This window comes from Dermacentor silvarum, chromosome 5 (assembly GCF_013339745.2).
Source record: "Dermacentor silvarum isolate Dsil-2018 chromosome 5, BIME_Dsil_1.4, whole genome shotgun sequence".
Lineage (NCBI taxonomy): Eukaryota > Metazoa > Arthropoda > Arachnida > Ixodida > Ixodidae > Dermacentor > Dermacentor silvarum.
Window position 1 is genome coordinate 185,627,110 of NC_051158.1, and position 72,089 is coordinate 185,699,198.

At 50.0% G+C, this 72,089-nt stretch overlaps 1 protein-coding gene across 1 annotated transcript; it reads left to right on the plus strand.

Annotated features, from left to right (window-relative positions):
- Positions 1 to 33,598: 33,598 nt before the first annotated feature.
- On the plus strand, positions 33,599 to 36,890 carry LOC125945836 (uncharacterized protein K02A2.6-like). The gene is made up of 3 exons (XM_049668144.1): positions 33,599 to 35,023; positions 35,720 to 35,915; positions 36,606 to 36,890. Exons 1-3 carry the CDS (start codon positions 33,720 to 33,722, stop codon positions 36,888 to 36,890), a joined length of 1,785 nt encoding a protein of 594 aa, XP_049524101.1. The 5' UTR covers positions 33,599 to 33,719.
- The last annotated feature ends 35,199 nt before the right edge of the window (positions 36,891 to 72,089 follow it).

Here is a 72,089-nt window from a genome sequence, read left to right on the forward strand (position 1 = left end):
TAGTTGGGCTCCATGGTGGGTGGCTGGCGCTGCTGTCGAACATTCACCTATACTTATGGCAAGTTCTTTTCCCTCACTCACTGATCGCCGTCTGAAACGAGGGCGCACCGAAGATGTTTTCCAGTTTTTTGGCCGAAAAACTAAGAATTTTCCTCGATTTCATGTGATTCATTCTGAGAAAAAAGAAAAGGCAGCGAAAATGATCTCACCTTTTCTGGTTGCAAAAACACTGACTGAAGTTTTTGGACCAGGTTATAAAGTTTCCAGGCTGGCAAGCGGTGATCTCCTTCTGGAACTCCGCGAAAAGAAACAACACGAAAAACTGTCACATCTATTGTCATTCGGGGATCTCTCAGTGACAGTCACACCACACCGCACTATGAACACAATTCGTGGAGTCGTTTCCGATGCTGTTCTTATGGAACTCTCTGAAGCTGAACTACTAGAGGGCTGGAGTGACCAAAATGTGATCAATGTCTAGAGAATTAAGATGAGGCGCAATGGAAAAGAGATCGAAACAAAGCACCTAATTCTAACTTTCGGAACAAGCACGCTGCCCGAGACCATTGAGACTGGGCACCTAAAGATGCGGGTCAGACCGTACATCCCCAATCCTCTCCGATGCTTTAATTGCCAAAGATTTGGCCACAGTTCACAGAACTGCCGAGGCCGCAAGACTTGCGCTAAATGTAGTGCCCAAGAACACCCATCTGAAAATTGTGAGAATACTCCACACTGCGTGAACTGTGATGGGGAGCACCCCGCATACTCGCGATCATGCCCATCCTGGAGAAAAGAAAAAGAAATCGTGACAATCAAAGTAAAGGAAAACATATCGTTCAAAGAGGCACGCAGGCGGGTAGTGTACCTGCCAAAGACCACCTTTGCCGACGTGGCGCGTCAGGGGGCAGCGCCACAACGGCCTCCGGCGACTGTTTGGCCCACAAAACGTGAGCCGGCGGTGACGCCATCCGCCCCCTTGGCGGCTGCAGCTAGCGCTGCTCCGCCATCTCAGAACAAGGGGCCATCGACCTCCGGGCTGGTGGCCTCCAGGGCCTCGTCCCTCGAGACGAGGCCTTCACGTCAAACTAACCGCTCGCAAGAGCGCGTGTCCAGCGCCTCGCAAGAGGACATGGACACAACACCAAGCGTGAGGGCGCAGCCAGCGCCTAAGGAGCCGCGCGATTCCATCGACCGCTCCAAAAATGAAAAATCTCGTGTCACGGCGCCTGGAAAGGGCCCGTGAGCTAACTTTGTATTCTTGAACGCACAGCACAAAAACACATTCAAAATGGACACACAAATTTTACAGTGGAATGGGAGATGACTTCTCCATAACCTCGACGATATTAGGGAACTCCTACATAAGTATAATCCAAAGGTGCTGTGTGTTCAAGAAACACACCTGAAACACACGCAAATAAACTTCCTCCGAAAATATGCTATTTATCCTAAAGACCGCGATGACACGGCCGTGTCATCCGGTAGTGTGGCTATCGCAGTGGACAGAGTTGTTGCCTGCCGAGAACTAAAACTCCGTACGCCCCTAGAGGCAGTTGCTGTTCGCGCGGTGTTGTTTAATAAACTAATTACTCTATATACATCCCGCCGAATTATAAACTCGAGAAAACCGAATTTCAAAACTACATTGATGCACTTCCGGAGCCATACATAGTTGTGGGAGATTTAAACGCGCATAACACTTTGTGGGGAGACAGCCGTTGTGACGGAAGAGGGCGTTTAATAGAAAATTTTCTTTTTTCCTGGGATGCGTGTTTACTCAATAAGAAGGAGCCGACGTATTATAGCGTTGCGCACAAAACCTACTCCTCAATAGACTTGAGCATAGTATCCAGTACACTAATACCTTACCTTGATTGGAACATTATTAAGAACCCTTACGGAACTGACCACTTCCCAATAGTCATAAATGTAACAACACAGACTGAATGCTCTCCACATGTTCCCCGATGGAAAATTGAATCAGCAAACTGGCTTCTCTTAAGAGAAATAACATATTTAGCTCAGGGTGACATTGCAGGTTTTAACATAGACGATGCTGTGGCCTACTTTACAGGCTTCATAATAGAGGCTGCCACAAAATCCATCCAACAAACTAACGGGCTAGCCAAAAAGCGTCGCATCCCATGGTGGAACGACGATTGTAGAAAGGCGCGGAAACAACAAAACAAGGCTTGGAGATTGCTTCGCGACTCTCCAACTGCCGAAAACCTCATAAATTTCAAACAGACAAAATCCCAAGGCAGAAGGACACGTCGACGTGCTAAGAGAGTTGGGAGCACTATCTTTGCAGTATAAATTCCTATACAGACGAGAGAAAAGTGTGGAACAGAGTAAACACATTAAAAGGACGTCACACAACATCACTCCCCTTGGTAAACACAGAAGGTGATAGCCGGGAAGATCAGGCTGACTTCCTGGGTGAACATTTTGAACACATCTCCAGTGGATAACACTACACAGAACACTTCTTGAAGTTCAAAGAACGCGCAGAGCGACAGCCCCTCGAACGTTAATGTACGCAAAATGATACATACAATCGACCATATTCTCGCGCTGAACTTAAGGCATCTCTAAACAGTTGCAATAACTCCACACCAGGTGGCGATCGTATCATGTACGAAATGCTTAAGCACCTGCATCCTGAAACCCTAAAAACACTTTAAATCTTTTCAATGCCATGTACGCAGCTGGTTACATTCCATCTTCGTGGAAGGAAAGTGTCATCATCCCTATACATAAACAAGGCAAGGACCCATCCTTAGCCAGTAGTTATAGACCAATAGCATTGACAAGCTGTATTTGTAAGTTATTTGAAAAAATGATAAACCAGCGCTGATTTGTGTGCTTGAAAGTGGCAAAATCTTAGACCCCTTCCAATGTGGTTTCAGGGACGGTATGTCCACAACAGACCACCTTGTTCGTATTGAGTCTTATATTAGAGATGCCTTTATACATAAGCAGTTTTGTCTCTCAGTATTTCTGGACCTAGAAAAGGCTTACGATACGACATGGCGCTACGGAATCCTCCGAGAACTTTCGGCGATGGGTGTCCGTGGCAACATGTTGAACACTATCGAAAGTTATCTCTATAATCGTACATTCCGTGTAAGAGTGGGTAACGCCCTGTCTAGGGTCTTCACCCAAGAGACCGGTGTACCGCAAGGGGGCGTGCTTAGCTGCACACTATTTATTGTAAAAATGAACTGCCTGCATATAGTCATTCCACGAACAATGTTTTATTCCGTTTATGTCGACGATGTGCAAATAGCCTTCAAGTCATGCAATATTGCCATCTGCGAAAGACAAGTGCAGCTTGTAATAAACAAATTGTCCAAATGGGCAGATGAAAATGGTTTTAAAGTAAATGCCCAGAAGAGCACTTGCGTACTCTTTACTAACAAGAGAGGCGTAACGCCAGTTCCAAGCATTGCAATCAAAGGAGATGCGCTCTCTGTGAGCAGCGAGCACAAGTTTTTAGGATTGATTTTAGATTTTAAACTTACGTTTATTCCTCACCTTAAGTATCTGAGGGCAAAATGCCTGAAAACAATGAACCTTTCAAAGCTTCTCTCGCGTACGACTTGGGGTAGTGATCGAAAGTGTTTGCTTAACTTGTATAAATGTCTTATCCTCTCACGCCTTGATTACGGGTCTATAATTTATAATTCAGCAACGCCAAGTGCATTAAAAAGCCTAGACCCCGTCCACCACCTGGGTATCCGTCTCGCGACCGGTGCTTTCAGGACAAGTCCAATCCAGAGCCTGTACGTAGAGTCGAATCAGTGGTCGCTTCATCTGCAGCGGTCATACAACAGTTTCACGTATTTTCTGAAAGTACAAGCAAACATTGAACATCCTTGTTATTCAACTATAAATGACGTGACCGCTGCCACACTCTTCCATCATCGACCTGCAGCGAGAAAGCCGTTCTCTTTGCGTGTGAGGAATCTTAGTGAGGAAATGGGTTTTCCGCTGCTTGAACAATGTCCTATGGCTCCAGCGAAACTGTTGGCGCCGTGGCACTGGCAACTCATAAAGTGTGACACATCGTTCGTAGAGGTCACTAAACATGCACCAGAGGCACACATTAGAATGCATTTCTTAGAACCCCCATCTAAATACTCGTGCACAGAGTTTTATACAGATGCTTCCAAGTCACTTGCCGGGGTATCTTATGCAGCTGTCGGCCCATCCTTTTCGGAATCCGGTATACTCCACCCGGAAACGAGTATCTTTACGGCTGAGGCCTATGCAATATTATCCGCTGTAAAGTATATAATGGCAGCAAAACTTAAAAAGACTATCATATTTACAGACTCGCAAAGTGTTGCGAAAGCATTGCAGTCATTCTGTAAACACAAAAACCCTGTACTTAATGAGCTCTATTCCATTCTGTGTAAAGCGTATATATCTAACCAGCATGTCATTATATGCTGGGTGCTGGGCCATAGAGGCATTGAGGGTAATGTTCGAGCAGACCAAATGGCCACACCAGTTGCATCTCAGGCATTACATCTCCCTACAGCTGCTGTTCCTGCAACAGATTTGAAACCTTTCCTGCGAAATAAACTGCGCAGCTACTGGAAACGCTTGTGGGATGCGGAAAGAAATAATAAGCTTCACTTGATAAAACCACAGTTAGGTTTCTGGACCCCCGTAACAAAAACACGACGAACTGATGTCCTGTTCTGTCGTCTAAGAATAGGACATACATATGGCACCCACAATTTTTTGCTTACTGGTGATGAACCACCAACCTGTGGTAGATGTGGTGAGAGGCTGACCGTCCTCCATGTCCTCGTGGAGTGTCAGGAAGCTGAAACAGAGAGAAGGAAATATTTTCCTCAAGCGTACCGGTATCATCTGCCTCTTCATCCCATCATGTTTCTTGGTGAAGAACCACTTTTTAACGCCAAAGCAGTCGTCGATTTTTTGAACGATGTGGTCCTGTATGTTATTAGCCCATTAAGGTCGTAGCGCATCCTCTCCCCAGAGGATGCCGCTGTGATAGTAGCTCTTTATAGCACATGCCTCCAGGCCCTTGTGGTTCAAAAGCTCTGTTTAGGCAGTAGTGCCTCTTGCCAATTACTGCATCTTAAATATTTTAAATATCGTGTCATTCTTTCTCAACGCATTCTTCATTTCATAGTACACCTCATGAGTCATTGCCATGATTTTAGTACATGTATATTTTACGCACTTTACAGCGATTATTTTTAGGCCCCTTTACAGCCACGCTTCTACTTCTCAGAATTCATCGCTCCACTGCACACTCAGAAACACTGGCATGGCGCTCTTTGGCCATAACTGGCCCTTGCGCCATAAAACACCACACATCATCATCATCAAAGTGTGCTTAAATCGGCTTGTGTATAAATAGAAAAAATGTCACAGTTTCGCCCTAAGGGCGAAGCAATAAATACGATAGCAACACAGCAATGTCATACGAAGTAAGGTGAGCGGCTTTGGTAGCAACATGAATTGTAGTAAACATGAGCTGATTAAACATGATTAACAGTAAACATGATTCTGATTCTAGTGTCATTCTACGCCAGACCACAGCGCACACGCTTGAACTTGGGATGGATAGCCCATCTACGGTCTACGTACCCGGGAATTCCTATTCTCGTGGGTGGAGACTTTAATGCTCCACATACAGAATGGGGGTACAAGTACAACTCCCGAAGAGGATGTCAAGTTAAAAACGTCATGAGCGATGCCACTTTTACTCTGTTGAATCTTCACGCTGTGGCTACCTGTGCTGTACCCGCAGTATCTAGAACACACGCTCCAGACCTCACGTGGTGGCTGGGCCCTGGAATGCCGCAGTGGCGAGTGGAACCAGATACCTGGGGCAGTGATCATATGCCAATAATGATTGGTTTGCGTAGAACGTGCATAAAGAAAATTCGACGGCTTGTAACAGTCACGCATTGGGATAAGTTTCGGGAATCATCGATTAATAAAGTACCCTCAGAGCCCTCAGAAATTCTTCCCGCTTTGCAAGAACTGCTCCGAAGTAACACCACTGTAACCACAGTTGACGAAGAACAACCTCATCCGGACCTCGCTCTTTTGCAACTTTGGGCAAAGCGACGTCAGGCAGAAGTGTATGCGTCGAGGAATCCCGATGTACCAGGTAGCCGTGCACGTGCTAACCATATAGCGGCGAAGGCGCGTCGGCACGAAAAGCAACTTTCTCGACGACGATGGTATGAGTGGTGCGAGAATCTTGGATCGGGCATTGGGAACAGAGCACTTTGGCGTACGTTCCGGTCAATGGAACGCGGTCATAAGCAACCTGACCCTGCAGCGAGCGTTAGGTTAGCGATGCAAAGTTCGCCACATGAATTTGCAGAACACGCTGCTAGAGCGTTTTTCCCGAAGTACGATCACGCGTCACCTGTAAACTGCCCTGAAATTGGTGAGTCTGATGAATCCGAAATATCCAGCCCTTTCAGCATGGCCGAACTAATAGCGGCGATTGAATCTTCGAAGAAACGCACAACACCTGGACCCGATGGTATTCCTTATGAGGTTTTCAAGAACATGGAAGGAGCAGCTCTCGACGCACTTCTTCAGGCTATTAATAAAGTCTGGGAGACTGGAAACGTTCCACCTGACTGGAAGCATTCAATTGTTGTCCCGATCCCGAAACCAGGAAAGTCTCCAAATAACCTGCAGTCTTTACGCCCAATTTCGCTAACCTCAACTGTCTGCAAGCTCGCTGAAAAGATGCTGGCCACACGTGTTTCCTGGTGGCTTGAACGCCATGATAAATATCATCCTGCTCAAATTGGCTTCCGTTCTTACTTGGGAACTGAAGACGGTCTTTCTATCTTATCAGACGATGTTTTACAGATTTCACCGCACAGCCACGCTGTGCGCACGGTAGTAGCAACTGACATAACGAAAGCTTATGACAATATAGACCATGAAATCATTATTGCCAACCTCATCGACCTGGGACTTCCACCGCGGGTCCTAAGATTTATCTACTCATTTCTTCAGAATCGCACATTTGCGATTAGAGTAGATGGGAGGCAAGAAGGATACTTCACATCGAACAGAGGAGTCCCACAAGGTTCGGTTTTAGCTCCTCTTCTCTTCAACGTTGCTCTAATACCTCTAGCCTGGCAACTACACCAGATTCCAGACGTGAAGTTTTTAATCTATGCGGATGACGTCACTTTGTGGTCCGCACATGAAGATGTATCTCGACAAACTCAACAGATTCAAGAAGCCCTTGATGTTCTGCACAACTACGCTCGGAAAGCAGGGTTGGACATTTCCGCCCAAAAATCAAGCTATGTTGTGGTGGCCAACAAGAAAGGACGCACAAGAATCACGCAGCGCCCCTTTACATTTAAAATCGGCGCAGTGACAATTCGTGACTTCCTTTAGCGCAACTCAGTTTGAGTATGAAGGGAAAAAGGGACAGGTGACAGGGTGAGCGTCCCTTTTTCCCTTCATACTCAAACTGAGTTGCGCTAAAGGAAGTCACGAATACGATGCACCAACTTGCCCAATCCGCAGTACTTCTGAGCAGTGACAATCCCTGAGGCTTCGGAGGTCCGCATACTGGGTCTCGATATTCACCATTCCGGCGGTGGTGCACACTGGCTCCGTAAAATCAGACAGACTTCGACAAAAACACTTCACCTTATTCGTCGCATTGCAGCAAAAGCAGCTGGAGCTCGTACTGACGTAGCTCGACGGCTGGTACGTGCAGTCTTGCAGCCACGAATTTTATATCAGGCACAATTTCAACGGCTAACTTTGGCACAGTTGGCACAGTTAGAAACGATTAATCGCGATGCTATGCGTACAATAACAGCACTACCACGCATCACTCCGATACCAACGTTACAGGAACATGCCCAGCTCAACACAATTGCAGAGCTAATTTCGCAACGTGAAAAAGCACGTGAAATAAAAAAGCAACTTGTTCCGGCTGTCGCTGCGTTACATGCTCATTTTCAACGCGGCTCTCGTATTGACAATCAGCCCTATCCAATGCCTCCCTGGGAATTCACCAGCATCACAACTAATAAGCCAACGAAGTTACGACGCAGCGATACAACAGGTATTATTGACGACCACAATATCATCGATGCATCTTGCGCTGACACCTGCACAGTCTATACGGATGCTGCTATTCTCCCAGACGGCGGGAGGACATCATTCCTCAGTACAACGCATAATTTCATCAGCGGCCACCAGCGCTATTTATCTACGGAAGCCAGCGCTCTAGTAATGGAACTTCAAGCCATCCACGACGCTGTGCAAGATGCGACATCTAAGCTGCCTACCATCAAACAACTAGATATCTTCACTGATTCTTTAGCGGCTATTCAGGAACTGAAGAAGGTTGACAAGGCGATGGAAATCTGCGAGACAATACACACGATGAATAGAAAAACAGCTACCTGCGTCAAGGTACACTGGATTCAAGGCCATGCAGCGAACCCTCACAACATTGCTGCTGACCAGCAGGCACATTGCCCTCCTAATCCAGACCTTCCGTCTATTCCCCTCCCACCTCAACCCCTTAACTCGCTCCGAGCCCGTAAAAATTTTCTCCGGCAGGACACACGCGCTCTTATCCCCCCGTGTGTCTGCTCCCTCCCCCTTCACCTTACTAGGGCGGAGGAAGTTGTGCTTAGGAGGCTTCGGGCCGGGGTGGCCCTTACACCGGCTGTGATCTCAAGGTGGAACTGGTCGCATTTACCACTGGGTGCTACGTGTCCATACTGCTCCGTCCCTGTGATGGAAGCAGATGCATACCATCTAATATGGACATGTACTGGTTTACAATCGGAACGCTCGCGTCTCCTACTGCAAGCCGGCCTCCGCTACAGTGTGACAACCAGCTATGACCGCTGGATACATGATAACAGATTCCACAAAACACTGCTTCAATTCATACACAACACAGGCCTCACAGCACACATATAATACACATATACACATCAAGAATTATGCCTTAACGGCAAGTCTTTATCGCAATAAAAAAAAAATGAGCTGATTAAGTAAGCAGGTGTGCTGCGGCGTAAGTAGACCGACATGAAGAGAGACTCGATGACCACGAGAAGGCGCGTGTGAAACGGTGGTGTTGATGAGAAGCGCTGCCCGTGGGCAGCGCGTGCGAAAGGACACACCTGTAGCGCTGCACGGCCGATCCGGGCAGCATTGCATGTGTAGCGTGCGTTGGAAAATGTGACCCGACTATTACTACCTGAATGAACAAGCGTGGTGTGAGCGCACACAAACATGAATAGATCACACTGAATGACTGCAGACAACGACTGTCAAAACGCTGGCAGCAAGCGCAAACGCCGCAGCGGCGAAGGTACGTGCGGTGTATCGCTTCAACGGAAACTGAGCGGCGAATGCACAGCGCATAAAGGTCAGAGCCGTGTGGGGATAAGAGACGGCGCGGGCGAGTGACGAGCGCGGTTGTTGGCAGAGTAGAAGTGCGCCCCCCTCCCTCCCCCCCGCTCCCCCCGGCGCTGGCTTCCCGCTTCCTTGCTTGCGCGTGGGAGATTGAGTGCGTTCGCTCTCCGTGACAGCGCGCGTCCCCGCACGCTTCCGCTCGGGCATACGGCGCGCGGCGAAGATTTTATCTATAGGGAACCTCACGGCGACGGCGACGCCAACGGCCACGCCGACGGCAGAAATCTGGTTGAAGTGTCCATATAATTGCTATCGCAATAAAAAAACGTCAGAATTGCTTTGAATATCAATATTCACGGCTCGTGTTGTGGCTTCTTTATACGCGAAGCATATGCACACGTGATTTATGCTATTCTTGAAATGACATGCATTTTACCTGATGATCATGGTTAGGTGATCATGAGGCGAGACTGCAGGCCTGTAGCTCTTGTCTTCCTTTGTGTTGCTGGGGCGCAGCAGTTCCAGCAACGTGTCGAATGTGCTGGGCGGCATTCGCAGGAAGCTAAACAGCAGCAAAAGAAAGCACACACATTATGCCCCGATTTCCAGACACCACGAACTAGAAATTACAGCTTACTCTCGATAATAGTCCTCGTCATGCGCGCAGAGTTCGGGCAGGAGGCGGCTTCCGTGGCCGGCCACTTCTCGCGAACGGAGGCACAGGCGCACCCACCAGCGTCGCTTTTTTTTCCGGAGGCTTCCGCGCTGCCACGGCAGGGCACATCAGCACACTGATGACGTCTTCCTCTTCGCTAGAATCAAAATACATGGCTATTGCTGGAAGGCGAGCGAAGTGCGAAGTGCGCGCGAACTGCGTAGATCCCTAAAATTCTCTCTGAAGAACGAGAATCTCCGGGACTGTGACTTGCAGGTCGCGCTCAGCCGGGCTTGCCGGTGTGAGCATCAGTCGCCTTCGGTCGTTTTTTGGTCGCGAGTCGCAAATGGTCGGGCAACCTCCTCGCCGGTGTGAATGAGCCTTTAGGTTGGGTCTTTCTCTTCACACATCATGCGATCATCGACTGCGCCCACGCCGAAATCGAGCTGTTTTCGTTTTCGTCAGAGATTATCAGTGACAACAAGGACCCTTGTCGCAGAATCACCATTTCAGAAGACACCATTATACCTGCCTGGTCTTCTGCTCTTGTCAGCATTTTTTGTGACTCTGTAGATGACGGTACAGTACTCTTCGCGCCGTCTGAACTATTAGTTCACTGCCGATCACTTCAACTGCCATTCGCCTTCCTCGAGTTCAAAACTGGCGCCTCGCGGATATGCGTGTCCAACCCATCGGCCGAACCAATTACATTAAGCCGCCGAGAAAGCCTTGGAAGAGCGGAGCCACTGGCATCACCTTCAATCTTTGACACGGTGGACGACTCCGCTTATCTTGCCGCTCTCGAGGCATCACTTCCTCAGTCACTGCGGCGTTGTTTTACGCCATCTATTGCCAGTGACTGTATAAAATATTCAGTACTGTATAAAATATTCACCAAGATTGTTTCTGATAGAATCAGGGCAACACTTGACTTCAGCCAACCAAGAGAACAGGCTGGCTTCAGGAAGGGATATTCTACGATGGATCATATCCATGTCATCAATCAGGTAATCGAGAAATCTGCGGAATAGAATCAACCTCTCTATATGACTTTATAGATTATGAAAAGGCATTTGATTCAGTAGAGATACCAGCAGTCATAGAGGCATTGCGTAATCAAGGAGTACAAGAGGCATACGTGAATATCTTGGCAAACATCTACAAGGATTCCACAGCTACATTGATTCTCCCCAAGAAAAGTAGAAAGTTACCTATCAAGAAAGGGGTCAGGCAAGGAGACACAATCTCTCCAATGCCATTCACTGCATGCCTAGAAGAAGTATTCAAGCTCTTAGACTGGGAAAGCTTAGGAGTGAGGATCAACGGTGAATATCTTAGCAACCTCCGATTTGCTGATGACATTGTCCTATTCAGCAACAATGGCGACGAATTACAGCAAATGATTGAGGACTTTAACCGAGAAAGTGTAAGAGTGGGGTTGAAGATTAATATGCAGAAGCCAAAGATAATGTTCAATTGCCTGGCAAGGGAACAAGAATTCAGGATCGCCAGTCAGCCTCTAGAGTCTGTAAAGGAGTACGTTTATCTAGTTCAATTACTCACAGGGGACCCTGATCACGAGAAAGAAATTTACAGAAGAATAAAATTGGGTTGGAGTGCATACAGCAGGTATTGCCAAATCCTAACCGGGAGCTTACCACTGTCGTTGAAAAGAAAAGTGTACAATTATTGCATTCTACCGGTGCTAACATATGGGGCGGAAACTTGGAGGTTAACAAAGAAGCTCGAGAACAAGTTAAGGACCGCACAAAGAACGATGGAAAGAAACATCTTAGGTCTAACGTTAAGAGACAGGACGAGAGCGGTGTGGATCAGAGAACAAACGGGGATAGCCGATATTCTAGTTGACATTAAGCGGAAGAAATGGAGCTGGTCAGGCCCACGTAATGCGTAGGATGGATAACCGGTGGACCATTAGGGTTACACAATGGATACCAAGAGAAGGGAAGCGCAGTCGAGGTCGGCAGAAAACCAGATGGGATGATGAAGTTAGGAAATTTGCAGGCGCAAGTTGGAATACGCTAGCGCAAGACAGGGGTAATTGGAGATCGCAGGGAGAGGCCTTCGTCCTGCAGTGGACATAAAATAGGCTGACGATGATGATTGCCGGTGACTTTACGACGACACAGCGAGGTGAACTTCTTCACTTGCTCCTAGACTTCTCTTCCTCTTTTGACTGCCAAGCGACGTCACACGGCCGTACGGCTGTTTGGCACACTATCGACCATGGGAGCCATGCACCCATTCGGCAGCGTCGCTGCCTAGTATAGGCGAGCGAAATACGTGTTATCGATGACCAGGTGAACGATATGCTCAAACGCGGTGTCATCCAGTCTTCTAGTAGTCCCTGGACATCACCCGTCGTCCTAGTTAAACAAAAGAAGAAGAAAAAAAAGAAAGAAAAGAAAAAAAGAAGGCGCCATACGATTTTGCGTTGATGATTGAAGGCTTAACAAGATTGTTCGAAAGAATGTATACGCATTGCCACGTATAGATGATGCACTTAACTGTTTGCATGGAGTGGAGTTTTTTCTTCCTTATATCTCCGCTCTAGCTACATGGCTGACGCTAACCGTTAAAAAACCGCGTTTGTAACCCCAGACGCCTTGTACGAATTCACTGTAATGCCATTCCGTCTTTGCAACACGCCCCCCCCCCCCCCTTTGAACGCCTGACGGGCGGCATCCTTCGCGGCCCGAAATGCTATACTTGTCCTTGCTACCTCGATGGCGTTATCGTCCTTTTCCCAGATTTTCCGCCCCATCTTCGCCGTTTACATCAAGTTTAGACCTGTCTCCAAGTTGCTGGTCTTCATCTTCCCTTGAAAAGATGCCTATTTGCAGCGCAAGGACTGACTATACTAGGCCATGTTGTCATCAAAGAAGGCATTCTTCCTGATCCTGCTAAACTTTTCACCGTATCCGAATTCCCGAAGCCCACTAACTTGAAATCACTACGCGTCTTCTTTGGAATATGCTCCTATTTTTGTCGATTGACTTGCAATTTCGCTATTGTGATTGCACCCCCAAACTATGTTCTCCAAGGCGACAATGAACTTTCCACTTGGTCGGAAGCCTCTGATGCGTTTAAGACTCTTCGCCGCCTACTTACGTCTCCGCCAATCTTGAGCCAATTTGGATCCAAGCGCACCTACAGAACTTCACACTCAAGCCACTGGTGTCGGCCTTGGTGCCGTGTTCGCACAACGTAAGAGCACTAATGTCGAATACGTGGCCGCTTACGCCAGTCGTGCCCTCACAAAACTTGAGGCCGATTACTAAGTAACAGACAAAGAGTGCCTGGCCATCGTATGGGTTCTTCAAAAATTTCGCCCATATCTCTACGGTCGACCCTTTGACATGGCGACGGATCATCACGCTCTTTGCTCGTTGTCTAACCTCAAGACCCGTTGGGTCGCCTCGCTCGGTGAGCCCTCCGAATCCAAGAATATGATATCCGGGTCGTCTATCGCTCTGGACGCAGACACTGATGCCGATGCCCTCTCGCGCTTCCCTTTACTGCAGACGGCTGCAGTCATGATATCTGGCCACTTGACATCCTGAACATGGCCTCAGAGCAACGAAAAGACCAATGGATCGTCATGATGTTCGATGTTTTGTGAAACCCTCCGGCAGCTTCGGCAACTCGAGGGTTACGCCGACAGGCGCAGCATTTCGCCATCCGCGACGGACGTTTATGCCAATGCAACTACCCCAATGACGGCCGTACATGGCTTTTAGTTGTGCCCCGCCACCTTCGAAAAGATTTATGCTCCGCTTTTCTTCACTCCGACTCCCAGTGCGGTCATGTTGGAGTGTCGAAGACCTACACATGTCTTAGCCTACGATACTATTGGCGCGGGATGTACAATTTAATTCGCAAGTACGTACGCTCCTGTGTTGCCTGCCAATGACGCCATTGTGTCTCGCATCTCTGCACCGCACCTCTCCAGCCACTTCCCTGCCCAGCTCACCCATTTAACCCCGTCGGCACTGATTTATGCAGTCCTCTTCCATCTACTGACGCTGGCAACCGACGGATTGTCGTCGCTGTGGTGTCCATGCTTTGCACATTTTGGAATGTAGGAAGGCAACGCTGAGGTTGTGGAGCTTCCAGGATCGATGGCTGCAATGTTATATAAATCTTGGCTGAATGTGCGTTCCCGAAAAAATCGCCCACAGTCTGCCATAATACTCAAACTACAACACGTTACAATGGCGACGATATGTTGAAACCGCCACCTTACTTGCCGCACCAGCAAAAGACGTCGCCTTGTTCATTCTTGTAGCGTTCCTTATAAACGCAGCTAAAGGAAACACATCGCTTAATACCGATGGGTGTATTCCGCCATTTTATTCTAAAACTGACCTTCTCGTCCTGCTGTTCTTTCGTCCCCTTGGTTCTTCCTCTTCTTTCCTGGCCTAAATGCAGCCCGCCTCACCCTCCCTGGCTCTTTCTTGACACCTCCTGGTGTCATCATCATCAGCCTATATTTATGTCCACTGCAGGACAAACGCCTCTCCCTGCGACCTCCAATTACCCCTGTATTGCGCTAGCGTATTTCAACTTGCGCCTGCGAATTTCCTAACTTCATCATCCCACCTGATTTTCGGCCATCCTCGACTGCGCTTCCCTTCTCTTGGTATCCATTCTTTAACCCCAATGGTCCATCGGGTATCCATCCTACGCATTACATGGCCTGCCCAGCTCCATTTCTTCCGCTTAATGTCAACTAGAATATCGGCTATCCCCGTTTGTTCTCTGATTCACACCGCTCTCTTCCTGTCTCTTAAGATTTTTCGTTCCATTGCTCTTTGTGCGGTCCTTGTTCTCGAGCTTCTTTTTTATCCTCCAAGCTTCTGCCCCATATGGTAGCACCGTCAGAATGCAATGATTATGTACTTTTCTTTTCAACGACAGTGGTAAGCTCCCAGTCAGGATTTGGCAATGCCTGCCGTATGCACTCCAACCAAATTTTATTCTTCTGTAAATTTCTTTCTCGTGATCAGGGTCCCCTGTGAGTAATTGACCTAGATAAATGTACTCCTTTACAGACTCTAGAGGCTGACTGGCGATACTGAATTCTTGTTCCCTTGCCAGGCTATTGAACATTATCTTGGTCTTCTGCATATTCATCTTCAACCCAATTCTTACACTTTCTCGATTAAGGTCCTCAATCATTTGTTGTAATTCGTCTTCATTGTTGCTGAATAGGACAATGTCATCTGCAAACCGAAGGTTGCTGAGATATTCGCCATCGATCTTCACTCCTAAGCCTTCCCAGTCTAAGAGCTTGAATACTTCTTCTAATCATGCAGTGAATAACATTGGAGAGATTGTGTCTCCTTGCCTGACCCCTTTCTTGAAAGGTAACTTTCTACTTTTCTTGTGGAGAACCAAGGTAGCTGTGGAATCCTTGTAGATATTTGCTAAGATATTCACGTATGCCTCCTGTACTCCTTGATTACGCAATGCCTCTATGACTGCTGGTATCTCTACTGAATCAAAAATGCATTTTCATAATCTGAAAGCCATATAGAGAGGTTGAATGAAAGCCATATAGAGAGGTACACCTCCTGGTGTAGTACTCGAATACATTTCCGATGGAAACACACACCTCTGTACAAGGGGCTCCCAGATGCCATATTGTCTTCAAGATGCCGCGCTGGGACATGAAATTTCACATTTGAAGTTCCGACGCCTTTTCTTAGTAAGAGCTTGTCATCAACCTCTCTGTGTGGCATTTCGTGGCGAATTCTGTCAAAGTTTCTGTTCATGCGTTGTTTATAGATATCATTTCCCTGTGCGCTTTGTTTCGGTAAGTAGAAGCTTGCCAATGATACACAGTGTAGTAAACAGCGACGGGGATTAGACCCGGACCGTGACGTCTGACTCGTTCGTCATCGGGTAGCAACTGAGCGAGCAGCGCCCGTGGCCGCTGCGCGTGCTCGGCGCACCTTCTTCTTTAACTGTGTCACACTCCCGCGGCCAACAAAATTGCTAGAGGATGCCGGCTTTTTGAAGGTAAACCTTTTGAACGGGACTCCTTATCACGAAGCAGGACCCCAGCTTCAGGCAGCATGCTCGAGCGACGTGACCAGGAAGCAGTTTCGTCACCCGGGCCAGCTTCCACAGGATAGGCGGCGAATCGTCGTCGTGCACTAGGACGACGTCTTCTACTTCAAGTCGTGGTGGTAGCTGGTGTGTCGCCATAGGCGGAAAGTTTTCATTTTTCCGGGGGGGGGGGGTGGGAGGGGCTGGGGCCCGACCAGCTTTCCGAAACCTACCCATATATATATATATATATATATATATATATATATATATATATATATATACCCTCTGCTAACAATTTTTTTTATTTCTAGCTTTATGGCGAACGCAATTATATCGACACTTCAGGCAAATTGTCGCGGTTGTCGTTGCCGTGACGTTCCGCATTAAATCCAAAAGCCATATACATAAGGGACCTATACCCTGTGGGTGCGGGAAAAAGCACGTAACAGTGAGCCGAAAAGGACGGCGGCTTGATGGGCATTATTTCCCACGCGCTCAATATGCTAGTTAGTTGCAGATCACGTAATCAAACGCGAATGGAAAGGAGAGCACGCGTCTTCTCCTCTAGCCCTACCGTAGCTGTGAATTAATGTGCGCGACTGACGCTTATAGGGCCCGCGTGCCATATCTAATTGTTGGTAATCATTAGCGGGTGCAATGATAAAGGACGACCAGGGATGGCTGCTAACTTCAGGCGCGCTGTCTTCCTTGCCGGGCTGTCTTTCTGCGCCCCTAGTGTTGCTGTGATGTGTAGTGCGTGACACGGTGCGGTGGCAGGAGACTGTGATATGTGTAGTGTGCGACAAGGTGCGGTGCATTTCAAACAAGAAGCAGACAAGGAGAGCACGCGCCGCTCTACCGCGCCGCGCCGAAAACGACGACGCCGAAGACCGTCCGGCGCGTGAACACGCGGCGCAAGAAAAGAAATCAAAAGAAATAAAGCCAATCCAATCACAGAGGAACACGGAGCCTCGAGCAGCCAATGAGAAATCGACGAGTCGACCAGAGCAGCAGAAAAAGGAGCCGCGCTGGCAGTAGGGGGAGGAGTTCCAGAAGCGGCACCAGGACAAGGTCGGCCACCGGATCGGGAGTTGAAGACGGCCGTCGGGTTCCGGACCCGAGCCACCAGGACTTCACCCGGCCGCGGCCTCCTGCCAACCCGTCCCTGGGCGCCGCCACTCCATCCGTTTGGGAACTGCTGCCCGAGGCCGGCAAGCGTCTGCGCCCGTGGGCAGAACGAGAGCTGTCGGGCTACGGGCCCGAGCTCCACGACCAGCTGCCCGGCCAGAACGCCGCCGCCGTCAACCCCTGCTGCCAAGCCGCCTGCCTTCCCGGGCATCGCCACCCTGCCCGATAGTCAACTGCTGCTGCCCGAGGCCGGTGAGCGTCTGCGTCCGTGGGCAGAACCTGAGCTGTCGGGCTACGAGCCCGAGTGCCACGATCGGCTGCCCGACCAGAACGCCACCACCGTCGGCCCGTGCTGCAGAGCCGCCTGTCTTCTCCCTCCGAGCCAGAGCTGCCACGCTCTGGTAGCCGGTCCGATACAGCGACCTTTTGGTGAGACCAACAACGCTTCTCTCGTCGTCTCCGCTTCGCCGCGTCGAGACTGTAGTGCATACGCACACCCGCAGCCTGCCCGAACTTGCCTCATATCATTAGCGTTCTAGCTACATGTTTTCATGTTATCTTTGTGTGTTTGTTTTTATGGGTTAATTTTCGTTTCTAGTTTTATTAAAAGTTCGTGTGTATTTTTCCCAACCAACGGCTTTGTCCTCGATTAGGTTCTGGGAGGCTCCGCCTCAGAGAACCGCCAGAAAACATTAACACAAAAAAGAACCTGCTCATCACAGTTGCATAGTCAAGAGACAGAGGTCATCGCAAATCACTCACAGAGGCCGTCAGTAGTGTACATAAAGATAGGCAGATAATGATGAGAATCTAATTTTCAGAGCTGCGGTGAATCGCGCGGCTGTACGAACCATTCGCCTCCGCTGCCGACGTTCTTCACAATGCTTGCGTTGTGAATACGAGTGCTCGAAGTCATCCAGTGAGTTATTTACAGGTTTACATGGTCCGTGCTTACTATGTCCCCTATGCCTACTATTTTAATTTTAGGTGAATGTTTACTACAATTTATGTGGCCACTATAACTAACGTATAGACTCGTGTAAGGGCCACACTTTTCTGTCGCGATTTTGACGAGCCTATCAAGGGACCAGTCCATTTGACCTCATTTTTCAAACTACGAGTATGAAATCCTCCGTAAACCTCCGCGATCGCCTCCTCTCGACATCCAGTAGCACGCGCGAATGTACGCTACGCGCGACAATTCGCTGTTGAGCCCGATCAGAATCAGCGCACGGAACGCGATTGCTTCTCGGTTGGATGTCTTTTATTGCGATAGCAATTATATGGACACTCCAAAGCCGATTTCTGCCGTCGGCGTCGCCGTCGCCGTGAGGTTCCGTATGACGTCAATGGAGATGAAATCGTCGCCGCGCGCCGCCGAACGCTGTATGTGCGAGTGAAAGGGCGCGAGGGACGCGCGCTTTCACCGGGAGTGAACGCACGGCGGAGAACAAACGCGCGTTCTGTGCCGTGCTCCCTTAAGGGCTGCAGAAGTAGGCGTCTCTTTCCTCCTTTACAATCAACATATATGTAGAGCAAACGCGCCTTCTTCTGACGCACGAAAGGCCGCGGGGGGGGGGGGGGGGGGCAGGGAAGGGAGGCGACGTTTAGCTGCGGCACCAAGTGCCTATTTATATCAGAGGCTCCGGCAACAGTCACCAACGCCGCACGCATTTTGTGCGAACGCGGGCAAAACGCCGACGGCGTCGACAACAGTGCTGTGTGTTGCCGGTGCTGCTGCATGTCCAAGTTTGTACAGCGGATAAAACTACTATCCTTACTCCGTATAGCTCTCTACTAAGTTGCTATCGCAATTGATGCTTCGCCTTTCGGGTGAAACTGCAACAACTTTTTTTTTATATTGGCTATCAAGTTGGGGGTGCGGCCCTTACACGGGTGCGATCCTTACACGGATTTACACGGCAAGAATATTCCTTCGTTTCTTCTACTTCGCTATCACTAATACTGCTTCGCCTTCCCGGCCAAACTGCACTCTTTTTTATTTTTATTTTTTTGTACTTTGAGTCCGACTATAAGCGCTGCTGCGCATTACTTCTAGACTTCTATTTATTCTGATTTTGAGTGAATCCGGCTTGGCATCATTTCGGTTACTGAGTGAATTCTATATACAAAGCGTTTCAGCGAACAGTTTCCAAAATTTTAAAAGGTGGCCTGTGGCAGATAATACAATTCTAGTTCATGAGCTCATATACTCGAAGAGGCGGGCATTACTTGCACAAAAAATTGAAATTCATAATCTACTATTGAACAAAATTAACCAATTAAGTTTTAGCTAATTACCTTATGCCCCATGTTGCAATTTACAAATTCTACCCGTGGAGTGCGGATCCACTTTGAACTAAATCTCAGGCTGACACCAGTGACGAGATATTAATTCTCTAACTTTGCGGAGAAATACATTGGCGTGCCGGTCACTTTCTCAACAAAACGTCGTTTTATGCATCAAAGCCCAAAAAGTATGAAAAGAACAAATTTTGGGATTTTACGTGCCAAAACCACGATCTCATTATGAGGCACGCCATAGTGGAGGACTCTGGAATAATTTAGACTACCTGGGGTTCTTAAACGTGCACCTAAATCTAAGTATACGGGTGTTCTAGCATTTCGCCCCATCGAAATGCAGCCGCCGTGCTTGTGATTTGATCCTGCGATCTCATGCTTAGCAGTCCAACATCATAGCCACTAAACAACCACGGCGGGTAAGCGCAAAAGTAACTGGAACACCAATGCATTTCTCCGCAATGTTCGGGAATTAATATCTCGAAGCTGGTGCCATCCTGAGAATTAGTTGCTAGTGCATCCGCCTTGCGAATTCCGCGGCTAGAATTTGTAAATTGCAACACGAGCCATAAGTTAATGTTAAAAACCGAACAGGTGATTTTTTATTTAGTCGATTATGCATTTCAATTTTTTGTGCAAGTAATGTCCACCTCTTTGTAGACCAGCTCATGAACTAGAATTGTGCTATCTGCCACAGCCAACCTTTAAAATTTTTCTGAAAGTGTTTGCTGAAATACCCGTATTTATGGCTTGTGCATGCAAGAGGCGATGTTTCCATGCCTAATGCGCAAATGTTTTAAATAATTAGAAGAGCTTTTTTTCATTTATATTGTAGCCAGTCGTTAGCATTGCCTACTCTAAAGAGAATCAATATTGAGACACATCACTCGCGTGCTTTTCACACGCCGTTCGTAGAAGACTCTGCCGAAAGGGTCATTGAAGTCTGCAGGTTTTTTCTTTCAGGGCCATAAAAGCACGCAAAGTAATTTGAAGTGAGGTGAACGTAATACACAGACATTTTCATTCTCTAGGTATAGGTTGGCTTTTAGTTGGCTACCTCGATCCTTCTCTTTAAAAAATATGATAAACTTTGTCCTTTGTATCTATTTAAATATATTGTGTTGGTGCGTGGTGTTCTCAGCGGAAATTAAAAAAAAATGTTCATGAGAGAAAACGCGGATGAGGCAGCCGCCGCTGTTGCTTCTAATGTGCTTGTCCTCCTATTGTAAGGATTTGCCGAAATAAAGCGAAAGTGTAAATTAAAAGCCGTTCACGTCCGCGCCAACAATGGTGCTGTAAGCGTTTAGCCACAACAAAAGTGAGCATGTGGAGGCAACGCAAAAGAGTCCTCAAATTATTTGGGTAACAGAATTCCGGTAATGACATTTTAGGGACGGGAGGGGGGGGGGGGGGCGGGGCGGTTGGCTACCGATCTTCGGGGGGGGTCAGCCCCCCCGGGAAAACTCCGGAGGGGGCTTGAGCCCCGAAGCCCCTCCGTAGTCGGCGCCTATGTGTGTCGCCTCGTGTGCAGAGCCTAGAATCAGCAAGTACTCCTTGCGCCAGTGGTTCCACAGATGGTCTTGTCGATGCATACTTCGACATCGCAGATCGACGCTTGTTGATTGGGGTAGAGTGGCGCCCAACTCTTGAGGCAAGCACGTTGCACGATTGTCAGTCGGGGCTCGACGTAGCATTTGTGCAGTACGTGTGTCTCCATGTATGTTGAGCTTTGCTCAACCGTTCTGCACCAGCATTCATTCCAGAAGGCCGGCGCTTGTACCCCTGCGTCTTGACGTAGTTAATTTATTTATTTATTTATTTATTTATTTATTTATTTATTTATTTATTTATTTAACACCCACAGCGCCCATTCAGGAATTACAATGGGGGGGGGGGGGTACAGAAGAAAAACACGCATACAAATAAAATTGCAGGTTTACATAAATTGGTGTAAATGAAAAACAGATTATCATACGCCGACACGAAAGCGTACGGCCGCGTTGCACGCAGCCACGTCGGGCACATGCGCGGTGCAGATGTCGCATGCCACAAAAAGAAAGAGTACAGAAAGCACAATGATAACAAAGATTCATAAAAAAGGCAAAGAACAAGCGAAGAATAGCAGCAGCACGCGGTAGTGATAAAGGGTACAGTACAGCAAAAAAGAAGCACTAAACGAAAAGAATATCATTTGCAACTAGGATTCTGGATCGGTCATGGTGATTGTTCGACATAACTGCGATGTTTATCAAGCGTTAGTGTTCAAAAGATTCTATCGTTTTTATTGCAGAAAAGAACTTGATAGTACATGAGATTTCTACAACTGAGGAAGGTAGTCGGTTCCACTGATTGATGGTTCTTGTAAAAAAAAAAGAGCTGCTAAAGGTCGATGTATTACATTTGTAATCTCTAATCTTGCGTTCATGATCTTTGCGTGCTGATGTGTAGTGAGGCTGGTGAGGCTGGTGTAGTGAGGTGTGTAGTGAGGAGCCCTGGCGTCGTCAAATGACGACGTGACTTGGAATCGGAATTTTCAGCATGAAAAAAGAACCGAAACTGCTTGTATTTTTCCCGCATCATACTATTGAAAGTGCTAGTGCAATCTCCATGGTTATTTAAGTGACTCTACAGAGCCGTGGCGAATGAGGAAGAAGAAATGACAACAACAAACATGGCAGACGCGCCGTCAGGTACGTGCACTTTTTTTTCTTGTATAATTGAATAACCTCTGCGCACTTTACGTTGCGGTTTTTTTTATAGTGTCTAAACAGATTGCAGAAAACACATGTACTTGAATAAGCGTCATTGCATGGTGTAAGAAGATGTAAGAAGATGTTTTTTCCGTGTGCGGTTTTGACGACAGCAGGGCTTTGTGGTTGTATATGGCGTGCCGTCGGCTTGCCATTGAGTCCGATTTCACTGGGTGTTTTTTTTTTCAGGCCCGCCTATACCGTTGTGAGAGGGACGTGAGGGTGATGACGTGGCCGGTATCATGGTCGTGTCGAGGACATTGTGCGCGTACTCGCACGAAAGAGGCCCCTGGAGCACGGAGCAAGAAACCTTTAGGAGTGGAAACTCCGCCAGTTGCGGCGACCAGATAATGTCACAAGCCCGCGGAGCCACTATCATGCTGGCGGCACCTGGTGGCTGAGAAAGAAATTACCGCCGTCTTGGTTGCCAAGGCAACCGGTCACATGTGTTTCTCTCGTTCGCGGCCGCGCGCGTTGCTCCCGTTTGGTCGCGCGCCTCACAACTTCTACTGAGGGCACTCACGCATCCCACCTGCATCCGATCTTAGGCTAGCAATTTCCGAACAAGGGTACACCAGGTATCAGCACTGTTAGTATTACGGCCCTCGAACAGACACCGACAAGAACAATTACTGTTTGACTTAAAGGCCCACAAAAACAACGCTACGGCGTGCACGCTGAAGCGAACGCCGAACGCCTGTGTTGTCTACTTTGAGCGCGGGAGACACGGGCGCCGCCGAAGAGAACGCGCCCGAACGGCACCACCGATCCGCCGGGCTGCTGCTCTTTTTTTTTTTTCGCTGCTGCTTGCATGACGTGCCGCAAGGCGCCGCCACTGCATGCGCCCCCGTCGGCGCATAATAATGTGACGTTATCTGGTCGCACGCGAGAGCTCGCGCTGACGGGAGTTTCTACTCCTAAATAATCTTCCTCCGTGCCCTGGAGGGAGCCGGAGGCCGGGGACGGTGCGGTAGCGCTTAGGGTGGTTGACGAGACGGTATCGGGGTAAGTCGAGGGAGGAAGGCCTGTCTGATGGTGGCTGACGGGCACAGGACGAGATGCGGGTAGCGCTGGCGGTGGGAACACAGGCAGCGATTCGCGCACCGTGCGGTCAGCCACTGGAAGAGGGTAGTACGACGACTGTACGAGCCGTGCCGTCGTTCCTACTCAGAAGGGCGAAGGCGGCGAGCCGAGCGGTGACTGCGACGACCAGCGTGGCAAGCTTCTGGAACGACACTGCGCGTGCCGAGCTTGCGCCTCGGGCACGCGCTGCGCTTCCTTATTTTATTGCGATAGCAATTATATGGACACTTCAACCAGATTTCTGGCGTCGCCGTCGTCGTCGCCGTCGCCGTGAGGTTCCGTATAGATAAAATCTTCGCCGCGCGCCGTATGCGCGAGCGGAAGCGTGCGGGGACGCACGCTGTCACGGAGAGCGAACGCAATCTTCCACGCGCAAGCAAGGAAGCGGGAAGCGAGCGCCGGAGGGAGCGGGGGGGGGGGGGGGGCATTTCTACTCTGCCAACAACCGCGCTCGTCGCTCGCTCGCACCGTCTCTTATCTCCACACGGCTCTGACCTTTATGCGCTGTGCATTCGCCGCTCAGTTTCCGTTGAAGCGATAGACCGCACGTACCTTCGCCCGCTGCGGCGTATATGCGCTTGCTGCCAGCGTTTTGACAGTCGTTGTCTGCAGTAATTCGGTGTGATCTATTCATGTTTGTTTGTGCGCGCTCACACCACAGTTAGTAATAGTCGGGCCACATTTTCCAACGCGCGCTACACATGCAATGCTGCCCGGATCGGCAGTGCAGCGCTACAGGTGTGTCCCTTCGCACGCGCTGCCCACGGGCAGCGCTTCTCATCAACACCACCGTTTCACACGCGCCTTCTCGTGGTGATCGAGTCTCTCTTCATGTCGGTCTACTTACGCCGCAGCACACCTGCTTACTTAATCAGCTCATGTTTACTACAATTCATATTGCTACCAAAGCCGCTCACCTTACTTCGTATGACATTGCTGTGTTGCTATCGCATTCATTGCTTCACCCTTAGCGAAACTGTGACATTTTTTCACTTCTTGGACAGCCGGCGCCAAGGCACCGGCTGAGAGCGCCGACCAAAACGCCCTGCGTTGCGGCGTCGGTGGGCGCTACGCCGTGTATACCGACTTATTCATTCTATTCCCACCAGAACTTGCATTCTAGGCATCTGGAAGAATGCACGGATGAAATTTTCCGTGAACTTGATAACGGAAACTTGTCTGATGTGGAGGGAGATATCGACGGATCTTCTGACAGCGGTGATGAGTTTGAGCAACCTGAGCCAGATATTTCACGTTATCAATGCCTCAGTTGTGAACGCATGGCTGGAGTATAGAAGTGATGCAGCTGCACGAGGACTGATGTCTGGCAAGCAACTGGACTTACTGGACTTCACCCTCCATATTACTGAAGCACTTGCACGAGCCGACAGCTGGCCAAAGGTGCAAAAGCGAGGAAGGCCGTCACTCTCCCCACTGGTGACTTCGAAAAAAAAAGCAAGATATGCTGAAAATAGGCCTGTACAAGACGTCACGTTTGATCAGGTGGGACACTGGCCTCTTCGTACCGACAGCAGGGAACAGCGTTGTAAGCTTGAAGGATGCACAGGACAAACCCATCTCATGAGCGAAAAATGTAACGTGCGCCTGTGTCTTGCAAAGGCTCAAAACTGCTTCAGAGGCTTCCACATGAACAATTAGTGAAGTTTGTGTTTGCAATCATTGTGTTTTCCACCTCTGAATAAATTAGCTTTTCACTGCGTTTCGCAACCACTGAGCCCTGATGTGCGGTTTTGATGACATGACTGTAAATCGGCAAATAAGAACACAAAGGACTTATTTTTTGGTCAGGCATGTTTCTAGAGCCCTTGTGGTGTAAAATATGCAAAGCAAGAAAATATATGCAAAAAATAGAAAATCCAGGGCTGAAAGGGTTAATGTATAGGTCACAGGGAATTCGTGTACGAAATTATATATGCTGTGCAAAAGCTTCAATCGAAATGACGCTCTTCGGTGCTGCAGAGATTCCAATTTTTGTATCGCCTTAGATTTCGTTGCACTAAACTGCCTGTCGGGCTTGTCATGTTGTCATGCTTGTTCTTCTCGTTAAATTACTGTTTGAAGCACATGAAACCACCGTTCGCAGGGACCTTGAGCCTCGTCTGTTACGATTGGGCAGCCTTGTAGGAGGTGGACATTTCTTGCCTTTGGGAGAATTCGTCGGCGCATTGTCTCTGAGAGGCTCTCCAGTACCAAAGACCAGATACGTGCTTTGTACAGTTGAACCTTGGGCGAAGTTGGGGAAGGTTCCCTGGACCGTCCTTCCAAAACAGGTTTCCACTGCACTAACTTGAGGCGGTAATCGAGATATCTGGCCGGTTACAACGTCCCAGTTGAAGTCGGAGCCTATCAGGATGCTTATCTCGTCCTCCCAGAAAGTCTTCGCCTCGGAGCGTGCATCAGCGGGAATAAGACCATGGTGTGCCATCATGGTGATGATCGCGCCATCGGCTGGTGGGCTGTTTACCCTAGAGATTGCCGGCACTTCGAGGGCATCTATAATGGTCTAGTTGGTGCTGTGCTGGCTTCGAAGTGTGATGGACACTCAGTTACATGTAAGGGTCACAGTGCGATGCGTTTTCCCGAAGGTGAATAGGGTATGGCGCTCAACGCCTTGAACAGGACCATTAGGTGCTCTAGCAACGTCCTGCCCAACGAAAGTGCGTTGACTGCCCGTGCCTAGCAGGAAACACAGCAAAATTGACCTCGCTGGTGTGACAGCCCAAGCTCTGCCCGTCTGTAGGGATACGGGCATGAGTCCGGTAGCACTCGCGACACGGATGTTGCTCGAGGTGGTGTGTCGATGGACTCGGGCCTGCTTGCGCGTAGCACGGATGGCGTGGACGCGTTGACCAGACGTTTTGATTGCTATTGACTTGGAGTAGATACGTTGCGCAGCGACGTCAAGTGTTGTAAAGCACAGAGGGCACATTGCAAATTCCTGGCGCTTCGGCATTCACTGGCGACCTCGTTGCGCTTGGCGTAGCGGAAGCAACGCCGGAGCGCTTGAAGCTTCTTGCGTTTTTCTTCTGAAGTGATCGACGTGGAGCATTCCTGAATGGTATGGTTCGACGCGTTGCACTGGAGGCAGGGATGCGTGTACGGCGACCTCACTTCAATTGATAGAGCCGCTGCAGAGGGCGCGTTTAACTCCAGAGGTCACAATTCACGTTGATGATGCTGCTGGCTTGCAGATGAGCTGCCTTGGTCGAGAGCGCCTTCCTCCCTTGCCTCGACTTCAATTCGCAAGAAGGTCATCACATCTTTCATTTGCTGGTCTTGTCTTCTGTAACCGCTGCCGTGTCATCGTGCTTCGACGAAGAAGCCTCCTTCAGCTGCTGCCGGTACAGAATATCAAGGCCAGCTGGCAGGGCCTTCATGATGAGTCGCAGCGTACTTATCTGGTGAAACGCCAAGGCCCTCCAGTGCGCTGGTGTGGAACGTGATCTCGTCAAAGAGATTTAGAAGCTGGCCTCGTACTGGTCCCAAAAGCCTTGCCAGTCGCGCCGCTCTCCAGAAAAGCTCGGGATGTGCAGATTTGGCAGGGAAACGCGGGAGAACGACACCGCGGGCGACACTCCGGGCGGGGCGGAAGGGGCAGCTGGGTATGGTGGCGAGGCAAGTTGTGCGGTAGCACCAGGAAGGATCGGTGGACGCGGCTCGGTAGCAAGGCGCACGCTTGTCTTGGTGAAGCTGACCTTTTGTTCGTACTCGAAAGCTGTTGTCAGGTCGGCCTCCAGGTCTGCATCCGTGAGTTGTCCTGCATTGCGCGGTCGAACTCGATGAGCTCCGCGTGCTTCGCCAAGGCGAGCTCGAGGCGCTGGTGCAGCACCCGCACAGGGGTGCGGGTGCTCATCTGACAGCAGGGTGTTGATCGTAGATATGGCCTTGGTGATGGCCCTCCGGACGAAGCCGCGCTTGGTGCGTAGTTGCGCCATGGCCGGAACTCGAGGGCCAGATGACAGGGTGGGTTTTGGCAGCAACTTGTAATGTACTAAACAGCGACGAGGTGGTGGCGTGGAGCAGAGGTAGAACGCACGGCTTCTAATCTGAAGGTTGTAAGTTCGAGTCCTGCTCGAGCCCACTACGTTTTCAGGCATGGAGTGGCGCCTGACACTGGCAAAAAATATCGCCGAGAGCTAGTGGGGCTATACTAGTCCAGGTGCAACCAAATCAGAAAGGTACGCTAAGCTTCAAAAGTCACTCCCTCACCAGAACAGGAATTGGTCTCCCTGGTGCAGTAATTCGGCCACTACCTCCCTCATGACTCCTACAATTAACCCAGGGCCCTCAGTCCCCAGCGGCGGCGGAACACCTGACCTAGGCGGCGGTCAGACCTGCGATGCGGCAGAGGGTGCTAAGAATCTTTGGATACGGACAGGCCACCACTGGAAACTGAACCTGACAACGTTCAACACGCGCACCCTATCCAGTGAGGCTAGCTTAGCAGGGCTATTTGAAGAATTATTAGGTATTGCCTGGGATATTGTTGGCTTCTGTGAGGTTAGAAGAACGGGTGAGGCTTATACAGTGCTGACTAACGCCACGTCCTCTGCTACAGAGATCTTCCAGATAAAATAGAATTCGAAGTAAGTTTTATAGTCCATAAGGACACAGCGGGCAACATTGATGAATTCTACAGCATTAATGAGCATCATTAAAGTAGCAATCGTCGTAATAAAGCTGAATAGGAGGTGTAGAATCAAGGTAGTACAAGCCTACGCACCAACCTCCAGTCACGATGATGAAGAAATAGAACAGTTTTATGAAGATGTTGAATTAGCAATGAGAAAGGTGCAAACTCAGTATACTGTGGTCATGGGCGACTTCAATGCAAAAGTGCGGGAAAAGCCGGCTGGCGAGCAAGGAATTGACAACTACGGTATCGATTCTACGAACACTATAGAGGAGAGAAGTTGGTAGAATACGCAGAAAGGAATGGGCTCCGAATAATGAATACCTTCTTCATGAAGCGCAGAAACAGGAAGCGGATCTGGAAAAGCCCTAATGGAGAAACAAGGAATAAAATAGATTTCATACTCTCTGCCGATCCTAGCATAGTGCAGGATGTAGAAGTGTTAGGTAGGGTAAAGTGCAGTTACCATAGGTTAGTGAAGTCTCGGATTTCTCTCAATTTGAAGAGAGAAAGAATAAAATTAGTCAAGAAGAAACAGGCCAACTTAGACGCAGTAAAGGTAAAAGCAAACCAATTCAGGCTGGTGCTCGCAAACAAATTAATATGCAGTTTAGAACAGGCAGATGAAGACAACGTAGAGGCAATAAATGAAACCGTAACAAGGCTGATCTCAGAAGCAGCAATTGAAGTAAGAGGCAAGGCACCAAGGCAACCAGTAGGTGAAGTCCCCCAAGTGACAAAGGACCTAATAAAGAAACGTCAAAACATCAAAGCGTCAAACTCGAGAGATCAGATAGAATTCGCTGAACTGTCGAAACTGATCAACAAGAAGAAAGTAAGGGATATCCGAAATTATAACGCGGGAAAGGTTGAGGAAGCGGTAAAATACGGACGCAGTATGAAATCAGTGAGAAAAAAACTTGGCATAGGACAAGGCAAAATACTCGTACTGAAAGATAAGCAGGGTAAATCATCAATTTCGATGACATAATAAAAGCAACGGAAGAATTCTATACTGACCTGTACAGTTCCCAGAGCAGCCAAGCTACTTTCATTCGATGTAGTGATGAACAGGATACAGAGGCTCTTCCTATAACTAGCGATGAAGTTACAAGGGCTGTGCGAGACATTACCAGGGGAAGAGCTGCTGGAGAAGATGGAATAACAGTCAATTTAATCAAAGATGGAGAAGATTTCACGCTTGAAAAGCTTGCGGCCCTGTATACGCAATGCCTCACGACTTCAAGTGTACCAGAAAGCTGGAAGAATGCCAATATTATGCTCATCTAGAAGAAGGGAGACGTTAAAGAATTTATGAATCATAGACCCATTATCTTGCTTTCAGTATTGTATAAAATATTCACCAAGATAATTTACAATATAATCAGAGCAACATTTCAGCCAACCAAGAGAACAGGTTGGCTTCAGGAAGGGATATTCTAAAGTGAATCATATACATGTCATCAATATGGTAATATAGAAATCTGCGGAGTACAATCAATCTCTCTATATGGCTTTCATAGATTATGAAAAAGCATTTGATTCAATAGGGATACCAGCCGTCATAGAGGCATTGCGTAACCAAGGAGTACAGGAGGCATACGTGAATATCTTAGTAAATATCTACAAGGATTGCACAACAACCTTGGTTCTCCACAAGAAAAGTCGAAAGTTACCTATCAAGAAAGGTGTCAGGCAAGGAGACACAATCTCTCCAATGATATTCCTCTGCATGCTTAGAAGAAGTATTTAAGCTCTGAGACTGGGAAGGCTTTACTAAGGATCAACGGCGAATATCTTAACACCTTCGGTTTGCAGATGACATTGTCAGGTTCAGCAACAATGGGAACGAATTACAACAAATGGTTGAGGACCTTAACCGAGAAAGCGTAAGAGGGGGGTTGAAGATAAATATGCAGAATACAAAGATAATGTTCAATAGCCTGTCAAGGGAACAAGAATTCAGGATTGCCAGTCAGCCTCTAGAGTCTGTAAAGGAGTACATTTATGTAAGTCCATTACAGGGGATCCTGATCACGAGAAGGAAATTTACAGAAGAATAAAATTGTGTTGGCGTGCACACGGCAGGCATTGGCAAATCCAGACTGGGAGCTTACCACTGATGTTGAAAAGAAAAGTGTACAACCATTGCATTCTACCGGTGCTAACATATGGTGCTGAAACTTGGAGGTTAACAAAGAAGCTCGAGAACAAATTAAGTACCGCACAAAGAGCGATGGAACGAAGAGTGTTAGGCCTAACGTTAAGAGACAGGAAGATAGCGCTGTGGATTAGAGAGCAAACTGTGATGTTTTTTGTCACCGATCTCGGGGGCGTGCGGGTGTTATGAGAGATGGAGAGGGAAGACGCATGGCAACACAGCAAGCAGATTTTAATCTCACACGAAAGCCAAAAACCTCAAACTAAAAACTCAAACTACACTAAACAAATAAATACTGGTAAATGTACAACATAATAAATTCATAACCATAAACTTAAGCACACTAAAACACGCTCCAGGAAAAATACTAACACATGTACAACCTAACCCTTAATAATCACTAAACGTGTCCTTAATTCCGACCACACTGTTTCTGGGCGTTTCCTACACAAACGTCTGGCAACTCTGGCCTACAACAAGAATGGATCGTCCTTACGGAGTTCGTGCTCGTTGCTCGTCTTCTCCCGGCGGGGATCTCGTTGGACCTTTCTTAATGTCGTTGCCTTCGCCGACTGTCGTATAGTCGTTGCTGCCTTGCAGTCGGTCCTTGAACTTGTTCGCCTCCGACGCCTGTATAATCCGGTCGATGTTGCTGACGTGGCCGGAAGGCTTGACGGGTTAGGCCTAGCGACGTGCTCGGCCACCGCTTCCGTCCAGCTCCTTTCCCGACTGCCGACGTGGCGTTCCGGGGATCATCGAACGTGCCGGTCTGCCGTGGAAGAGGGGTCCTCTCTGGGGTGTCCGGTCCTGCCGTGAGAGGCTGCAGCCAGTCCAGGAGCCTCACTCGAACTTGCCGAGGTCGACGGCCACACCATGGACCGCCCGCGTCACGGACTCGGCCAGACCCCCAAGTCTCCCGTCGCCAGAGCGTAGCTGGCGATGCGACCTTCCTGGCCCGGAGCCACGTCGATAATGCTCGCTCAGTGCCGTTTCTCCCTCGACCTATCTATCTATCTATCTATCTATCTATCTATCTATCTATCTATCTATCTATCTATCTATCTATCTATCTATCTATCTATCTATCTATCTATCTATCTATCTATCTATCTATCTATCTATCTATCTATCTATCTATCTATCTATCTAGCCGCCTACGTCTTGGTGCTCTCATGGTCGTTTCATTAACTTGGTATGTACCAAAATTGTCATAGTATGACAAGAGTGTATGATGAGCATAAATGATAGGTCATGACATGAATGTTATGACATGCTTGTCATGTTGGTGATGAAACAGCCGATTACGTCTTGGTGCTCTCTTGGTCGTTTCGTTAACTTGGTAAGTACCAATATTGGCACAGTAAACAAGAGTGTATGATGAACATAAATGATAGGCCATGACATGAATATCATGACATGCGTGTCATGTAGATGATGAAACAGCCGCCTAAAATGACAACGACCCAGCGAAATACATTAATACTTAAAAACCACTGAAATGGGTTGGGCGTGGCTACTAAGTGAAGAAAACACTAAAGGATGCATGGTGGTAGAAGTCATAGTAACGACCACGACTCAGCGAAAAAACTCTTAAAAAAAACTGAAATGTGTTGAGACGTGAGTAATAAGTGAAGGAAACACTAAAGAATGATGGTAGGAGTCATAGTCATGAGCATGACTCAGCAAAAATGGCAGTCACTCAGCGTAAAAGGATCAACACTAAAAAATCACTGAAATGGGTTCCGACGTGTGTACTAAGTAAAGTAAACACTTAAGGATGGTGGTAGAAGTCACAGCCATGACCATGACTCAGCAAAAATGACTCAGCGAAAAAAGACTAACATTGAAAAACCAAAGGAATGGGTTCGGATGTGGTACTAAGTAAAGGAAAAGGCTAAATGTTGATGGGGGAAGTCATAGTAATGAGCATGACTAAGGCTTTCGCCTTAAGGTCCTTAGGCGTCACTAAAGGGACTCCTGAGGACATGAATGTCATGACATGCGTCTCATGTAGGTCATGAGACGCCTGCGTCTTGTTGCTCTCATGGTAGTTTCGTTAACTTGGTTGGCTCCCCGCACACTGCTTCGCATTACATCGGTTCCTAGAGGGCGAGGGATCTGCCGGCTTTTTGAACATGGCAGCTCTACCGAAATGCAGAAAATGTAATCTCTTATTGTCATAATGTGTACTTGACATCTTTGCCTGTTCCAAGGAAACCATAATTGACTTGGGTCCTTTCCTTTTGAAGATTTTTTTGTGCTACAAGACTGTGAACATATATAAACGAGGTTGAGTATGAACCATTTGTTTTGACAACAGCACTTGTAATGACACTTGTGAATTAGAAATCATTTATTGTTTATCTATGTGAGTAAAAATGGTGCTGATGGTGGCAATATTGAAAAGTGTGGTGTCCGGCCTATCGCCACCGTCCTTAATGCGCTGGCGCGCAAAACGAATAAAAGGCGTGCGCCGCAACCTGCGCGTGGGCTTATCTCAACCAGCCACGCACCGATGAACATGTGGCAATAAACGTCGCTTCGCCCCGGGAAACTTGTCTGCTCCTTCGCATGAACCACGCAACACAACAATTGGCGACGAGGATGGGATTTGAAGTCGTCGTTCTTCAGTTTGGAAGGCAAGTGTTTCCGAAATTCACTCGGTGAAGAAGACTGTCTTTTTGCAGTTCACGGAGCCTGTGACTGTCGTCATGACTGGGGCCGAGGCAGCAGTGACGCACTCCGCTGGGCGACTGGGCCAGCTGGAACCTTTTGACGAGTCCGCCAGCGATTGGGCTTCGTACGAAGAGCGGCTTACGTCGTTCCTGATTGTAAACCGAGTACCCGACGGCGACAAGGTACACGCCTTTTTGAGCATTATCGGTCCGAAGACCTACGGGTTGTTGAAGTCATTAACAGCTCCAGAACTGCCTTCTACGAAGAGTTTCGAAGACCTCAAGAAAGTTTTGAGCGACCACCTGTCCCCGAAGCCGTCCGTCATTGGAGAACGGGCCAAGTTTCACCGGAGGTGTCAACAAGAAGGCGAGTCCTTATCTAGTTACGTTGCCGAGCTTCGCAAACTGTCGCAAACGTGCGAGTTTGGAAGCGCTCTTGACGAGTCCCTTCGGGACCGCTTCGTGTGCGGCCTGCTACGAGAAGACATTCAGCGAGTGCTTTTCACGGAAGATAGCAAGCTTACGTTCCAGAAAGCGGTAGAGCGGGCTCTGGCAATGGAAGCGGCTAAGAGGAGTGCTGCTGAGGCACGCGGCACCGACGCCGCAGTCGGCGATGTGCACAAGGTGCAAGCAGAGACGCAGAAAACATGCAAAAGCTGTTTTCGCTGTGGCTCGCCAAAACACACCGAGTGAAGCATGCCCTCACTTGGACGCAACCTGTTTCAGTTGCAACAAGAAAGGGCATATCCAGAGAGCCTGCCGAAGCAGTGGTAAGACTTTTTCTAAGAAAAAGCAGACGAAAAAGAATGTGAAGATGCTGACGGTTGTGTCGCGGAAAGCTTCGACCCTCAGTCTAAACGGCGTGTCGGCAGCTCAGAGCGACCCTGTCACCGTGCAGATGACCATCGACGGCGTCTTGGTGAACATGGAGCTAGACACGGGAGCGGCTGTTTCCGTCATGTCAAAGACGCAGTTCCGTCAGCTCTTTCCTTCGGCTGTAGTGGAGCCTACGACAGTTCAACTTCGTACCTACACAGGAGCACTGGTACGACCCCAGGGAGTCTCTTCGGTCAACGTGCAGCACGGCGACCATTCTGCAATTCTCCCACTCTACGTCGTAGACCACAAAGGACCACCTCTACTGGGCCGGGAGTGGCTGCACGCAGTCCGGCTGGAGTGGGCGAAAATCTGGAACCTGAACAACATTACAAGGTCTGACACTCCTACTCATATCAGCGTAAAAAAGAGGCTAGACGCATTGCTGGCGAAGTACCAACCCCTTTTCGAAGACGAGTTAGGCACGATAACGGAAGAGCGCGCCGAACTTTTTCTTAAACCTGATATGAAGCCGAGATTCCTAAAAGCCAGGAATGTTCCGTTCGCGTTGCAAAAAGCTTTTGAGGCTGAATTGGCTAAAATGGAACAGCTCGGAATTATATCGCCGGTTACGACGTCAGAATACGCTACGCCTGCGGTACCCGTAATCAAGCAAGATGGTAGCATACGGATTTGCGGCGACTACAAGACGACCGTTAACCCGTGCCTTGATGTCGACCGCTATCCATTACCGAAGGTAGACGACCTGTTCACAGCCTTGTCGGGAGGTAAGCACTTCTCGAAGATTGATCTCAACTGGGCCTATCAGCAAGTGGTCATGTCCGAGTCGTCAAAACAATACCTCACGTTGAATACGCAGAAAGGATTGTTTGCTGTTAATCGACTCGCATTTGGAATTTCGTCCGCTCCCGGGATTTTCCAAAGAATAATTGACACCATGCTGAAGGGCTTACACGGGGTTTGCTGCTACCTAGACGACATTCTGGTGACTGGTAAAAATGATGAAGAGCACTTCATCAATCTGGAGGCTGTGTTCAAACGACTTCTAGAAAGAGGCGTTCGTGTCAAGAAGGAGAAGTGTTCGTTTTTCCAACAGGACCTTTGCTACCTCGAACACAGAATCAGCGCACAAGGCATCTGGGCAACGACGGAGAAGGTTGACGCACTCCTCAAGGCTCCAGCCCCTAAAGACAGGCAGCAGCTGCAGTCGTTCCTGGGAGTCGTCAATTTCTACGGCAAGTTCCTTCCTAACCTAGCAACGGTGGCGCAACCATTTTTCAGGTTGCTACGTAAAAACGCCACGTGGTGCTGGGATGAGTGTTGCCAGGAAGCGTTCACCAAGATAAAGAACTTGCTAGCCTCTCCACCAACTTTGGCGCACTACGACCCGTGCAAACCATTGCAGCTATCATGCGACGCATCGCACTATGGTTTAGGCGCGGTTCTTTCTCATGTTTTAGATGATGGCAGCACGAAGCCAATCGCTTTCGCATCGCGTACCTTGACCGATGCCGAAAAGAAATACAGCCAGCTCGAGAAAGAGGCCCTTGCAATAATTTTTGGTGTTAAGAAGTTTCATTTCTACGTTTACCGTCGTTCGTTCACATTAGTCACCGACCATAAACCGCTTCAAACCATCTTGGGCCCAACAACCGGCATTCCGACAATCGCAGCAGCGCGTTTGCAGCGATGGGCTGTCACATTGTCCGCTTACTGGTATTCGCTTATCTTCAGAAAATCAAGCGAGAATGCTGAAGCCGATTTCTGCTCGCGCCTGCCGCTATCAATTGTGAAAGACGAAACACACGAAAGAGAGGAAACTTTTTATTCATTGCGGTTGCAATCAATGCCAGTTTCAAGCCAGGACATTGCTCGAACAACAGCTCGGGACCCCTTGCTTTGTAAAGTGATAGATTTCATAAATGTGGGGTGGCCGGCGTCTGTGACTGAAAACGATTTGAAGCCTTTTTTTGACAGACGCAACGAGCTCACAGTTCACCAAGGCTGCATCATGTTCGGGATGCGAGTGATCGTGCCGGCAATGTTGCGCAACTTGCTGCTGGACGAACTCCACGAAGGGCACCCAGGCATCGTGCGCAGCAAGCAACTGGCGCGCAGCTACGTGTGGTGGCCGTCCATCGAGGCGGACCTCGAGCATCGTGTCAAGGCCTGCGTAAGTTGTCAAGAACAACGTTGCGAGCCATGCAAAGCGCCCCTGCATCCTTGGTCTTGGCCGACAGCACCATGGCAGCGCGTACATATAGATTTTGCTGGCCCCTTTCTGCACGCAATGTTTCTTGTAGTCGTGGACGCGCACTCCAAGTGGCCGGAAGTGTTTGTTATGCACTCGACTACGTCGGAGGCTACAGTTGACAGATTGAGAGAGCTGTTTGCACGGTTTGGTTTCCCAGAAACCATTGTCACTGATAACGGCCCACAGTTTACTTCCGAAGAGTTCAAGCTTTTTGTAAAAGAATTGGGCTGTCGTCACGTGCTTACAGCACCGTATCATCCCAGCTCAAATGGGCTTGCAGAGCGTTTTATTCAGACACTTAAAAACGCTCTTCGTAAATCTAGCGGAGCGGACACATTACAACTGAGGCTTCACAAGTTTTTGCTTACCTATCGCAACTCGCCCCATACGACAACAAATGAGTCACCAGCAAACTTGTTACTAGGACGACGGCTGCGAAATAGACTCGATGTTGTCAAGCCAGCGGTAGGAGGAAGGTTTGCATATAATCAGTTCAAGCAATCCGTGGCTCGCCCACGTCGTGATCGTGACATAGCAGTCGGTGACCAAGTGATGGCTCGCAATTATCGAGGCAGACCAAACTGGGTCCCTGGTGTTGTTGTGGGGCAGTCCGGCCCTGTGTCTTTTACAGTTCGTGCTACCCCACCCAGAGGCAGTTTCACCTGGCGTCGTCACAAGGACCAGCTGCTCGCGCGGACCACGGATCCAGACCGCGAGGCATCTGACCAAGAGGGGTACGAGTTCCTGGCGTTCCCACCAAGCGTCGACCCAGTGACATCCTCCGCTCCTACCACCAGTGGTCCTGCCGTTTCGCAAGAGATCCAGACGGTGGGTGCAAGACGCTACCCGACTAGAGACCGTCGACCACCGGACAGATATCAAGCTGGAGTTTAGCTTGGTAAATTAGCCAATATAAAAGGGGAGGGATGTGGTGTCCGGCCTATCGCCACCGTCCTTAATGCGCAGGCGCGCAAAACGAATAAAAGGCGTGCGCGGCAACCTGCGCGTGGGCTTATCTCAACCAGCCACGCACCGATGAACATGTGGCAATAAACGTCGCTTCACCCCTGGAAACTTCTCTGCTCCTTCGCATGAACCACGCAACACAACAAAAAGTCTTGATCGATTGGTGCTTGTTGCTTTTCAGGCAAGTCAGAAGGCATCTGCAAGCAACCAGACATTCTCATTCTAAACCAATTCTTCCTCTAGTCAGTTCATCTCTAGCATCGTGCCATGCAAGTTCTTTTCTCCAGTAAAGCACAATAAACACGAAGTTTTGTTCAGATTCAGGTCGCTTGTTGTTCCTTGGGCAGGAACTTGATTTCTACATGCAATGTACAGAACTCAAGTGCAACATGACAACACTGACTGTTTACAAAATATAGAAATTTTACAAACAGCGTTTGCATCTGTTGAGGCGAAGCAACATAAAGCTGAACAAGTTCGTATAGATGGTAAAGAAATGCAAGCAAAGAAAACACGGACACACATTAAGAACGAAAAAAAAGACGTGTTTCTGTATTCCTTTTTGCTCTTTTTGTGTGTTATTTGTGCAAACTTTTCCTTGCTATGTTATGTCCGCTTTTCATAGTCCCCATTTTTTTCATTAGCAAAGTACGGGCATGTACTGTAATCACAAGTACGGGGCTCAATTTACAGAGTTTCCGTAGTATGGAGCTCACCGCTTTTCTTTTATTTGCAAAATACCGGCAATTCCGTGATCACAACTACAGGATTCACCGTTTTCCGTTTCATGGAAACCATTTTTACAGACTGCGTTCTACGGAAACCCCGTTTTTCATCTCCGGCAATTTTTGAGTCTCGGGCAACTTTTTACCGTCAACGTTTTTCGCAAACTGAAGATTTTTTTACAGTGTACGTGAGCTTCTTGCGTACGTACACAACGACTTCATTCCGTTCAACGCATGTTGCGCAAGTAAACGATTCATAGCAAGAGCTATAAATACGTTTAACAAATGATCATAATGTGGAACTTTTTGACACAAACCAAGTGTCGAAAATCGGACATTCCTAACCGAACACCTCTACGTTCTATTGGAAAATTAAAACACACTTGACTTGTTCGCGCAAAAGCCGTAGTGGTTGTGGGTGGCAAGTCATCATGTTACTGTGGACACCCAAGTACTCGATCTAGGGAATGGAAAACTTGCACAGCACATTTTCCGGATGGTGCCTCGAGATTATTCAAGCAGTGAGCAGTTAACACTCACCTGTGACCTCAGCACAGCGACAACGTTAAGGTCTTGCTGAGGTGGGTTGCCTGCCATCAAAGAAGTGCAAGATTACACTTGATGGTGTACTTCACTGGAGAAGCACCCCTGCGGTAGGACAGGTCAGTCATCACCAGAAGCTCTCTTCTTAAACTGAGGAGTCGTCCACCTATCTGAAATTAGTAAACTTGGCGGTGGCGGTGGCTGCGGCGGAACACTAAGATCTTTTTTAAAGAGCACAGCCTACATGAACGACATCTTATAAAAGACGTAGAAACTTCTTTCCGTGGCGAGCCATGCTGTGTTACCTGTCTCAAGATGCTCCAGTCCTTGATTCGTGAACAATGATTTCACGATACATCATGGCATCCATGGCAGGTTGGGCACCTCAGAGTAGTCTCCTGGCATCATTCAGTGGAATGAGGATCTGCGCCATGTGGGTTGGCGGGTTTGCTTTTACAGACGCCGCTCATTCAGTGGTGGCATTAAAGAAATCCTGAAATCTAACTTCGTGAAGAAAATGTTCCACCTTCATGGTGAGGGAATGCAGTAATTACTGAAGGCCACCTTGACACAACGTGAATAGTGAAAGGGTTCAATCCACACCATATGTCTCTAGAGTCCTTACCTGACTTGACCAGGACCGAAGACAGGCATCAGCAGATCAGTGCATGGACAATACATATGATACCCGTTTTCATGTTTCTGTCTTGTGGAATGCAAGTGCGGCCATTGGTGACATCGGGCTCCACTATGTTTCGCAGAATATTCAGTGTCTATGTCCAGGACATTCATACGTGGGTTTTGTCTAATGCGTTTTGCTCAAAAAGTATGAGACCCTCTAGTTTTGTCAAGATAATTTGCCGATTGAGCATGTTGGAGTTAACAGAAGGAACAGCGAGAACAAACAGTATAGTGTGCTGCGAAATACCGCAAGTTTACGCACTTCGTTGATCAAGTTTTACTTACTTGAAGGATGAATGTTTACATACTTAGTGGCCAAGAAACACCCAGGATCCTGATCTTATCTTTGCGCTTCTCCATCGGCCCGAAATCGTCGTCTTTGTTCTTCCTAACCATGTGCAGGTCAGTGCTCTCCCTGGTGGTTTCATCATGTCGGCTGTACAGCTACTTCGTGGCTTCATACTTCTGTCCTTCCTGTGTCCACAGGAAAGACGCTGGTCTTCAGTAAGATATGTTTAATTGAAAACTACGCCATAAAATTTATGCGAGAACATATTCAAATGACAAAGAACATGGCACATGCTTCAGACCATTTGTGACCCACGTGTAGCACAGCATCATTGGCATAGATTTCCTTTTACAGGGAAGCTGTTTACCTCTAGTAAGCAGCGGACACGGTGCAGTATGTACCCCCTGCATGCGTTCCGAGTAACGGAGGGGGGGGGGGGGGGGGGGTACCCTGAACGGCTTACGTCCGTCGCGCGGCGCGTGAACAGGAATGGTGACGGGTAGGCAAGAGGGGGGCGATGGCGCTGTAGCTATAAAGACGGGTAGGGGAGAGAGAAAAAGAGTGCGGCGATGCGCTTGTGCACGTGGCCTGCGCTGCTGTGCTTATAACGTTGCGCGCGTTGGAGGTGTCTGCGCGGTGGCAGCAGCGGTTGTGGCAGATGCATAGGAGGTGCGGTGACCGCGGCGGCGCGTGTGTCGGGGCGTAGTGTGGTGCCGTATGAAAAGAAATGTATGATTTCATAGTTTATGCAGCCCATGTTGCAGCCTCAACAGCTGCGCTGGTAATCCGTCCGCATTTTTTAGACAGAGCGAGCAAAGCAGTGCCTATGCAATTGTCGGTCATGGTGATAAGCTTTATGTAGCCGTCTACATCCCCTTGTATGTTTCTGGAACACGTCTGCTACTCAATAAAGGTTTGCGTTGTCACCTTTTACTAGATGTGCTAGATGAGGGGACCCCACTGTTAACTGTTCCTGAGCATGATACACTCCCAGTCGGTCGTATATGGAACGTCCAGTGCTTTAGCACGAGAACAGCACACTTAGCAGCGGACACGGTGCAGCAGCAGTTTTCAGCGCCGTACAAGATGTATGGAGAACTCATACTGCGCCAGTCGGAACCACCATTAGAAACAAGCTACCAGTGCATGTGCAATATTTTGTTTCAGAAATGCTCCTCAGGAAAGAAATACGTACTGGATCGAGAAAAAAAACAGTTTCTCAACATTACATTCACTTCGTGTCTCATAATGTTAAAAAGATAGCGCACAAGGAACAATTATTGGTTGCATGTCTTGCACCCCCACCCCCAGGTGCACCCTACTGAGTTTAAGGCAGCCCAAAAACGACAGTGAAGGCCGTATTGACTGCTCCAGGGAACAAAAGAAAGTCACGCAACCATTCAGCACCGTTTGAATGTTATCGTTTTTATTGTGTGGAAATATTCTCGCACGCACCTTTACTACTGTAGCGAAGAGAGACGCTAGTGGGTCCAGCTCTAGTCTGCCCAGACGCTAGTGGGTCCAGCGCTTTGGCTCGCAACGGCGCTCGTGCTTGAAAGCTGTGGCTCGTTTGACTGTCGACGCTGAGCTGCTTCGATCTATAATAAACCCTTTACAATTGGTGGAGCGTGCTGCGCCCTCAAAACCTGCAACCTGGAACTTCGATCCGGCACCGTACCTTCGACTATGCCTGAAGAAGCCTCCCAACAAGTTCCTCCCCCTGCATCGGCACCTTGCTCTGGTGTGCCTCGCCACAGGGACGCTGCTATCTTCACAGGTGCAGATGACACCGACGTTGAGGATTGGCTAACGACCTACGAGCGGGTAAGCGCCCAGAATAAATGGGACGAGACAGCTAAGCACAGCAACGTGCTCTTCTACCTCGCCGTTGTGGCCAGCTTATGGTACAACAACCATGAAACCGATTTTCGGACGTGGTCTGACTTCAAGACATCTTTTGTGGATGTTTTTGGTCGCCCTGCTGTTCGCATGCTGCGCGCCGCGCAGCGTTTGCGGGAACTCAGCAAGTCGGTGAATCATTCACAAGTTATAGCGAAGACATCCTGGACTTATGCAAGAAAGTGAACGCGACCATGTCGGAGTCTGATAAGATCAGGAATGTTATGAAAGGCATAGAAGACGATGCCTTCAACATGCTGCTTGCCAAAAATCCTCGGACTGTGGCAGAGATCATTACACTGTGCCAAAGTTACGAGGAGCTACGCAGGCAATGGTCGTGGACCCGTCGCCCTCCATGACGCGACGAATACCTCGCTGGCTTGTCGGCCATTTTTGAGCAGTCAGCGTTGATGGCAGAAATGAAGGCGTTCGTGCGCGAGGAAATTGCACGCCAGCTCTCCTTGATGTCCTTTGCACAACCGCCACCCGTACAAGAGCCGACGTCAAGTTTTGAGCCCCCGCTTCGCCGCGCCATTGCGCACGAACTCAATGAGATTATGCCTGAGCGCCACCAACATGTTCCTGTGACCGCACCTCTCCACTACGCTGAAGTCGTCGCCAGGCCCCAACAGATCTCTCCGGCTGCACCACTCAGCTACGCTGAAGTCGTCGCCAGGCCCCAACAGATCTCTTCGGCTGCACCACTCGGCTACACGGACGTCGTCGCCAGGCCCCACCCCTTCCCTCAAGGTGGGCCTCTCACTTACGCCGACGTCTTCACTGTGCCCCGGCCACAGTCCGCCATGCCACCATATCACCAGCCGACCCGCGCAACGCATCCTCCTACATGGACGGGGCCCAACACAGCGAATAGGTGGCGTACAGCCGACAACCGGCCTATCTGTTTTGCGTGCGGCTACGCAGGTCACGTCGCACGTTACTGTAATCGCGTGCAGTCGTCTAGCGCTACAACATAAGCGCCAAATCGTATGGTTGGTTCTCCCCGCCCATATTACGACGACCCTTCGGCATCGTCACCTACGTTCCGCCCAACGTCCAATACCCGCCGCTCTCACCTTCTCCACGCCGACGCTCGCTATCACCGATGCGGCATCGTCCCGCAGCTCGAGAAGAGGAAAACTAATCGTCGCAGTCCACGAGGCAAGGGCTGCGACGCCGGCGAAACGCGAAAGTCCTCAGGGTAGCCCGACGAATGTGATAGACATGTTTGTTGATGGTGTTCGCACATGTGCACTCGTGTACACCGGAGCCGCCGTATCAGTTATGGACGCCAAACTTTGTCGCTTGATTCGGAAAGTCATGATGCCCCTTACTGGACTGTCCCTCCGCACAGCCGGCGCACAGCGTATTCACCTGTTAGCGGCGTGCACAGTTTGTGTTCTCATTGAGGACATTGTATACGCGATCGAATTGTAATTTCGGCGTCCTCCCATGACATTATCCTCGGCTGGGATTTTCTCTCCCGCCACAATGCCATCATTCATTGCGCACGGGCCGAACTAGAACTGTCGCCGTACTCAGATTTCACGCTCGCCGACAATGCTTCTCTTCCAAACAAACTCCTCGTCAGACAGGACACCACCGTTCCTCCCAACTCGTGAGTGGTTGTCTCTATGTACTGCAGCAGCCTCTCCGACGCCGTCGCACTACTTTCTCCGTCTGGCAGCTTTTCCACCCGAAAAGGTCTACTGCTACCTTTTGCGACGGTGAACGTCACACAGGGCTCTAGTGCTATATTTGTAATCCGTTCTCGTACCCTTTGTTGCTACTCCAAGGAGAATGTCTGGGCACTGTCGAAGCTATCGCAGACGTACAAGTTACGGACGTTCCCGAAGACCCATACTGTGCCCGTTACAGTACGCTCGGCTCGATTTCTACGTCTGGCTCATTGCCTATAGATGTGTTCGATTCTTCTCTTGCCGATGACCTTACACCCGACCTGCGATCACAGCTTCTGTGCCTCCTACAAGAATTTCGTGCTTCTTTCGACGTCGGGCAACCTTCCCTTTGCCGGACGTCAACTATTACGCACCACATCGATACTGGCTCCCAATCGCCATTGCGGCAACGCCCATATCGTGTGTCGGCTACAGAACGTCGCGTGATTAATGAACGATATGCTCCGCTGCGAAGTGATCCGACCTTCCCACAGTCCATGGGCATCTCCCGTCGTCCTTGTTACGAAGAAAGACGGTTCTGTACGGTTCTGTGTGGACTATCGGTGCCTCAACAATATCACTCGTAAGGACGTTTACCCGCTTCCGCAAATCGACGACACTATTCACAGCCTACAAGGAGCAGAATTTTTTTCATCTCTCGATCTGCGCTCAGGGTATTGGCAAGTACCTATGGCAGATGACGATCGACCGAAGACAGCCTTTGTCACGCCCGACGGCTTATACAAATTTAACGTCATGCCGTTTGGACTTCGTAATGCGCCAGCAACTTTTGAGCGTATGATGGATACCGTTCTGCGCGGCTTGAAATGGCACACGTGCTTGTGCTACCTTGATGACGTCGTTGTTTTTGCTTCGGACTTCTCCACGCACCTTCAACGCATCCGGCGTGTTTTGACGTGTTTGAGAAACGCCGGCCTACAACTGAATTTAAAGAAGTGCCGATTTGCAGCGCGGCAGCTGACGATACTGGGTTACGTCGTTTCCAAGGATGGAATTATCCCCGATCCAGCCAAGCTTCGTGCCGTCGCCGAATTCCCTGCACCTACGTTCATCAAAGAACTGCGAAGTTTCGTAGGTTTATGTTCTCACTTCCGACGCTACATTCAAAATTTCGCCGTCATCATATCACCTCTGACGAAGCTCCTTGGATGCAACGGACCCCTTCATTCGTGGTCGTCTGAGTGCGAGGAAGCGTTCGAAAATCTCCATCGTTTGCTGATGACTCCCCCAATTTTGCGCCACTACGATCCGACGGCTCCTACAGAGGTACGCGCAGATGCCAGCGGTGCTGGCCTCGGCGCTGTCCTTGTGCAGCGCAAACCTGGCTTTCCTGAATATGTCGTGGCTTATGCCAGTCGCACCCTTACGAAAGCCCAGACCAATTACACTGTCACGGAAAAAAAATGTCTGGCGATCATCTGGGCTCTTACTAATTTCCGGCCTTATTTGTATGGCCGCCCATTTGATGTCGGCACCGACCACCATGCACTATGTAGGCTGTCATCGTTGAAGCATCCTTCCGGTCGTCTTGACCGCTGGGCAGTTCGCCGGCAGCACTACGATGTCGGCGTGCTGTACCGCAACGGACGCCAACATTCTGATGCCGACGCCCTATCACGCGCTCCCTTGCCTGACGACAATACCTGCTGCTCCTAGCTGTTTCTACAATCGACCTTGAGACTCTCGCTTCCGAGCAGCGCAAGGACCCGTGGATTGCTTCGATTATAGACTTACTTGCTGACCTATCACCCCAGTCAACCACTCGTACATTGCGTCGTCAGGCTCGCCATTTCGCGGTTCGCGACAACCTGCTTCACCGACGCAGTTATGCCGCAGACGGCCGCCAGTGGTTGTTAGTAGTTCGTCGCAGTCTGCGCTCCGAAATCTGTGCATCCTTTCACACCGACCCACAGTGCGCACACTAAGGAGTTTTCAAAACCTACCAGCGCCTTCGACAGCGCTACTACAGGCGGGGAATGTACAAGTACGTTCAACAGCTCGTTCACTCCTGCCCCGACTGCCAGCGCCGGAAATCTTCACCCCAGCTCTCGCCGGCTGGTCTGCAGCCTCTACCCTGCCCTGCCCGGCCGTTCGGGCGCGTTGGAATTGATTTGTATGGGCCACTTCCCTTGGCGTCGGCTGGTAACCACTGGGCTATTGTGGCAGCAGATCACCTCACACGATACGCCGAATCCACCGCTCTCCCAGCAGCTACAGCGCGCGATGTTGCTTCATTCTTACTTCGCCGATTCATCCTGCGGCATGGTCCATCCGAGGAATTTCTTAGTGATCGCGGACGTGTCTTCCTCTCGGAAGTGGTTCAAGCCATTCTTAAAGAGTGCCACGTTATTCATCGCACAACTACGGCGTACCACCCCCAAACCAATGGCCTCACAGAACGCTTCAACCGCACGCTCGGCGACATGCTTTCAATGTACGTCGCCTCCGACCACACGAACTGGGACACCATTCTGCCTTTCGTCCTCTACGCGTACAACTCAGAGCACCACTGGCTTTTCGCCGTTTTTCTTACTATACGGTCGGCACCCGTCGCATACCATCGACACAATTTTACCTTACCGGCCGAATGCATCCAAGGGCTCACCTATTTCTGCCACAGCACGGCATGCTGAAGAATGCCGTGACCTCGCACGTGCCTTTACTTCCAACGACCAAGAGCGCCAGAAGAGCACTCGCGGCGACTCCACTTCCGCGGTCACCTTGCTTCCTGGCGCGCTTGTGTGGCTCTCTGTCCCGTTCACCGCCCCTGGCCTCTCATCGAAACTACTCCCGAAGTATGAAGGCCCTTACCGCGTCGTCGAACGCGCATCTCCCGTGAATTTTGTTATCGAACGAGTTCAACCGTCTTTGGACCAGCGCCGTCGTGGACGAGACATTGTCCACGTCGACCGGCTCAAGCCATACTACGATCCCGTCATTCTGACGAGCTGTTAGGTCGCCGGACGGCTCCCTTATCACTCCCGGGGTAATTGTAGCGAAGAGAAACGCTAGTGGGTCCAGCTCTAGTCTGCCCAGACGCTAGTGGGTCCAGCGCTTTGGCTCGCAACGGCGCTCGTGCTTGAAAGCTGTGGCTCGTTTGACTGTCGACGCTGCGCTGCTCCGATCTATAATAAACCCTTTCCACTATGGGTTGTTATGAATAAACACGAGTGCTAAATGAGATTGTGGCATAAAAATGCCCCTTTAGCTTTAATGGGGTTAAAGGGGCGTTTTTGCAGCGTAAGGAACCGCGTAGTTTTTGCAGCGTATTGAACATGTCTGCAGTCCTTAACCTTATATTGCCACGAGCAGAAGTGGATAGACACCTACATTATTGTTTTCCTTCCTTAGGCTAAACGCCCTGCTCGTAGGGGTCAAATCCCACTATCAGATACATTTTGTTTTTGCTTTTATTGAAGAGGCTTAAGTAGTCGTGGCAGGAACCTACCTAGCGCTGAGTGCCTGTCCAGACGCGAAGAACTATAGAAGTGCTCCACACAAGAGTACACATGAATCACCACATGGTGTCGGTCTGGCGCGGCCTTCAAGATGCCCCTTCACTCTCCCTCGAACATTTGACGCGAGTTGGCAACTCCCTCGTACGATACAAAGTGAGCGCTTCACCGCTTGCAGTTCATTGTGCCGTAATCAGCCAACGTCATGGCAGCGAGACGCCTCAGCGAAGCGCGGTTTCGTAAGGATTAGCAATTCAATTTAAACTCACCCCCCCCTCCACCCCGCTGCTCAATGGACATGCGATGTTGCGCGCCGTTGATACTGCCGAAGATAGCGCTGCCCAGTCATCGTGGCTGGGGTGTTACGGGCAGCCATCTGGCGCGATCCTTCCGCTTCCAAAAAGAAGCGCGGTCATTGTCTTTCTCGTGATGGGGTAGGAGTCAGCTTCGCCATTTTCGATGCTGTTAAAAAGAAGCGGAAGCAGGTGACTTGTGGGACTTGAGGCCTAATGAATTGCCATCGAGTATATACGCCAGAGGTAATTGGAGATCGCAGGGAGAGGCCTTCGTCCTGCAGTGGACATAAATATAGGCTGGTGATGATGATGATGATGATATACGCCTCGTGTACCCAAGAACCGCACACCCGCTTGTCTTTTGATGAAAAGCAAGGCTCTTGTGGACGGAAGCGAAACGCCACCATCTGGCGTCTTTTGCAGATATAAGCGCAATAAGCGCGTATTTGCACATCTGCGAGTTTTCCGAGATCGTATGTAAAACCTATGGTGTCGCAACCTCGTAGGCGCTTAAACTTTAAACGAAACCCGAGACTATCATGCAGTCCAACGTTAATAGGCATGCGTGCTTTACAGGTAGTTGAGAGCTCACTATAGCTAGTTCACAGGTACTAGGTAATAAATGGGCATATATGTAAACTATGTATTATATAGGTCATGTAGGTAATATATAGATGTCATAGATGTAAATAGGTAACATATGTAAACCAGGTAACCTTGAATGCATTATTATCTATCTTCAGTGTGCCAAAAACAGTAAAAGAAGAGTTATTGTTGCAGGTTTTCGCGCTCCACTAAGCAACAATGCCTTCTCGAGTGAATTTCGCCGGGTGATAAACAAAGTCCTGACATTATATTAGAATTCTGTGTTAATTTTTCATGATTTGATTCCTCCTGCTATTGATTGCAACACTAAGTTTGTTCCGGTCTCCCAAACAGAAGCAGAAGGATTCTTCCACACATGTCTAGATTTTTCATTAACGCAACTTATTAGAGACCCTGACGTGCACTTGAGCGAGATAGGCGTCATTCTTGACGTCATTCTCACAAATGATTGTAGCTCCTGCTCTCCTTGTGTGCCATCAAACGATCATCACGAGTCATTTAGCGCAATCGCCAAACAGAAAGATTCCAAGCGTATACGATGATGCAAAAAACTCACATGATTAACTCAGAATTCTTATTGAGCACTGACGTTTTTAGCGGAATACTTATCACGAACTGTAGAAGCAAACTGGCTATTGTTTAGAGATGCGTTTTGTAGCTTAATTGAAAGGTTGATATCTGTTATTACCATAAAACACAGGAACAGCAGAGCTGTTGATTAATTATTCTAATTATTCTAATTAGTCTTTCATTAACGTTAATTACTCATAATGCATCTCCAGTACTCATTATATATAGTCATAAAAATAAATCTCTGAAGTCATACGTAGTCATGAGGTAGTGTCACCAAATGCAGAAAACACCCGTGTACTTAGATTTAGGTGCACATTAAAGGACCCCAGGGGGTCGAAATTAATGCGGAGTCCTCTACTACTGTGTACCTCATAATCAGATGGTGGTATTTGGAAGTAAAACTCCATAATAATAAAAAAAATCAGGTAGTCTCATATGTACCTCGATAACACCTCATGTATGCCTATAAAGCACATTGTGTCACGCGTTGCAGACGGACAGACGGACGTGCAGATTTCCGAGGGAAGTAGCCCAAGAATGCTTACGCATTAAAAAAAAAAAAAAAAAAAAGAAAACGGAAAATGCGCTCGGACTCATCGGAGCGCGCATGCTCTCGCCGGCCCTGTCACATGGGCACCCGGGAACTCCTTTGAACCCCGTTGTCTTTATCTCGAAGGAGAAGCGCTCGGTGTCCCTCCCGCTAAGCTTAATGGAACTTTTGGCGAAGGGAGTACGACAGTGGCCGTTACGGCTGCACGGAGTTTCCAGGTAGCTACAGGTACGAAGAAAACCAAGCCAACAAAATCGTCAGTTCACTTATACATTTTAGCAATATCAATTTTCTTTCTTGCGTTATGCGCCCCGTAATAGAAGCTTTTAATCTGTTCTTAAGGACGGCAGCGCCTGTACCCTATACCGCAATGCTGCACCATGCCACATGGGGAAATGACCCCATGTGGCATGTCATCATCATCCCCGTCGTTCGCACTGGCATCAGAGGAGCGCAACGGCAGCACCCCTTCGCCGCCACGGTCAACATGGAATTCTGGAGAGACGTGGGTGCTGATCCGACAACCTGCCCGAGGCGAGAAACATAATGCCGCTATTGTCGCAGCTTATGCGCTGAGCTCCATCAACAGACCTCGTCGACAGGTGCAGACAAAGGTTGATAACCTGACGCAGAGATACCGGTGCATTAAGCAGATAACAGGGGAGCAGGAACGCCTGAATTGTGAATGTAGTGCTTTCCTGCGACGATACATAAAAAGACGCAGTTTCGCCCGAAAGGCGAAGCGTCGATTGCGATAGCAAATTAGTACACCAAGTAAGGATAACGGTTTTATCGGCCGTATAAATTTCGACATATTCGCTTACTAACTAAATTAAAAATCCCGGTGTAACGCGTGCACAGGTAAACATGAACATATCTCGCTGAATGACCACGGAAACTCGCTGTCAAAATGCTGGAGTGAGAGGGGTGGCAGCAGCAGCGCGATAATCAGTGGTGCACCAACTATTTCTCGCTTCGGGGGGCAAACCGCAAACGATCTGCCCTCTCTCTATATATATCATCATCATCAGCAGCAGCCTATATATATATATATATATATATATATATATATATATATATATATATACACGAATGCACGGGCGCTCCCGTTAACTTTGTGCTTGAATGCATAAAACAGCGTTTTCCGCAACAAGGTACCTGGAACGCCCATGCATTTCGTCGGACACTTTGAAAATTAATATCTCGAAATTGGTTCAGTCCTGAGAGCTGGCTGTTCCTTCGTGGCTGTTCCGTTTGAAAACTTGCCCGCATGTAATGCTTTGGAACACTTCTTGTTGTAAATTTTTAAAAAGGCAGTAATTCATCAACACACACGTTAGTTCGCCATAACATTTACCATGGTGTCCTCCCTCCCTCCCTTGCTCTCCTGAGGCCTTCGTTTGCCGGTATTAATGTTTTATTTTCGCGATATTATAGGAATAAATCACAAAGTAAACAAATTCCTTCCCGCAGAATGAAACTAAAAAGAAGGAATAGGCGCGTGCAGAGAGAAGGAGCATATGAAAAGACTGGCACGAGCGAAGATACTGCTCCAGAAGAGCAGGCCTGGCCTCTACTGCGTCCCCTACTCCCCCCGAGAAATGAGAGGGATGAGTTGTTGAAGTTATTCCTTGCGTAGGGAGGTGTGAATGATTGCTGATGACGATAGTTTTTGTTCGCACACAGTAAATGGAGCCTGCTTAAAAATGTCCTTAACAGCGATAAGCAATCTAGGAGCACACTCAATCTCGCGTCGGATAGACTCGTAAAAAAGCAATTCTCGATGGGCCTCACAGAGAAGGAGGTAACCGAAAACCTAGCTTACACGTACAGTCAACCACAAAAGTTTGCGGACCACGCGAGCGCGTGGCCAAGAGCCTCTTCGCGACACTTCCGCTACGTCACCAGCGATCGACAGCAGCGCTACGTTGAAGACGCATCCCTCCTTAAATCTATGGCCTGTCTATTTTCGCACTGTGCGCAAATATTTTCTACCTATCTCTTTCAACGTGACGCGCTCTTTGTTAGCCAGGGCTACTTGCTTATATTTTGAGAGCAGAATATCAGTACAAGTAATCAGACAGCGTATTCTTCGGCTGTTATCAGTTCTATTTTCGCGTAGCCACGCTGTTTTTTTTTTTTCGTGAGTGCGTGAGTGAGCGGTGAGGCAGCCATGGGACACAGATGCTTAGTCAGTAGGCAGAATTTTTCCGTTCCTCCCCCATCGCTAAGTGACAGTAGCAGCCGGGATTTGATCGCCTGCGCCCAGGTTTTGCTGCGCAAAGCCCGAACCACCGCGCTGCTATAGTGGTTACATTTAGAAAAATAAGAAATAATCGGGTGCGATGACTCTTTTTATAACCCTTTGCGACACGGCATCCTCGTTTGGGGACTCGAACTTCGGAGGCGCGTCCCACGCCACGTGTTTCTTCAAATGACCTAAAACTCAGTGTGCACATTCGTGTCCGCTTCCTGATGGGACAACTAGCGGTCAGTTAACTTCATTGTCCTGCGTATTGCTGCAGATGATCACTTTGCTGGAGACACTACCATGTTAGACAATCGTTCGACGTGCTGCGTTCCAAGACCAACGTCAAGAGTATTTTTTTTCTCCGGTCGACACGAATACAACCGAAAAAGCAAGTGTGCATGCGTTTCGGGCCTAATAGTTGATTCTTTTTATGCAAGCATTGAAGCTGACGGATTTCAGAATAATTAGATAATTAGTTATACGCTAATTAATTTTTTTTACTGAAACTCGCACAAAACAGCACATTGCTTCGTCTTCTTTCTTGGAATGTAATAGTGAGCGTCTTGAAATGATGCCATGCGCATTTGACGCATTTGCAGACAGTGCATCATAATTCGTGTCTGAAGGGGATGAATTTATTCACAAGACATTTACAGAAGTGTCATGAAACATAGGTCTCTCAATGATCTAGTAGGAAGTGAAATGTCCGCCGTTTTCTAGCACTTTATTGATGCGTGTGGGCATCGACTCGTACAAAGATTCAGTAATCTCCGGTCGACCGCGCAGGCTTTCCCATTTTTGTGCGATCGCTTGCCACAGCGTATCGGCCGTGCGGCCGCGGTTGGCTCGTGTGGACAGCCGTTTCTTGAACATGCCCCAGACATTTTCTATGGGATTCAAGTCGGCGCCACATGGAGGCCACTCAAGCTGGCAAACAGCATGTTCTTCTAGCAATGACTGGACGATACGTGCTTTATGGATCGGGCTGCGGTCGTGTTGAAAAAAATAGCAGCCGTCGCTGAAGGGACCGTCCAGCGCATACGGAACGAGGTGTCTAGTGATGACGTCGCAGTACCGTGACGCAGTGAAGGGCCCTTCCAGACGCACAAGGGGACCAAGGCCATCTTTGCTGATTGCTCCCCACACGCTCACGGAACACCGTCCACTGGATAGAACACTCTGTGTGTAATGAGGCAGATATCTGCAAGAAATAGCATACAATTGGGTTCCAGCGGCGCGTCTAAAAATGTTGTGATTCCTCTTGCGTATGAACTTTATAATGCTGTTATAGAGTTGCAATAGAAAACGTGCAAACATCATTAGATAGTACTGAAAGACCCACTGGCAGCTTTTAATTAGCTTCAGAGTAAGTAGTACTATGAAACAATCGTTAATGTTTTCAACATAATACCACTACAGAAAAATCTCGTATTGTCCAAAAGCTCATTTTACGTGAAACATGTTGTGATGCAGAATTAGCTTCGTGAATTAACTGCCAATACACTGTAAACACACCTGCAGTTTAGTGGACGCCAAACCCGCTTCCGTTGGTCCCAGCGCGTGGAAAAAGTTGACTCGTCGCTAAAGATGACATCGCCCCATTTCTGTGTTGTCCAATCTTTCATTGCTGTAGCGAACATGAGTCGTTCTTGTAGCTGGCTGTCTGAGAGGCAGGGCTTCTGTGCTGCTGCGAAAGACTGCAGGCCAAGCTCACTCAGCCTTCTTCTTGCAGTCTCAGACGATACCGTGAGCGAGAGCGCTTCTCGGATATCCTCTGCACTTTGAAAAGGATCAGCCATGATGGCAGCCGTAATCAGGCGGTCCTCTTCCTCAGTCGTGGCCCTTGGACGCCCACTGCGCTCCATATCTGTGAATCTGTCATCGTCGCGGAAAGCTTGAATAATCCTATTCACGGCAGTCCGGCTCCTGTTGGTTCGGCGGCAGATTTCGCGCTGAGGTATTCCCTCTATAAATAAACGCACAATGTGCCTTCTTTCGTCAAGTGGAACACGCAGCGGCATCTTTCCAAATAGGCAATCACCACGTGGCCTGAAGCAAGTCTACTACGTTTTCAGCGACTGATGCGAAGATGCGCCTATGTGTGAAAGAAAATTTTCTATGCATCCGCTTTTTCTTTATTTTTGATGACATTGAAACACCTCCCTACCCTTTCTCTCAAGACGCAGAAGCAGCAACACTCATTGGACCAAGATGCTGCCAACCAAAGTGCGTCAGTAAACGTCGCGTAAAAAAATCGTCGCAGCGCTTCGTGAAACTTATCTACCCACTGGCACACTAGTCGACAAAGGTTGCAGTGATTGCTCCGATACTGCTATCAAGCCAGATATGTGGCGGTCTTATCGCAGACAGCACTCTGCGTCAACACAACGAACTAACAATGTCATGCACGGGAATAAAAAATTAACAGGCAGGCGAGTACCAAGAGGGCTCATATCCGGGAGAGCGCCCCTGTCGCCGCTAGGTGGCGTACCGCTAGGTGGCGCGGATAGGCAGTCTGGCACGCGCTCGCGTGGTCCGCAAACTTTTGTGGTTGACTGTACCTCGCCCTGGCCCACGGTTCGGACCGCCGGGGCGAGGAAATTGTTTACGAAGGCCATCCGGCGCCAGATCTGGACGAGCCATTTGAGACGTCCGAAATCAGACACTTCCTGTACAACCTTAACAGCAGATCGGCGTCGGGGCCCGACGGAGTCACGAATAAGCTCCTCAGGAACCTGGATGACAGGGCCATCGAAACACTTAAAGACGAGATCAACCGGGTATGAAATTCCGGCCAAGTCCCAGAAGAATGGCGCACCGCCAAAGTAGTACTCATCCCTAAGCCGGGTAAGCCACTGCACATCGACAATTTGAGGCCCATCTCTCTTACGTCCTGCATCGCCAAGGTCGCGGAACACGCGATCCACAACAGAATCCTTGCACATATTGAGAGCCGGGAACTCTTTAGGCACAACCTAGTTGGGTTCAGACAGTCCCTATCAACACAGGACGCTATGCTTCTTCACAAGAGGGCTATTTTTGATAAGACCCGTGATGTAAGGGGAATCCTCACGCTGGACCTCGCCAAAGCTTTCGACAAGGTCAAACACAGGCACATACTGCGAGAAATTTCTGCCCTTAACCTGGGAAGGAACTTTCACGACTTCACCAAATCCTTTCTGGCAAACCGCAAGGCGCACATCAGGCTAGGAACGGTTTCGGGAGGTCGATACGAGCTGGGAAACCGTGGCACCCCGCAAGGCTCGGTCCTCTCCCCGCTACTGTTCAACATAGCCATGCAGAGGCTTTCCGCTCGCCTCGCCGAGATTCCGAACGTGGGACACGCCATTTACGCGGATGACATTTCGATCTGGGTGCCTGCAGGATCAATGGCCACAATTGAACACTCATTACAGAACGCGCTAGAAACCGTCGAGACATTCCTCTCCGACACGGGGCTCGATCTCTCCCCGTCCAAATCGGAACTCTTGCTGTACAGACAATCTAGGCAGGGAGTCAGAAACCTCAAGCCTCTGGAAAGTCTTGCGATAGTTATCAAAGCCAAAAACGGACAGCCAATACCGAGGGTAGACTCGGTCAAAATTCTAGGTCTGCTCATCGACGCCAAGGGTTGCAACGCGACGGCTCTCAATAAGCTCTCTGGTCAGGCTGGAAACGTCATCAGAATGATCACCCGCATCTCCAACCGAAGAGGCGGGTTAAAGGAGGACAATCTTATCAAAGCTTTCCAGGCCTTCTTCCTAAGCCCCATTATCTATATAACCCCTTACCTTAATTGGAGCAGGGCAGAGAAGGCCAAATCAGATGCGCTTATAAGAACGGGCCTCAAACGTGTGCTGGGACTTCCCCAGTCCACGAGCACGGAACGACTACTGAAGCTAGGGCTCCATAACACGATAGACGAAGTTATAGAAGCCCACTCGGCGGCGCAGGTTTATAGACTATCGTCCAGCAAGGCAGGAGTTAGTATAATAAACGAGGCAGGCATTCGGCCCAGGAACGACTCGGAGGATAAAGTCTGTCTACCTAAAAACGTTAGTTCCCTTATCAAGGTAGACCCGATTCCGCGCAACATTCACCCAGTACACAATCAGGGTAGAAGACGTGCGAGAGCTCAGGCAATCCTCAAACAGATCACTAGACAGGGACTACACGCTCTATTCGTATAGACGCCGCTAGATACGACCGTGAAGACGCGTTCGCCCTATCGGTAGTGGATGCGAAAGGCAATCTGGTGAATGCGGCCTCTGTGCGCACCAATTCTGCTCACGAGGCGGAGGAGGCGGCTATCGCCCTAGCCATACACAGCGCACATTCTCCCCTCTTCGTCTTCTCGGACTCCCGTACAGCCGTTAGGTCCTTTTCGGTGGCGCGCGTATCGAAACGGGCGAATAGAATTGCGATCAACAAGCTCACTAATTGCAGTCAAATTGGCACGGAAGCATATTTTCACATTTCATGGTTCCCGGCCCACCTGGGAGACTCAATCTAACCGCACGGCTGCAACCCCAACGAAAGGGCTCACCGGCTGGCTCGCGATTTCACAACCCGCGCAGCCGTCAACGGCCCTCCTCGTAACGAGGCTAGCATCCAGAAAGACCCATTGTGCACCTTTCACGAGATCGTCTCACACTACCGCTTGGAAAGAAGGTGGTTCTCTCCTCCTCACCCAAAACTAAATAAACCTCAAGCTAGCACGCTCAGAACGTTACAAACCCGCACGTACCCCCCTCCGCGGTCCCTTAGCAGGATAGACCCGCACTTCCCGCAGTCGTGCCCCAAATGCAGAGCCGACTCATGCTCTTTCGATCACATACTCTGGCTGTGCCCAGCCACAGAAAACTCTATGCTTACCACAAACGAACAGTGGGAGGAGTTCCTAAGAAGCGACCACCACCACATCCAACTCCAGGCAGTCCAGAGGGCCCACGACATCGCAACGGGATTTCGCCTCCCGATGCCATCGTGGACGGAGCCACCGACTTGACCTGAGGGAGCCTTCGACTCCCCCTGGCCAATTTCTCAGGACGAATAAAAGTTCTTGTCACTGTCACATGAAAATTTCACGGAACCCTCACCATAATGAGGTTCGCTGTAAAAAACGACGGCTCAGCAATTATTTGCAACGCTTCTAACTGGATCAGGAGCGTCAATATTTTGCCGCATATTGCAGTTACCGTGCCCCCCTCCTCCCCTTTCAACAAAATACAAACCTGTTGTAACTTACAGCTATGTCGGTACACTGGGAAACATAGCTGATAGCGGCCATATCACACACTCTCACTCTTGAATGGGTTTTTTTCTTTTTTTTTTTACAAAGGCTGTGTTTGATCCAACCGTATTCGCACAGAGAGTTTCCATAGCGTAGCACCAATTTTCGCTAAATTTGGCCTTGGTGGCTTTTATAGTTCTGCCAGGGCAGCGGGCTCAATTCTTCCCCGCTCGTTAGACACGACTCATAACACACGTAATTTACTACGAAAGCCCCAATACATTTTGAACTGGACGTACACATCACTCTTTAACTTGTGCTTGCATACACCAAAAACAATAAAGCTGCCTCCTTTAGTTCAGCGAGGTCAACACCAGGCAAAACTAATATAGCATGCATGAAAAAGTAACAAGAAAAAATATGAGGTTTAAATAATTACTCCTAACGCTTCTCAGTAAGCTAGAAAAGTGAAACCTACGCGAAACATTGCCCTTGAAATGCTGCCTATTCCTTAAAAGTGTAAAATAACCGAATCGCAGAGTTCTCTTGGGACATTGCGAAACCTTGCTAAGAACCGTAGCGCGATACTTTAGTACATTTGATTAAAATTTTTGTAACGCTGTATTTGATCAACACGCATTTACCATCGGGCACAAAATTGGCGTATTGTTCCCCTTAAGTTGGTAAAATTTGACCTCACTTGTAGCTGTAATTATGCCACTGCAGCCGTCTAAATTTTACACCTTTCGTAAAACAGATTAATAACGCTATGGTCCACTATAGCATACGTATTCTACTGGAGAAGGCACATTTAACCCACCCATTTGGAATATCGCCTACACATTGGCCATACCATGCCCCTAATTTTGCCCAGATATAAACAAAGTTGGTTGTTTAGTTCACCGAGGACACCGGAGAATAAAACTAAGAATTTCGTATGATGCATGAAAACACATGGAAGAACGGGGGCTCAGTAACTGTCTGCAACACTTGCAAAAGTGAAAGTTTCGCAACGCATTGCGTTTAAAATTCTCGCTATGTTCTCGGAACTTGAACCGTTTCTCGTGGTCTTGTTTTGGGAATCTGGTAAACATTTCGACTGGCGGCAGTGGGGCATCGTGGAAGGCTTCAATGAGAAACTTTCTACAAAGGCTGTAATTAACCTACACATAATAAACATATATCGCTCGTCATTCACAACACTGCTTCGTACTTCGAATATAAACACCGCTGCCCCGCATATTTTACCTAGGATATCGGGGCAGAACCAATAAATGCCGTGTATAAGGCATAAAAATTGGGAGAAAGCGACTATTCAGTAAAGGTTTTCAGAGCACTCAAGCAACCTACACAGTGAAAGTTTTCGGTACACGTCATCAAAAAGAGCCCTCGATTTTTCAAGACACGAAATATCTGGTGTTTTTGCTCCTGCCGGGGAAACTAGTAATAGCTGTATCCCTTATTTAGAAACAGCCTGAAAATTATGTCGTCAAACTCGGAAGTGACACCTGCCTTTATAAAAAATTAAGCCAGTTCGTATGCCCGAGCGGTAGCGTGCGGGGGACGCGCGCTATCATGGAGAGAGAACGCACGGGGGAAAGCAAACGCGACCGTCGCGCGTGGGGGTATGGGAGGGGGGGGAGGCGGGGCGACGCTGCGCTCCGGCACCAAAGGCCTATCTTGCAACCGGGCGTAAGGGGAACTTCCCACTCAATCTCCCACGCGCAAGCAAGGAAGCGGGACGGCAGCGCCGGTGGGAGCGGGGGGGGGGGGGGGGGGCGCACTTCTACTCTGCCAACAACCGCGGTCGTCGTTTGCCGGCCGCACTGTCTCTTATCTCCACACGGCTCTGACCTTTTCTATGCGCTGTGCATTCGCCGCTCAGTTTCCGTTGAAGCGATAGACCGCACGTACCTTCGCCCTCTGCGACGTATGTGGGCTTGCTGCCAGCGTTTTGACAGTCGTTGTCTGCGGTCATTCAGTGTGATCTGTTTATGTTTGCTTGTGCGCGCTCACACCACGCTTGTTCATTCAGTTAGTAATAGTCGGGCCACATTTTCCAACGCACGCTACACATGCAATGCTGCCCGGATCGGCAGTGCAGCGCTACAGGTGTGTCCCTTCGCACGCGCTGCCCACGGGAAGCGCTTCTCATCAACAACACCGTTTCACACGCGCCTTCTCGTGGTCATCGAGTGTCTCTTCATGTCGGTCTACTTACGCCGCAGCACACCTGCTTACTTAATCAGCTCATGTTTACTACAATTCATATTGCTACCAAAGCCGCTCACCTTACTTCGTGTCACATTGCTGTGTTGCTATCGAATTCATTGCTTCGCCCTCAGGGCGAAACTGTGACATTTTTTCAGGAAGTTTTCATGTGGTAGAATATTTTTGCAACTATAAAATTAGCATTGATGTAGGATGTTCCACTACCTGGCAAACAAATAATACTTTGCATGCTCTTTTTGTACTTATTCCACTCCTGTAATGAAGCATTGTGGGTTGACAGTATCAATAAATAAAATAAAATAAAAAAGAACTTCAACCGCAGTTTCTGTCGGCGCGAGGAGAGCCGTTCCCACTCCAGTTCACTTTTCTTTTGAGTGCAGCTGTCCGCCCTCTTGTACCGTCCCAAGACGAGCCTAGTAGTCGCCCGGTTTTTTTTGTCTCTAGTTCATCAATCAGTGCAACTTGCGAAGGATGCCCGGCACAGGCATAATCTAGGTATAACACATGTTAAATATGCTGTCTTTTTTAAGTTTAGTTCCGAAGTTGTAACAGCGATACTGTGTAAGCCAGCCATAATTTGTAGTTCGTGTCAAAAAACTATGAAGAAAATGTCGAAGTTTCACCGGAAAGGCGAAGCATCAATTGTGATAGCAACTTAGTAGAGAGCTATACGGAGTAAGGATAGTAGTTTACCAGCTGTATAAACTTGGACATGCAGCAGCAGCAGCAACGCGCAGAACTGTTGTCGACGCCGTCGCCGTTTTGCCCGCGTTCGCACCAAACGCGCGCGGCGTTGGTGACTGTTGCCAGGGCCTGTGGGGGCGGCTCGGAGGTTTTCGACGAGATCAGAATGGGACGCTCGTCGAGCAGCGTCGGAAATCTTACCAACCTTCTAGCCTCACAACGTTTTTATATATATACGCATTTGATGCCGCAGATAAACGCCGGCGCAGAACACGCGTTTGTTCTCCGCCGTGCGTCCGTTCCCTGCGAAAGCGCGCGTCCCTCGCGCCCTCTCACTCGCACATACTACAGGGCCTAGAACTATATTCTAGGCACTGTACACATACAGCGTCCGTCGCGCGAAGACGATTTCATTGCCGTTGACGTCATACGGAACCCCACGGCGACGGCGACGCCGACGGCAGAAATCCTCTTTGAGTGTCCATATTTGCTATGCAATGAAATAAACTTTCTTTCCGAGGCGGGATTCGAGCCCACGTACTCCCGGTCCCAAGGCGAGCGTCGTACCCACTAGGCTATACAGCCTTTTTTTTTTTTTTTTTTTTACTGCCCCAAGACGTATTTTATTCACTGCTACAGAGTACAGAGAAAACCTCTATAGGAAGGTACAATCTTTAAACAGTAAAGTAGTCACTTAGAACAAAGAACGTGCATTATTCTGCCGTCGAGCGTAACGTGGCGCCGTCTGGAAACTAGTAGTCGCCTTCGCCATCTGGGCACAAATCCCTGCTGTGAGCAGAAACTTCGACGCCACATGTTTCCACGAAATGGTCTATGCAGTCCTGCGGCATCGCGTCCTTCAATTCTTTCCGGGTCCACAAGGACCATACTTTGAGGCGTGATATTCACAGGTCACAAGAAACGCTTGTGACGTTTCTCCACGGACGATAACCAACCACTAGGCTATACAGCCACGCTTGCAGAACTTGCATTTATGCAAACCATATGATTGCGGTAGAGCGTCGTCGTCTTCGTCCACAGCTGGCGCGTTCGCACGCTCGTCCTCTGCGAGGTGAAGAGCTTTTGCGCGCTATGAGAGCGGGAGAGAGAGAGAGAGTCATTCACGGAGCGAGTTTGCTGGAACGCGTTGTCGGCATTAGAACGCGGTGTCGATGTTGCAAGCTGCGCTATGCAACGCGCAGTGACGGCCGCAAGTCCGAGACGCGCGAAAAGAAATTATCATCATCATGAGTAATAAGATGAAAAGTTCGCGCACACTTCCGGAAAATCGCCCAGCTTCGCTGTTTCAACCGTTGCGCGGCCGAGTGCGAGGTTTTTTTTTTTAAATTTCGTTGCATTAAATTTAGTGCCCTTCCAGCTCTCCCAACCAGGTCGCTTACATGCGTATTCCGGGCCATGAGCAATCGAAAAGACTACACCTAGATATTTATATCCAGCTGCATTTTTGAGAGTCTCATTGTTTAATATGTACTACATCAATTGCGATAGCAAATTAGTAGAGAGCTATACGGAGTAAGGATAGTGGTTTTATCAGCTTTATAAACTTGGACATGAAGCTGCACCAGCAACGCGCAGAACTGTTGTCGACGCCATCGGTGTTTTGCCCGCGTTCGCACCGAAAGCGCGCGGCATTGGTGACTGTTGCCGGTGCCTCTGGGGGCGGCTCGGAGGTTTTCAACGAGATCAGAATGGGACGCTCGTCGAGCAGCGTCGGAAATCTTACCAACCTTCTCGCCTCACAACGTTTTTATATAAATAAGCATTTGGTGCCGCAGCTAAATGTAGTCCCCCTCCCTCCCTCCCGTCCCCCCACAGCATTTCGCGCTACGCAAGAAGTCGCGTTTGCTCTCTATATATTGTCGCAAGAGGAAAAAAGTTGTCGCAGTTTCACCCGAAAGGCGAAGCATCAATTGCGATAGCAACTTAGTAGAGAGCTATACGGAGTAAGGATAGTAGTTTTATCCGCTGTACAAACTTGGACATGGAGCAGCACCGGCAACACACAGCACTGTTGTCGACGCCGTCGGCGTTTTGCCCGCGTTCGCACAAAATGCGTGCGGCGTTGGTGAATGTTGCCGGAGCCTCTGATATAAATAGGCACTTGGTGCCGCAGCTAAACGTCGCCTGCCTTCCCTGCCCCCCTCCCCCCCCCCCCCCCCACGGCCTTTCGTGCGTCAGAAGAAGGCGCGTTTGCTCTACATATATGGTGATTGTAAAGGAGGAAAGAGACGCCTACTTCTGCAGCCCTTAAGGGAGCACGGCACAGAACGCGCGTTTGTTCTCCGCCGTGCGTTCACTCCCCGTGAAAGCGCGCGTCCCTCGCGTCCTTTCACTCGCACTACAGCGTTCGGCGGCGCGCGGCGACGATTTCATCTCCATTGACGTCATACGAAACCTCACGGCGACGGCAACGGCGACGGCGACGCCGACGGCAGAAATCTGCTTTGGAGTGTCCATATAATTGCTATCGCAATAAAAGCAGGCAGTCAGTTCGGAGTGAACGGCTGTTTACTGTTTTGGCCGCAGCAGCCAACAACACTTCTTCGTCCTCGTCCTCTAGCGTTACTAACGCGTGGCATTACCCCTCCCTCCAAAAAAAAGAGGCACCGTCTCGATGACACTGCACGAAAGAACAGTGAAAGTTAAGCCACGAAAGTGGGTGACGGGTTAAATACCACAGGGAGAAAATAAAAGAAATGAAAAAGACAACGGACGTGAGCACAGGCACCGCACCACAAAGTTTGTGAACTGGCGTCAGCGCGAGTGGTAGGGCTCCATCTTGGAGACGTGAACAATGTCGGAGGAGCATGGTCTACGCGATTGGTGCGATGATTCTGCTGGGACAACTTCGTAGTTGACTTGAGTTATGCGATGAAGAACTATGTAGGGCCCAAAGAAACGGCGCAATAATTTTTCTGAGCGGCCTCGTAGACGTATAGGGGTCCAAATCCACACGAGATCTCCTGGCTTGTATGTTACGACTCGGTGGCGTATGTTGTATCGACGAGCGTCTTGAATTCGCCGAGATAGAATTCGTTGCCGTGCAAGCTGCCGCGCTGCTTCAGCACGCTGAACAAAAGCGTCTGTATCTGGGGCGGTCGTATAAGACGAAGTTGGTAGAAGCATCACGTCGAGCATAGTGATGACGTCGCGTCCGTAGACCAGACGAAAAGGAAGAAACCCAGTGGTTTCTTGAAGCGCAGTGTTATACGCAAATGTCACATACGGGAGCAGTTCGTCCCAATTTTTTTGATCCGTGGCGACATACATGGAAAGCATATCTGCAATCGTTTTGTTGAGACGCTCAGTTAACCCATTGGTCTGTGGGTGATACGTAGTTGCCGTACGGTGCGTTGTACCACTCAGCTGCAGAATATCTGTGACCAACTGCGCGGTGAAGACCGTGGTGCTCCAGCTGTGATGACTACAGCTGGAGCACCATGTCACAGGACGATATTTTTGACGAAGAAGTTGGCCACATCCGAAGCAGTAGCTCGTTGAACGGCTTGGTTTTCGTAATATCTGGTCAAGTAATCGGTGGCCACAACAATCCAGCGGTTATCTGCTGAAGACTTGGGAAACGGGCCTAGTAAATCCATCCCGACCTGTTCAAAAGGTGAGCAAGGAGGTCGTACAGGCTGAAGCAGACCGGCTGGTTTCATTGGTAGAACTTTGCGACGTTGGCAATCACGACAAATTCGGACGTACAGCTTCACGCTTTTTGTGAGTTTTCGCCAGTAGTACTTCTTGATTCTTGCCAGAGTACGCGTGGAACCAAGATGCCCGGACGTGGGTTCGTCGTGGCATGCACGTAAAATGTCGTCGCGGAGAGAAGCGGGAACAACGAGTAGAAAAAAATGGGTTGATCCCTCTTATATAGGAATCGGTATAGAACACGAAAGTGAAACGTGTCTTCACAGAAGTAGTGTAATGTTTATTGCACATTGATATATAATGTCTATTGGTGTTTTGTGGCTAAAGCGCCCTTAGGCGTTGATGCACCCACGCTGACGCCTGGTGGCACGTCTCCTCCATCACGACTACCAACGTCGATGACCATGAGCAACCGTCGTGCATATGGAAGCTGCACTACGCTGCACACGCTAGCACAACGCGAAAGACGAAGCACGTAACTGACACACTAAAACAACGCGCAAGACAAAGCACGTAACTGAATCGTCACCGAGTCAAATCAGCGCGTACAGCGCGTCGTAATTGCAGCCTCCGCGATCAACTTCAGAAACATTTTCAGAGCTAATTGCGGAGGCCACGCTCCGCTGTGCTGAGTACGGTGAACAGCACCTAGGTGGCGTTGGTAGTGCTTCTTGATGCCAGCGTCCCTTCGAATGCTGGCATCGAGGCGTCGTAGTGCTGAGACCACCGAAGCGTTCACTGTCGGTGCGCGTTAGTGTCATAATGCAGTACTTCTCTTTTCTGCTCGTAGGCGGCGGCACCGCCCCGAGCAAGAGCGCGGGTACACGGAGGAGTGTTAGATATATAAGGCGCGTCTGTGTAGATCTCTGCAAATGCGTTTGTGGCGCAATGGGTTAAACGCTCGGCGATCTATCGTCGCGGACCGAGAGGTCGTGGGTTCGATTTGCAAATTTTGCATGTTTGTGGAACTTTTTCTTCTGGTTTCTTTCTTTGTATTATGTTCGTGTACATTGTAAGCTGACGTATTTCCGTGACGGAAATACGTCAGTGAAGTCTTGGTGGACCCCGGCATAAAACACTTTCGTGTTAAAACGGTTTCCGTAGGATGGAAGTTCCGCTTGTAGAGGATGTCGCTGCGTAGGCAGAAAGAGGACACGTGACGCGCAAACTGCCGCGGGGGTTGTTGGCGGCGTCGTTCAAGGTATTCAATTAGGGGTTGCAGCTCCGAATCCTGGCGTTGCTGTTGAGCTAGGTTTGGAGATGGAAGACTACAAAGAAAACCGCACTCCTTGTCAGTATCTGTTGGTGCGGGTTCGACGGGGGCGCGGGAGAGACAATCGGCGTCGGTGTGTTTCTGACCAGACTTATAGACAATTATCATGTCAAATTCCTGTAGCCGAAGGCTCCATCTTGCGAGACGTCCCAAAGCATCCTTGAGATTCACCAGCCCACAGAGAGAGTGGTGATCGCTGATGACTCGGAAGGCGCGTCCGTACAAGTATGACCGGAACTTCTGGATAGCCCACACGACCGCCAGACATTTTTTTTTTCAGTTGCTGAGTAGTTTTTTTCAGCAGCAGACAACGTGCGGCTGGCATAGGCAATAACGCGCTCAACACCAGCTTGAAATTGCACGAGTGTGGCTCCGAGACCAACGTTGCTAGCATCAGTATGCACTTCTGTGTCGGCCTCTGTGTCAAAGTGACCAAGGATCGGTGGTGTCTGTAGACGTCGCTGAAGGTCGTGGAAAGCGTCGGATTGAGCCGGCCCCAAATAAATGTCACGTCGTTCTTGATGAGTCGTTGCAAAGGTTCGGCAATCTCAGAAACATTTAGCACAAAACGGCGGTAATAAGCACAAAGCCCTAGAAATCGGCGTACATCGTGCTTTGTCTTCGGTATCGGGAACAAACCAAGTGCCGTGGCATTGTCAGGATCAGGGCGAATACCGGTGCTGCTGACAATATGACCCAGAAATTTAAGCTCCTCGTATCCGAAGTGACATTTTTCGGGCTTCAGTGACAGGCCGGTGGTGCGGATGGCCTGAAGAACAGCCTCAAGCCTCTCGATGTGCTGCTCAAACGTGGTTGAAAAAACAACTACATCGTCTAAGTAGACTAAACATGAGTGCCACTTGAGGTCAGATAAACTGTGTCCATCATGCGTTGAAATGTGGCCCGAGCGGAGCACAGTCCAAAAGGGAGGACCTTAAATTCATAGAGGCCATCTGGTGTTATAAACGCCGTTTTTTCCCGGTCCCGTTCGTCAACTTCAATCTGCCAGTACCCGCTACGTAGATCCATTGAAGAAAAGTAACGGGCATGCCGCAGACGATCCAAGGAGTCGTCAATCCGATGAAGTGGATAAACGTCCTTTTTCGTGATCTTGTTCAGTTTGCGATAATCTACACAGAATCGTAGTGAACCGTCTTTCTTCTTAACTAGTACAACAGGTGATGCCCAAGGACTTGTCGATGGTTGAATGACATCATCATCCAGCATTTGCTTAACTTGATGACGAATAGCATCTCTGTGACACGCGGTAAGCGTGTTGGCGAACAGGTGGGACGGTCGGTTCAGTGATGATTCTGTGCTTGACCTTCGACATGGTGGCAAAACAGTGGTTAAATGATCATAGTAGGCTGAGGAGCCTCTCCTGTTGGGGTTGTTTCAGCTGTGGATTGACGGTGATGTGACTGGTCAAGTCCACATCGCTGTTTTCCTGCATCGAGATTGTCGTTACCGAAGCACATGCGTTGGACTCGTCCACTGTTTCAAAGTAGGCAATGGTGGTATGCTTCGCAAAGTGCTTGTATTCGCCGCTGAAGTTAGTAACTAGGATCGTGGTTTGCCTATTTTGGAGCTCTACGAGACCTCGTGCGACGCCGACTTCTCGATCCAGCAAAATGGTGAGGTTACCTTCGGCGATGCCCATATGTAGGTGGTCTTGAGGGCACTCAACAAGGACGAAGATGCTACTTCGAGGCGGAAAGTTACGCAGTCATCGACCACGCGTAAAGCCGCGCGATGATCTTCATCCTTAACATCAGAATCCGAAGAAACATTGTTCGAAAATGTCACGAACAAGTCACGCAGATTAATGATCGCCCCATATTCATGAAGAAAATCCATGCCCAGTATAACCAGTCGAGAACACTTGGACAGCCCAAGGAAAGACGCTACGAAGGTCGAAGTATAAATTGTAAGTCTGGCGGTGCACCGTCCAATGGGTGACACGAGGTCCAGCCGTGATCAGATGTGGGCCGTCCCACGCTGTCAGCACTTTGCGTAACCGACGGGCCAGCGAGGCACACATAACCGAGTAATCAGCTCCCGTATCGACAAGTGCAGTCACCGGATAACAGTCGACGGAAACAGTGATAACAGCAGAAGATCTTTTGGCGGTTTCGAAGGAAGGCGTCAGCGGTACGTCGCGAGGGGGTGGCGTCGGCGCAGGATATTTGACGGTTCGCATGACACCGGCCTCACCCCCGGAGGCCGCCGTTTTCAGTTTCCCCGGCGCGGGCTTCCGCCGGTGACTCCAGTGGAATCAAAGGCGGGTCGAGCGCGGTTTGGTGATGTATGCCGACGAGGTGACGGCGATGGCGACTGTCTTCGCTGAGGGACAGGGGGAAGACGGTTGCTTTCCGAGTACTCCTCGATTTCGTGTGGGCGTTCGCCATAGCGCGGGCAACGGGCGTCCGGATTAGGTATCCCCGCAAACCAATCCGTCGGTAATGGCAGTCGCGATAGAAGTGTCCAGCCTCCCCACAGTGATAACACAACGGACTTTGTCGGGAGCGGGCCATACCGTTGACTTCCGCTGACCAGGACGAAAGTCTGATTGGAGAGTCGTGCGGTGGCTTGGGCTTGGGAGGCGTCGAGGAGGCCCTGCAGGTGGATGCGGGAAACGGGCCATCGACGGCGTAGAAACCCGAAGAGCATCGGCGTACGAGAGCGTGGGAGGTTCGGTTCGTGTTGGTGGCGAGGGATGAACCACCTGCCCGATTTCCTCCCGCATGACGTCCGTAAGAGCCGCGGCACTCGGAGGTGCCGATCCATAATACTTCTGGAGTTCTTCTCGAACAACCTGCCGTATTAGTTCGGTAAGGGACTCCCTGTCATCCCTTGCAGGTACAAGCGAGCATGCCGCAGTCATGGTGGTCTGGTGTTCATACTGCAATAGCCGCTGCCGAAGCATGCGCTCCATGACTGTTGCCTCACGGACGAACTGAGACACCGTTGTAGGAGGATTGCGCACGAGGCCCGCGAAAAGCTGTTCTTTTACGCCTCGCATTAATATGCGCACATTCTTGTCTTCTGGCATTAGTGGCTCGGCCCGACGGAACAATCGTGTCATGTCTTCCACGAACATGGCGACGGTTTCGTTCGGCATTTGGAACCTGGAAGATAGTGCCTGTTCGGCTCTTTCTTTCCTTTCGGGGGTACTGAAGACGTCACGAAGCAGGCGGTAAAACTCCTGCCAGCTGGTAAACGAAGCTTCGTGGTTCTCGTACCCATGCCGCGTCTAAAAGGGAAAAGTAGACGTTCTTCAACTTACGGCGATCATCCCAGTCATTAATGGTGGCGACCCGGTCGAAATGGTTCAACCAGTCCTCTACGTCCTCAAAGGCGTCGCGATAGAACGGGTTAGGCGTGCGAGGCGCGTTGACAATGCAAGGTACAGCAGCAGCATTTGGGATCTCCACGGTTTGGCTTGCGGTTGTTGTTGCCATTTTCCTCGCAGAGTTTGCCAGGGGACTGCACTGCGGTGGAAGACCTCGGAGGCGACGGCTGCTTCGATGGATTTCTGCAGTCTCTGAGGTACTGGCGTTGGTAGCTTCTGGTTCAGGACCAGCAGGCATAGGGCTTATGTGTACCCCGCACCTCCACCAGTTTGTCGCGAGAGGAAAAGGCAGGCAGTCAGTTCCGAGCGAACGGCTGTTTACTGTATTGGCCGCAGCAGCCAACAACACTTTTGGGGGCGAAGCTCCTTAGGGTGTGGGTCGTTCCCTCCTCTGTAGTAGTAGTAGTATGTAGCCATCTCTAGTTTATGAATTTCTCAATAGATGGCGTTGTGTGTCCGTACATGAAAGAGACGCCGCATGTAGTTTTATGAAGTGTTCACTAGAAGTCCGTAGCTCTGGTTGGCATGGTTGGCATGTATGTATGTATACGCATATATACATATATATGTATATGTATAGTATAACGGGAAGCCGACTTCCGCTTCTGTTTCCACTTCCGGTTCCGGTTCCGGAAGCCAGCTACCGGCTTTCGGAGAACGCTTCCGGCGTTTTTCTCTCTCGTCCGTAGCTAGGTGCACTGCGGTGCACAAGGGCGTTCGTTCCCGACGCGCGCTCTCTTTCTTTCTTGTCCATAGCTAGGGGCGCTGCGGTGCACAAGGGCGTTCGTTCCCGACGCGCGCTCTCTTTCTTTCTTGTCCATAGCTAGGGGCGCTGCGGTGCACAAGGGCGTTCGTTCCCGACGCGTGCTCTCTTTCTTTCTTGTCCATAGCTAGGGGCGCTGCGGTGCACAAGGGCGTTCATTCCCGACGCGCGCTCTCTTTCTTTCTTGTCCATAGCTAGGGGCGCTGCGGTGCACAAGGGCGTTCGTTCCCGACGCGTGCTCTCTTTCTTTCTTGTCCATAGCTAGGTGCACTGCGGTGCACAAGGGCGTTCGTTCCCGACGCGCGCTCTCTTTCTTTCTTGTCCATAGCTAGGTGCACTGCGGTGCACAAGGGCGTTCGTTCCCGACGCGTGCTCTCTTTCTTTCTTGTCCATAGCTAGGGGCGCTGCGGTGCACAAGGGCGTTCAGTTCCCGACGCGCGCTCTCTTTCTTTCTTGTCCATAGCTAGGGGCGCTGCGGTGCACAAGGGCGTTCGTTCCCGACGCGCGCTCTCTTTCTTTCTTGTCCATAGCTAGGGGCGCTGCGGTGCACAAGGGCGTTCGTTCCCGACGCGCGCTCTCTTTCTTTCTTGTCCATAGCTAGGGGCGCTGCGGTGCACAAGGGCGTTCGTTCCCGACGCGCGCTCTCTTTCTTTCTTGTCCATAGCTAGGGGCGCTGCGGTGCACAAGGGCGTTCGTTCCCGACGCGCGCTCTCTTTCTTTCTTGTCCATAGCTAGGGGCGCTGCGGTGCACAAGGGCGTTCGTTCCCGACGCGCGCTCTCTTTCTTTCTTGTCCATAGCTAGGGGCGCTGCGGTGCACAAGGGCGTTCGTTCCCGACGCGCTGCTCTCTTTCTTTCTTGTCCATAGCTAGGGGCGCTGCGGTGCACAAGGGCGTTCAGTTCCCGACGCGCGCTCTCTTTCTTTCTTGTCCATAGCTAGGGGCGCTGCGGTGCACAAGGGCGTTCGTTCCCGACGCGCGCTCTCTTTCTTTCTTGTCCATAGCTAGGGGCGCTGCGGTGCACAAGGGCGTTCGTTCCCGACGCGCGCTCTCTTTCTTTCTTGTCCATAGCTAGGGGCGCTGCGGTGCACAAGGGCGTTCGTTCCCGACGCGCGCTCTCTTTCTTTCTTGTCCATAGCTAGGGGCGCTGCGGTGCACAAGGGCGTTCGTTCCCGACGCGCGCTCTCTTTCTTTCTTGTCCATAGCTAGGGGCGCTGCGGTGCACAAGGGCGTTCGTTCCCGACGCGCGCTCTCTTTCTTTCTTGTCCATAGCTAGGGGCGCTGCGGTGCACAAGGGCGTTCGTTCCCGACGCGCGCTCTCTTTCTTTCTTGTCCATAGCTAGGGGCGCTGCGGTGCACAAGGGCGTTCGTTCCCGACGCGCGCTCTCTTTCTTTCTTGTCCATAGCTAGGGGCGCTGCGGTGCACAAGGGCGTTCGTTCCCGACGCGCGCTCTCTTTCTTTCTTGTCCATAGCTAGGGGCGCTGCGGTGCACAAGGGCGTTCGTTCCCGACGCGCGCTCTCTTTCTTTCTTGTCCATAGCTAGGGGCGCTGCGGTGCACAAGGGCGTTCAGTTCCCGACGCGCGCTCTCTTTCTTTCTTGTCCATAGCTAGGGGCGCTGCGGTGCACAAGGGCGTTCAGTTCCCGACGCGCGCTCTCTTTCTTTCTTGTCCATAGCTAGGGGCGCTGCGGTGCACAAGGGCGTTCAGTTCCCGACGCGCGCTCTCTTTCTTTCTTGTCCATAGCTAGGGGCGCTGCGGTGCACAAGGGCGTTCGTTCCCGACGCGCGCTCTCTTTCTTTCTTGTCCATAGCTAGGGGCGCTGCGGTGCACAAGGGCGTTCGTTCCCGACGCGCGCTCTCTTTCTTTCTTGTCCATAGCTAGGGGCGCTGCGGTGCACAAGGGCGTTCGTTCCCGACGCGCGCTCTCTTTCTTTCTTGTCCATAGCTAGGGGCGCTGCGGTGCACAAGGGCGTTCGTTCCCGACGCGCGCTCTCTTTCTTTCTTGTCCATAGCTAGGGGCGCTGCGGTGCACAAGGGCGTTCATTCCCGACGCGCGCTCTCTTTCTTTCTTGTCCATAGCTAGGGGCGCTGCGGTGCACAAGGGCGTTCGTTCCCGACGCGCGCTCTCTTTCTTTCTTGTCCATAGCTAGGGGCGCTGCGGTGCACAAGGGCGTTCGTTCCCGACGCGCGCTCTCTTTCTTTCTTGTCCATAGCTAGGGGCGCTGCGGTGCACAAGGGCGTTCGTTCCCGACGCGCGCTCTCTTTCTTTCTTGTCCATAGCTAGGGGCGCTGCGGTGCACAAGGGCGTTCAGTTCCCGACGCGCGCTCTCTTTCTTTCTTGTCCATAGCTAGGGGCGCTGCGGTGCACAAGGGCGTTCGTTCCCGACGCGCGCTCTCTTTCTTTCTTGTCCATAGCTAGGGGCGCTGCGGTGCACAAGGGCGTTCGTTCCCGACGCGCGCTCTCTTTCTTTCTTGTCCATAGCTAGGGGCGCTGCGGTGCACAAGGGCGTTCGTTCCCGACGCGCGCTCTCTTTCTTTCTTGTCCATAGCTAGGGGCGCTGCGGTGCACAAGGGCGTTCGTTCCCGACGCGCGCTCTCTTTCTTTCTTGTCCATAGCTAGGGGCGCTGCGGTGCACAAGGGCGTTCGTTCCCGACGCGCGCTCTCTTTCTTTCTTGTCCATAGCTAGGGGCGCTGCGGTGCACAAGGGCGTTCGTTCCCGACGCGCGCTCTCTTTCTTTCTTGTCCATAGCTAGGGGCGCTGCGGTGCACAAGGGCGTTCGTTCCCGACGCGTGCTCTCTTTCTTTCTTGTCCATAGCTAGGGGCGCTGCGGTGCACAAGGGCGTTCGTTCCCGACGCGCGCTCTCTTTCTTTCTTGTCCATAGCTAGGGGCGCTGCGGTGCACAAGGGCGTTCGTTCCCGACGCGCGCTCTCTTTCTTTCTTGTCCATAGCTAGGGGCGCTGCGGTGCACAAGGGCGTTCGTTCCCGACGCGCGCTCTCTTTCTTTCTTGTCCATAGCTAGGGGCGCTGCGGTGCACAAGGGCGTTCGTTCCCGACGCGCGCTCTCTTTCTTTCTTGTCCATAGCTAGGGGCGCTGCGGTGCACAAGGGCGTTCATTCCCGACGCGCGCTCTCTTTCTTTCTTGTCCATAGCTAGGGGCGCTGCGGTGCACAAGGGCGTTCGTTCCCGACGCGCGCTCTCTTTCTTTCTTGTCCATAGCTAGGGGCGCTGCGGTGCACAAGGGCGTTCGTTCCCGACGCGCGCTCTCTTTCTTTCTTGTCCATAGCTAGGGGCACTGCGGTGCACAAGGGCGTTCGTTCCCGACGCGCGCTCTCTTTCTTTCTTGTCCATAGCTAGGGGCGCTGCGGTGCACAAGGGCGTTCGTTCCCGACGCGTGCTCTCTTTCTTTCTTGTCCATAGCTAGGGGCGCTGCGGTGCACAAGGGCGTTCGTTCCCGACGCGCGCTCTCTTTCTTTCTTGTCCATAGCTAGGGGCGCTGCGGTGCACAAGGGCGTTCGTTCCCGACGCGCGCTCTCTTTCTTTCTTGTCCATAGCTAGGGGCGCTGCGGTGCACAAGGGCGTTCGTTCCCGACGCGCGCTCTCTTTCTTTCTTGTCCATAGCTAGGGGCGCTGCGGTGCACAAGGGCGTTCGTTCCCGACGCGCGCTCTCTTTCTTTCTTGTCCATAGCTAGGTGCACTGCGGTGCACAAGGGCGTTCGTTCCCGACGCGCGCTCTCTTTCTTTCTTGTCCATAGCTAGGGGCGCTGCGGTGCACAAGGGCGTTCGTTCCCGACGCGCGCTCTCTTTCTTTCTTGTCCATAGCTAGGGGCGCTGCGGTGCACAAGGGCGTTCGTTCCCGACGCGCGCTCTCTTTCTTTCTTGTCCATAGCTAGGGGCGCTGCGGTGCACAAGGGCGTTCGTTCCCGACGCGCGCTCTCTTTCTTTCTTGTCCATAGCTAGGGGCGCTGCGGTGCACAAGGGCGTTCGTTCCCGACGCGTGCTCTCTTTCTTTCTTGTCCATAGCTAGGGGCGCTGCGGTGCACAAGGGCGTTCGTTCCCGACGCGCGCTCTCTTTCTTTCTTGTCCATAGCTAGGGGCGCTGCGGTGCACAAGGGCGTTCGTTCCCGACGCGTGCTCTCTTTCTTTCTTGTCCATAGCTAGGGGCGCTGCGGTGCACAAGGGCGTTCGTTCCCGACGCGCGCTCTCTTTCTTTCTTGTCCATAGCTAGGGGCGCTGCGGTGCACAAGGGCGTTCGTTCCCGACGCGCGCTCTCTTTCTTTCTTGTCCATAGCTAGGTGCACTGCGGTGCACAAGGGCGTTCGTTCCCGACGCGCGCTCTCTTTCTTTCTT

Coding starts and splice junctions, on each gene's coding strand:
- LOC125945836 (XM_049668144.1), top strand. CDS start 33,720: ATGCTGACGGTTGTGTCGCGGAAAGCTTCGACCCTCAGTCTAAACGGC. Junction 35,024..35,719: donor GTGGCGCAACCATTTTTCAG/GTTGCTACGTAA, acceptor TTTTTTTGACAG/ACGCAACGAGCTCACAGTTC. Junction 35,916..36,605: donor AGCATCGTGTCAAGGCCTGC/GTAAGTTGTCAA, acceptor GTTGTGGGGCAG/TCCGGCCCTGTGTCTTTTAC.